Raw genomic sequence first — 71,524 nt, forward strand, 5'->3', positions numbered from 1 at the left:
CATACGTACTGAAGTTAAGCAATAGATCCGCACGATTCCTCCGTAGCTTGCATGCATGCATTAACTTCATCTTATTTTCTTTCTTTTTTTCCTTATGTGTCCGCTATCCATTAGCAGTTAATCCACGGCTACTAATCATATACATGCAGAAAAAAACGAAATTGATGATGTCATCAAAGATTCTTTCCAATGCAAAAATTTAAAATATTTTGTAGCTCAAACCGTTGGTCCGATTAAAAAACTGTTTTCACATAAAAGATTCGTCGCGACGAGACCTTCAAAACTAGATCCCATGTTGATATATTTCAATGACTTTTTTTTCGTGTCAAAAGTTATCAGACCTAGGCTAAATAAGTTATCACCTATGTGGTACGCCAGTTACCATCCTGTTTACATGGAAATTACCGGTGCATAAAAATGGCTCCTCCAACATTACCTCCATATGCAAATGCAGTAGAGCACAGGAAACCTGATCTCATTGGAAATTCTCCCTACTTCGAAAATGTGAAATATTTTATAGCTCAAACTATCGTTTTTGATTGAAAAATCGTTCTCACATAAAAAAATCCATCGCGATGAGTACTTCGAAATTAGATCTCATGTTGACATGTTTTGATCACTTTTTTGGTCAAAATTTTCCCTAAATTTATCAGTTATGTTATATGTATATTAACATGTTATTGACCGGAGATGTGTTTTTGCTTCTTTCCCCTGGGTCAAATTTACCGTGGTATTTATACCTAAGTTATCAGCTCCGGATGCATACATTACCGTGCTATTTGCACAGAAGTAACCGGGGTATGTTTCATTAAATTTTTATTTGGGTCTAAAGTTACCGCGTTGTTTATACCTAAGTTATCAGGTCTATGATGTGTTAGTTATCATGCTATTGATAAAAAAAGTTACCGAAGGTATATTTCATCAACAACCCTCCCCCACCCTTCTCCGCCGTTGTAAAAAGTTACCAGGACTGGCGCACATAAGTTATCATGTATGCGATGTGTGAGTTATCATTTTATTCACACAAAAAGTTACAAAGGGTATATTTCACCAACCACCCTCCCCTCACCCGGTTACCAAATTTACCAAGACCGGGGTACATTAGTTATCAGGTCTATGACGTGTGAGTTATCGTGCTATTCACATAGAAGTTACCGGGGGTGTATTTCATCACCCCTCCCTCGCGAAAAGTACCAGGACCAGGGTGCATTGAACAATACTTTTTTAGGTAAAGCTTACCGCAGTGTTTGCACCTAAGTTATCAGGTATGCGGAGCTTATATTATCAAGATATTTACGCAAAAGTTATTGAGGTTATATTTTTCAACAAAATTTCCCTTTGGTGTCTAAGTTATCGTGGTGTTTGTACCTAAGATACCATGTATGCGGTGTTATATTATCATGCTACCATACAGAAGTTGTAAGGGAAGTGTAGTCAACAACTTTTTTTCTTGGTCAAAGTTACCGCGGTGTTTGTAGCTAAATTATCAAGTTTGTGGTGCGTACCCGGTCTAAGTAAACGTGATATTTATACTTGAGTTATCATGTCTGCAGTGCGTATATTTGATATATAAGTATCACAAAAATTACGGGGTATCTTTTCAATACTTCTTTTTCGGATCAAAGTTATCATTGTGTTTGAACGCAAGTTACCGGAACTGCGGTGACTAAATATCATGCAACTAACACAAAAATTTAAAAGGGGGGGGGGGGTGTTTTCTTGGCGTCAAAGTTATCACGATATTTGTATGTTAGTTATCATGTTTACGGTCTGTAAATTATCATGCTATTTACATATAAAGTTACTCGGGGAACTTTTTAACCCCCCGTGGGTTAAAGTTACTTTGGTTATAACAACATTTTTCTTTGGTTAAAATTACATGGTGTTTATGCCTAAGTTATCAAATCTGCAAAGTGTCTGTTATCGTACTACTTATCACAAAAGTTGTCGGGGTGCGCGAGCGGTAATGGTGATGCATGCATAGTTGAATAGCAGGTTTCCCGGGGGGACGGGCAGTTGGGAGCTCCATCGCAACCGCGAGCATCTTACCCGACAGATGTCGAGTCGATAGGGACTGTCGGAAAACATAATGTTTGGTATTTAACTGTTTCAAGGCTTGCGGGCCGGCTGGCATGCTATGGTATTTACACAAAAATTCACTAGGAATATGTTTATTATTTTTTTCGGATGGAAGCTATCACGGTGTTTTTATGCAAGTTACCAAGTCAGTGGTGTGTCAATTACCATGCTATTTACATAGAAGTTAACGGGGTATGTTTCGACAAAAAGAATTCCTCGATCAAAAGTTACCAGGCCCTGGGTACGTAAGTTATCTGGTCCACCTTTTATAAATTATCATGTTATTTAAAAAAAATTCAGGGTGTGTTGTCAACAAATTTTTCCCCAATCAAAACTACCACAGTGTTTATACATAATTTAGGCAGTGCTTAAATCATCAGTTTATTCCCCTTGTGAAATACTTTTTAATGTATTTAAAATTGATGTAAACATGTATGCCTCCCCCACTATAGTCAGTACATGATGCACTAGTGAAAAATAAAAAATCAGAAGATATAATGCTTTTTCCCAATGCGTAATAAAGAAGGATAAAAATATTCAGTTGGGTTCAAGTTCACAACAAGTAGTGTTAGCCCAGTTGGTTAACCTCTTTCAGGTAGCAGTAGACGACCAGAGTTCAAATCCTTGCTACAGCAATTTTTTTCTTCCACACAACACTGAATCTCGCAGAAAAAAAAAGGAACTGCGAACAGAAAAAAAAAACATGATCGCGCTGGGGAACGGAAGGGATCTGCAAACGGAAAAAAGGATCGCGAGGGGGGAACGGGATCGTACGTGCCTATCCTTAACTGCCAGTCGGCAGGAAAATAGTTTTTCCGTTAACTATTATCCAAATCACACAAACATCAATTTGGTAATGTAAAACATTCATGAACAAGAGCCTCACCACAAGGTGGTACCGGCGACGGGATGGTGCGGGCGATCGATGGTGGTTACGACGGAGATTTAGAAGGCACTAAGTAAACCACACCTACATATGCAAACTAAGTGTTATTTCTGACCTCAAATTGCATATAAATCAAATACTAGCACATATAATTCCTCCCAAATTAATCACTATACAAAGCATTGCAAGAGCTAATCTAGCAATGAGAGTTGAAAGGACAAAGTTGATAACCTTTGTGATCATTTGAATGGATGGGAGCCTTCAAATCTTGACAAATTTTGGGCAAAATTTATGAGGAGCTCGAGAGGAAGAGGGAAAGAACAGAGAGAGGAGAGGAAAAAAAGGGAAGAACGGAGTGGCTCGGGTGGACGAAGGGTTTATGTACGTCGACCTTTAGTACCGGTTCGTGTCACGAACCGGTACTAAAGATGCTGGACGGGCCCCAGACTGACAACACCCTGCCACCACCCTCTGTAGTACCGGTTCGTGGCACGAACCGATACTAAAGGTTCGCCACGAACCGGTACTAATGAGAACGGCCGGCTAGCCGTTGGAACCGGTACTAATGGACACATTTGTGCCGGCTCAAAATCAAACCGGTACTAATGTGTCTCATATTAGGTCTTTTTTTTACTAGTGGTACTTGCTCATTAGTGCAGTCGCGGTCGGGATGGTTGAGGCCATGTTGTCGCGGACGAAGTTAATGATTGGACATGGGACGAACATGCGTGGCAACTGCCCAGCGAGAGGTGCTCACGTCTGGAATTAGTACAACTTAATCAAACCGTTGAGTTGGGTGATCTGTTCCAGCTTCTAACTTAGGATAGGAAGAGCAGACCATGATCTGTCGGAGCCTCGACCACTCGGGACGCACAAAGTAGGTTGTTCCACGTGTTTGCGGTTTGGTTAGGACAGCCTGACACCAAGTCGACTGGGTTAAGTACATCGTCAATTAAAGACTAGTAGATCTTGATTGCATTTTGGCCGTGTTTATCGCAGTGGACCTGCTCTATGGTGGTGTGTTACTTCGTTCCCGCGCGCGGAGACCATTTCTAAACTGGACAGGTTACTAACCTACTACTGCTAACAATTGATCAAACGCCGCAAAAACCAAAAATATAGTAGTAGACTAGTTAATTTCCACATGAAGTTAGGCGGTGTATGAAGACCGTACGTCCCTGCGTGCAAAGCAACGCACATACATCGACCATGTCGACCCAGAGTCTAGAAAGAAGATACACATTCCTGTCATGGAAAGAGACTCTGCGCATCAAAGATCAAACTCCTCCGTGTAGTTAGGCAGGACCATCGACCCAAAACACTGTACTTACTTGCCCGAGCCGAGAGCGCTTTAATCATGGGTTTAGTCCCTGTCGCGCCGACCTAACAAGTAACAACGACGACGAGTGCACCATGTTAGACCAAAAGTCAGGCGATCGTCCGGTTATAAAGCCCGTGGTGCCACTGTTGTTGTTTCCGTTCCTTCTTTCCGTGTCATCCGTGTTTGTTAAAAATAAAAGGGATAAGTATATTTTTCGTCCCTCAACTATATCGAAAGTATAAAAATCGTCCCTCAACTTCAAAACCAGCAAAGCTTAGCCCCTCAACTTCTTAAACCGGATAACTTTAGTCCCTGATACTGCTTTGGGTGGTTTTACGGTTGACGTGGCATGGTTTGACTGATTAGGATGGTTTCGTGTTCGTCGACGAAGTGGAGGCTGCCGGTCACAGAACGCTGGAAACCATGTACGCCATCTTCGGTCTGCTACTACTCCGGCCAAGCTCCCTTTGACTACATCGAGCTGCCATTCCCAGCTGGCTGTAGCGGTCGCACCACCATTACCACCCCAAGTGTACCTGCGTCCGTGTTTGCTGGAGCTGCACTCTGCCTGGTTGCCGCATCTACCGAGCTCGCGTCGTGCTGCTCGGACAACCATCGAACGCGATATTCACTTAGTCACCGCCATCGCTGTCATGCCTGTTGTACTGCTGCTGCAGCCCCAGCGTCAGCAACACGCCGCCTGCGCCGTCGCCCAAGGCCAGCCCGTCGTATATGTGGAAGTCGAGGTGCGGTGGTGGTCCATGATGCCGATGCTCTCCATCCGTGCCGGGGTGCCGAAGACTTTGACAAGAAGGCGAGCGAGCTGGCGTCATGCACATGCAGCTGCGCCCATGTCGGCTTCCGGTCATCCGCCCCAGCATGCTCGCCCGTTGTCTACAACAATACAATCACCTTGGCATGGCTACCAGCCGCCCGTGCTCATTGGACACAACATGTAGATTGTAGATCATGTGAGTTATTTGACGAAATGCACGCACATAGGGCGGTAGCTAGGCTAGGAGACCACGACTCTCATGGCCGGGACGCAGGTGACGCACCACGACATGTTGTTTGCAGGTAGAGTACATGCATGGTGCTGGCATTTTCGCCATGGACGTGGTAAGGACTCAAGGGTGGCAGCCCATACGAATGGCACCTTCATCGGCGTCGAAGGCAGCAGGGAGCCGAGCAACGCCAAGTCACCTTGGTGGCGCAGCAGGAGAAGCACGTCGCCGGCCTATCACGCGGCCATGTGCATGCTGCAGCAACCGGTGGACTGCGCGGTATGGACGAAACTATCCGAAACAGTCAAAACCATGCATCTCATCAGTAAAACCATCTAAAGCGGTATCAGGGACTAAAATTATCCGGTTTAAGAAGTTGAGGGACTACGTTTTATTGGTTTTGAAGTTAAGGGATCATTTCTATACTTTGGATATAGTTGAGGGACGAAAAATATACTTATCCCAAAATAAAATAAACCAGCGACGTGCCTAAGTACAGGCAGATCACGGGCCCGGCCAACCGCCCAATGATAGGCCGACATCACCAGTCACGAGCAACTAACCAACCAGCCTCGCCGCCGGTCAACCGCCGGTGCAAATTCGTGGCTCTCCGAGGGGCGCAACTGCAAAAGGTGCCACCTGGTCAGATGGGTACAAAAGCGAGCAGCAGCCTGAAGCCAAGTCCTACACCGCCACACCTCCTCGCCTGCTTTCTGTCCCCGTCTCTCTTCTATCTCCATGTAAAGTTGAGACGTCGACGAAGAAACAGGAGGCGGAGGAAGAAACAAAGAAAGCTCGACCGTGTCGCCGGGCTCGTGCGCGGTGCCGGAACAGGTCGTCGTCGGCGTCGCACGAGAGGATTGCCTGTTGTGTACGCGTCGAGGTGCCGGAGGGACAGAGGAGGAGGAGATGGGCGCCGGCGAGGGGAAGCAGGGGAAGGGGCTTGTGAGGAGCTGGGCGCAGAGGTACCTCAACCTCGGCTTCGTCGCCGGCTTCCTGCTCGTGCTCCTCACCTACATCGTCGTCACCCAGCAGTTCGCCATCACCTCCCCCGACGGTACGTTAGACGATCAACGGCCAAACTCTATTCTCTCTGGTCTAGCACGTCGCTCAACTGTTCCATTGGTTAATTCCCTATATGTACATCTGCAGCTGTCCCCACGATGACGCCGCACCGGAAGCAGGCGATCAGCGCCCCCGGCGCCGGCGTAACAGGTGAGGAATTCGATCCATGTACTACCTGTTATACTATCTGTTATTAAGAAAGTCAACATGTCGGGAACATGGATCAACCCGCACGTAGGTGTCTCCGGTGTCTCCGCCCCCGCTTTTTTATTGATCTGATCGCGCCATGGTAATATAATCCAGGGACGCCGGAGGGTCGAGTTGAGGAGAAGGCTGAGACGAAACCTGTCGATGCTTCTTCCGGGGATGAAACTCCTAAGGAGGAGCAGCAACAACAACATGGTAAATACATACATGTACTCCGGTTACAAACTGCTTCAGACTTCAGCAGTGGCATATAGGAGTAGTATACTCGTGCCTTCTTCTTTCTAGTAGAACGGTTGATCTCTACCTGCACTTTCGAATGAATTGATGGATGGAACAATGAACGAAAGCGAGCCGTTGTTTTGCCAGATGCGGAGCCGGAATGGAAGAAGCCGGAAGACACGGTGGCGACGGAGGAAGAGCCCCCCAAAAGAGACGACACCGCTGCCGAACCGCTCGGTAAGTCCAATATTCGTTACCCTAATTAAACAAGCAGAATTAATGTGCTGTGATGTGATGACGCATTCGTTCCTACTAGGAAATATATAAATGTCTTGATTCGATTAGCTTTCGGACGTATGTATACGTACGTGCCTGGCCACTAGTATGTACTCCCTCTGTAAATTAATATAAGAGCGTTTATATCACTAAAATAGTGATCTAAACACTCTTATATTAGTTTACGGAGGGAGTAGTATGTTTGGACCATCATTCATGTTTGTTTTTCATGATCTTTTATCAAACTAGGCAATTGCCATATTTTAAGCTGGGCCCCTCAACTGTGAAAACCATCTGCATTTTGTCCCTTGTTCCACTCGGACCTGTTTTCATAATGACGTGGCACCAGCTTCGCACACATGCATGCATGATGCATGGCAGCCCACTCCCAGCAAGCTATTTTCCTTACAAAAAGGGGAAGAGTCGATGTAAATATTCTAGTAATTGAATTACTGAAAATATGCATGATGAATTTATATTTATAAAAGAAAAAGAGCAAAGAGCATACTTTGGGAAGCTATATATGGAATTCCTGGGATTCTGATACACTAGGTTTGCTTTCTCACTCTGTTTCATTTCCAAAATATTCATATTTTTTCTATAACTTTTGCTTATTATTATGTCATTCTTTTCTAAAATTGTGGTTACATACTTCACTTTTCCAACTTTACGTTTCCACCCTGTTTTCTATTAAATCTTCATTTATTCCTACTAAATTTTCATTTAAAACTTGTAGTCTCCAAACAAATAACATTTACATATTTATGTCCTATTTAAAAAAATATTTTCCCTCTATTTTATTCAGTTGAATTGAGTTTTTTTAAAAAGTATGCTTTTCCCGAATAATTTTCAACAGGACATCTGACCAAGTGTTGACCACTTTGGGGAATTTAGGGACTTTTGTGTTGAAATGTTCTAGCATCAGACCTAACAATACCAAACCATGTATATGTATGAGAAAAGTCTAGGATAAAGAAATTTTGCCACTCAAGGGACTTCAGAAACCGCTGACTGTTTTGCCACTCAAAGGACCAAAATTTTCTGGTAGGCAACGAACACAGACTTTAGCAATAGTCTGAGGGGCCAAACATATGAATATTTGTATTATGAAAAGATATGAGTTTGTGCATAAATATGTTTGCTATTCTTCTACTCCATCCATCCCAAAATAAGTGTCTCAACTTTGTACTAGCTCTAGTATAAATTTGTATTAAGCTCAAGACACTTATTTTGGGACGGAGGAAGTATTTAACAACCTTCGTTAACATCAATGTTGTGTGGTCTGGACTCTGGTTGCAGCAAGAGAAATGCAGTTTCAGTTTTGTCATTGACGTGAAACACATCAAATAAATTGGAACTCATCTGATTTAGTTCCATGTGAAACACATCTAAGTATTGCACATCTAAGTTCTGTGGCATTGATTGTGCGAAGATTCATGTGGAGTCTTGTCACCGACACCGAACACATCAAATTAATTGGAACACATCTTTCATGATTTAGTTCCATGAGAAACACATCTAACTATTGCACATATAAGTTTTATGTCACTGATTACGCAAAGATCCATGTGTGCAATAACTATGAACCATCCAGATGTGCCAGACCCTATTCTTATTTCTCAGTACATGTTCAACAAAACGGTTGATTAATCACTCCTTTTCCTGATCTGTATTTTCATTATCTTTTTCACAAGGAAATGCTTCATGATTTATGAACCTTTTACTCATTTTTGTGGTGCTGAACAGACAACGGCAAGGTGGTGTGTACCACGGAGGGCCCCTTCTCCGACACGTGCGACGTCTTCGGTGACGTCCGGACCAACGGCACAGCTCACACCGTCACCCTCGTCCCAGCGACCGAGACGGAGAGCCGGGAGTGGAAGATTCAGCCCTACGTCCGCCGTGGCATGTCTGGCATCTCGGAGGTCACGGTGACGCAGCTCGACTCGACCTCCGCGGCATCCCCGGCGCCGGCGTGCACGGTGACGCACCGCGTCCCGGCCATCGTGTTCGCGCTCGGTGGGCTAACAGGCAACTACTTCCACGACTTCAGCGATGCGCTGGTGCCACTATTCGTGGCGTCACGGCGATATGGCGGCGAGGTCCAGCTATTGGCCAGCAACATCCAGCCATGGTGGCTCGGCAAGTACGAGGCCGTGGTGAGACGGCTGTCCAAGTACGACGTCGTGGACCTCGATCATGATGATCAGATCCGGTGCTTTCCGAGCGTCACTGTCGGGCTACGCATGCACAAGGAATTCGACATCGTGCCGGAGTTGGTCCCCGGCGGCGCCCCCCTCTCCATGGTCGACTTCACCGCCTTCCTCCGCGAGACCTACACCCTACCCCGCGCCGCGCCCATCAGCCTTATGAAGGACATCAGCCCGCCGGAGGACCAGGAGAAGAGGAAACCGCGGCTGATGCTGCTCCACCGTGGCCACTACCGGAAGTTCGTGAACGTGCCTGAGATCGTGAAGGCGGCGGAGAAGGCCGGGTTCGAGGTGTCCATCGCCGACCCGCGGTTCGACGTGCGGGTGGAGGAGCTGGCCCGGTCGGTGAACTCGTTCGACGTGCTGCTGGGCGTGCACGGCGCCGGGCTGACCAACGCCGTGTTCATGCCCACGGGGGCGGTGGTGATCCAGGTGGTGCCGTACGGGAACCTAGAGCACATGGCGAAGGTGGACTTCGGCGACCCCGTGGCGGACATGGGGCTCCGGTACCTCGAGTACAGCATCACGGCGGAGGAGAGCACGCTGCTGGAGATGCTGGGGCCGGACCACCCCGTGATCAAGGACCCCGAGTCGGTGCACCGGAGTGGGTGGGACAAGGTCGCCGAGTACTACCTCGGCAAGCAGGACGTGCGCGTTGACGTGGAGCGCTTCGCGCCCACGCTTGCTCTGGCCATCGAACATCTTCGACAGAAGTAGAAAATTGCATGGGCCACCGAGAATTCGTTTTTTTTTGTTGGTACAGTTTCGGGGCATTCTATGGCCTCTGAATTTGGTGGAGCATACATACATAGAAGAATTGCTGGTATATTGGTTGATTTATTTACCTCAAGTGAATAGAAAAATTAACTTGTTTCAGTAAATGCAATGTGTTTGGTAAGGAGTTACTGAACTAAGCAAGAGGTTTTTAAACTTCACACCACACCAAAACTCAACGAAAAGTAGCATTGGTAGCTGTTAATACATCGTTTTTGCTACTCACATGAGAATTAGTCAAGTCTCTCAACTACGGAACCATTTTGTTAATTATATGTGCTCTTTTCTTCCTACTGCCAAAAGGTTTTCACACATGTATAGGTTGGATTACTATAAAACCAAAATTGTTGGCAAAGTGGTAGCAAAAAGGCTTCGTGAACAATATCCAACCGCGAACCAACCTGTGGTTGGATGGTTAGAGAGAATGCGGTGTCCCCAGCCCATTAGAGTTCAATTTCAAGATGATATGCCGGTTCAGTCGTTCGGAAGTGCTCATAAGGATAGAGTATGCATGTGTGCGTTCATAGAGGTGAGTGTATGCGCGAGCGCGTGTATATGAGCGCTTGCGTCTGTATTGTGTTAAAAAACAATATCCAACCTTGTGCCGCATTGTTCGTGATAGAATTTCACCCATATCCACTCGCATTTCTCGCCGCCGGCCACCCCTATCCGCGACCCCGGCGACAGATCCGCCCCCCCCCCCCCGCATGTGGCGCGGGATGTGGAGCGTCAGCTGCTCCGCCGGTAGTAGTGCCGATGAGGAGCGCAAGCGCTGCGTCGCTGCTGACAAGGCGCGGAAGTGCTCCGCCCGCCGGTACACCAACCGCGGCCTTGAGCTGCCGGCGTCCCTCCTCCGTCGCGAGACAGAGGAGTACGAGCGGCGGCAAGCTCGGCTCTCCAGCGCGAGCGACTCGCGCACGCCGCTGCCGCATGTCAAGAGGGAGGCGGAGGAACTCCCCCCGCTCCGTGTGGTGAAGAGGGAGCCTGAGACGGAGCAGCCGTGCGCCAGCATCGTCGGGCCGGAGGACTATCACCCCCTCCCCCTCTTCGAGGTGGACGCCATCGAGGCGGTGATTCTCGAGCGCAGTGCGTGGGAGGAGGAGGAGGTGGCGCAGCGCCGCCATTGGGGCGAGGAGATCAGCCAGGTCTTGTACGAGCAGGCCCTTGCCAGGGCGCGGGAAATTCAACGAGAAGACGGGGGCGTGGTGCCGCGAAGCCGATGCAGAAGACTCCATGTTCATTGACCTCACCTCCGACGACGATGACGAGTGATCGCCGCCACGCCGCAGTGTTGCCGCCGGACCCAGAGGGCTTTGGTGAGCCCCACTTTGGGCAGTTAAGGTCAGGGTTAGTCCGACGCTTCGACGAATCTACCATGTGTAAATCAATGAACTCATATATGTGTCGATGATCAACTTCTATCTACTATCGTTTCTTGTTCAGCGCAATGTTGACGTCGACGCAATGAGGAACGTGCCCCGCGACGGATGCTAGGGACTGCCTATCGAGCTGCTGGGAGGCGTAGAAGTAGGAAGGCTTGTATTGTTCCGGCAAAAATAGAGCCAGAGGCGCCGCCTTGGGTCCCAGGCCCTCCCCGCCGCCTACACGTTTGCTGCCACACCCACAACCCTTCTTTTTCAGCGACGTCACCTCCTTTGCCTTTTGTTTAAGGCGGTTGGATTGCCGTGCCGCCTAGTTGATCTTTCTGGCGGCCACCTTCTTCGGATCCTCCACCACCGTCATTTTCGGCAGCTTTTTGTATAGGTCCATGCGACAATGAAAAGGGGCAGGAATTGGGGTGGAGAGCTAGAGGGGGTGGGGGTAGTATAAGAGAGAGTTGAGACGGGGGGTTGCCGCAAAAACAGTAAGGCCAGCTCCGAATGCATGGGCTTCACCTCAGTATTGGGTGTGCCAGGGGTGTTGCAGTCTAACGTGGCTGGTGTCTGGACTCCTGCAAAGCCCCCTGGTTTGCTTCATGTTTTCAGGAAAACGGACACCGGGTCTAGTCCACGAACAAACGCGGAAAACCGTTGTATGGCTTGCAGCGCCTGGTCAGCTGGGTCCGGACAGGTGCCAGCGGTTTCAGGGCCGGCGTGGGAGATGCCCTTATAAGGGGGTGAGCGTCTACCTTATTATGCTCGTTATGGCAATGCGGAAAATAACATGGTTTTTCAATGGTGAAATTTCACCTCCAATGCAGATTATCTACCTGCGTACACACTGATTTCATGTGTGGTCTACTCTACAACGTTCAGAACAATGATCGCTGTTTACGGTGGTGGTCTGTATGTGTTTGGAGCTAGAACCAGGGATGACGGCATATTTTATGGATAGGCCTTCCACCCGCTCGGCCATAGGAGTTTCGATTTACTAGAAGTTTGTTGTTGTGTCACAGCGGTAGTGCACACCACCGTGTGACTGCCAGTTGGCATGGTTGGCATGACCAAGTGTAAGCGTGCGTGGGTCCACCTGTAAGCACAAAAGGGGCTAGGGGCCAGTAGGCGTTGCGTGTGTACTTAAGCCCTGGAGATGGGTGTGTATCGGCATGGTTGATGAAGTAAACTGATTCCCTCACCTACCTCTCTCCTCTGCTCATCCCCTTCTCCAAGTTTCTCCTCCCCCTTCTCCCCCGATCCGATCTAGCCTACTCCGGTCGTCCCTGAAACCAGATCGGGGCGTTACATGTTGCCGGCATTTTCATTATTGTCGTGTGTGTGTGTGTGTGTGTGAGTTGATGTTTAGTGTATGCATCTTAGTCGTGCGATGTCGGTGTGTACACTTACTATGCCTTGTATCTTTTTACGCTACATTAGAAGTTAATAAAACACTTTTAAGATAAAGATACGCATACCCTACGCAGCAGCTTTGCAAGCCTGATTAGACTAAGCTAAGCCAAGTGTTTTGTCTGATGCGAGAGCTGCCGACTATGCCTTGCTAGTTTTGCTGGATCCCCTTCCCTTTCAGCTTAAAACGTGTTCGTTTTCTATCTTTCCGTCGAATGACAGATCAACAGCCCCTTTGTTATTCTAAAAAGGAACGCAGGAGCTGGGCAGTGTCCATCCGGGCCCACGCACGCTGTAACCGGCAGGCAAAAGAAGTGGAACACATCTGTTTTGCACATGCCACCTTGCCAGTGGGTGAAATCTCTCGCTGACCCATGACGCGTGCCACCATTTCTAACTCATGCACGCAGTCACTGCATTTTTTCCTACTATATAAATTGCACTGGTAATACCTACCACATTTTGTAATAAAAGAAAGAAAAAAGATGTTTCGCAGTAGTAGTAGTTTGTACTTTCTCCGTCCCATAATATAAAAGTGTTTTTGACATTAGTATAGTGTAAAAAACGTTCTTATTTTATTATGGGACGGAGGGAGTATTTTATTTTTTCGTGATCTCATGTATGTGGGGCGGTCACGGTCGGGATGGTTGGGGATGAGATGAATGATTGGAGATGCACGGGACGGGAGGAACACGCGTGGCCAGCGAGGGTTGGGTTGGGTTGGGGGCTCACCGCTCACGTCTCGAGTTAATTGCTGCTCTGCATCAAACCGCTGGGTTGGGTTGGGTGCTCTGTGCACTGTAGCGTACTACCAGGGGCGTAAGTGCAAAAGGCGCCGCCCGGACGGGTACAAAATGACCACCGACGAGAGAACGAGTGGACACGGAAGCTTTGGAACCCCAAGCCAAGCCAGAGAAGTCTCACTCTGCATCTGCATGCAGCACCACCTCGCTTGTAGCCTTCTATCCCGTCCCAAGCTATCTGCCCGGCTTTCTCCCATGTGAACCAGCCACGCCAGTCGGCCACTCAATAAACTCGTGCGGCGCACCGCCGGAAGGAAGGAAGGATCCCTCAACCCGGCCGCGGCCGGCAGGCAGAGGAGGAGGAGGCGGAGATGGTCAGCGTCGACGCGAAGCAGGCGGCGCCGGCGGCGGGGGGGAAGGGGCTGATGCTGGGGAGCTGGGCGCAGAGGCACCTCAACCTGTGCTTCGTCGCCGGCTTCCTCCTCGTGCTCCTCACCTACCTCGTCGTCTCCCAGCAGTTCGCCGTCACCTCCCCCGTCGGTACGTACTAGTACGCGGTTGAATCGATCACCCAACAAATCTACACTCTCCTCCCTCCCTCCCTCACTCGCCGCCGCGCACCGCTCATTCAGTCACTGTTGATCTGCAGCTGTCCCCACGACGACGACGCACAGGAAGCATCAGGCAGTCAAGTCCCCCGGCGCCGGCGAAGCAGGTGAGCACCCATCGCCATCCCCTGCCCTGCAATTCTCTGTCCAATTTCAACTACTCTTCGACTTCGTTCGTTCCATCGACATTGATGCCGCACTACCCCGCCGTCCGCCCGGGCCCGGCGCCGGCGTGGTGAAAAGAAAGAAAAAGAACACAATTAAGTCAACCTGTTATTTGGAAGCAGTGAGGCGTGCCTCTCTGACTCTGACTCATCGAATCATGACTAAATTGACTAGGAGTAGGATTAACGCAAGGGGATCGAGGAGGAGAGGGGAAGGCGGAGGCCAAATCAGCTCAAGAGCAGCAGCACGAGCAGCAACCGGGTAAGTATAAACATCTTCTTTTTTGCGGCGTAAATATAAATACATCTCTCTTTCTGTCGGTGGCATGGTATGGACGGAATGAGTGAGCGAAAGGGCGCTGTGTTTTTACCAAAAGCAGGGCCGCCGAAAGCAGAGGGCCGCGCGCGCGGTGTGGGGAAGAGAGACGACGACGGTGCGGCCAAGCCGTTCGGTATGTCCAATATTCCTCCTCCCCCTAACTAAACTACTCCTAGTATAGCAGAATTAATGTGATGAGATGACGCATTTTATTCCTGCTACTTTTAGAAAATATATACAGTACAAGGGTAATGGTTTGATTCGATTCGTGTAAGTAGCTTTCGGACCTACTCTATGTACCTACTGCCTGCTCACTAATAATGCTATAAATGTGCCGATTCGATCCGATTATCTTTGGGACGTACGTACTGTACGTATCTGGTGTAGTAGTAGTACTAGTATTTGGATCAAGTTTTATGAATGAAACTAGGCTATTTGCCCCCCAAAAAAGTGGTCCCTCAAGTGCCGAAACCGTCTGAATTTAGTTCATTCCTGCATCGTTTTTTTACAATAAACAAGAAAAACGGAGGATAGTTGTTTTCATGTGCGAATGTTTTCTATTCATCCAAAAAAGATAGTAGCACATTTTTCGACGGCCCCTGTTTTCTACAATAATAATGCTGGACTTACGGAACAGTTTTGATAGTTGTTTTCATGTGTGAACATTTTTCTCATGTGTGAATGTATATGTCTTTATCCCCAATAACACCCCCTGATTTCCAAACCACCCCACCCTCCCCATTTTGATGGTGGGCCTCCATGCCATCCCGCAAGTTCCTTTCTTCAAACAAAAAAAAAACCAGTAGGAGTACAATTACCCCTTTCTACAAATTAGTTGAGTTTCAAGAAATGCATGAAACTTTCACATGTCAATGTTTTTCCTTCTTTTGCATTTTTTGTTCCTATTTCCCGTTTTTCATGTTTCATGTTTTTGTTCCTATTTTTGCATGGAGCCGTCCCACATCATTGTCAAAATACTTTTCAACGGGACAAATGGCCATGTCCAGACCGCTTTAGGGACCATATTGATTTTTGTGATGAAGATGTTTCTTGAATTGGACCTAACAATACCAACCAAATCTTACCAATTTAGGGACTTCTCGGCATAAAATTAAGTCCACGGTTTGACTATTTTGAGTACGGGTGGAGCTAGCAGCGGGTTTACGCCTAGGCTGGGCTAGCTTAAGCAATGAACTCACACATCATTGTCAAAATACTTTTCAACGGGACAAATAACAAGTCTAGACCACTTTAGGGACCATATGGATTTTTGTGCTGAAGAAGTTTCTTGTATTGGACCTAACACTACCAAACAAATCTTACTATTTAGGGACTTCTTGACATAAAAAATAGTTCACGGTTTGACTATATTAAGTAGGGTGGAGCTAGAAAACAAATTTGATGGCGTTATCTCCATTACACTAGGTTCAACTTTCACAAAGAAACAACACTTGATGCTAATCTAGTGCACCCAATGTTCCTACCTAAACGTAAGATGTTTTGGCAGTTTAATTTGAACTGCCTAAACGTCTTACATTTAGAAACAGAGGTAAGTAAGATTTAGTGAAGGATCTCCAGAAGTCATTGGGGTCAGCTCATCCAGTCCAGGCAGCTCCGTCCCTTGGCGGAGCTAACAGTGCTAGCTTAACCAATGAATTTCGTTGTTTTCCTTTCTAACAAGCAATTGCAAGGAACGTTGTTACTGCATAGGGGCCACTGACATAATAGTTTTGGTATCAAATAAAAGGGGCCGAGCACAAACTTTGGAATATATGTCTAAAGAGTTTTGTATAGCTAAGTCGATGTATTGAGTTTCTAATGTCTTTCATGTTAAGATACGCGCACAACATGGAATCATAATTAGACAGGGCGGTTAACATCATCAACCAAGATATAAGAAAATTTTAAAGATATGCACGCGCAAATGAATTATATGAAGGAATTAAAATGCAGTTTAAGACTTCATTCAGTTGCATGGCACATATCAATTAATTCCACTTGATCAATAAAATGCTCAATGATCAATGAAGCTGACAAATCACTGTCCCTTTTTTTTGAGCAGACAACGGCAAGGTGGTGTGCAGAGCGAGCCCCTTCTCCTACACCTGCGATGTCTTCGGCGATGTCCGGACCAACGGCACGGCCCACACCGTCACCCTGGTGCCGGTCACGTCCCGGACAGAGCGCCGGGAGTGGAGCATCCAGGCCTACGCCCGCTTCAACATGACCGGCATCCCCAACGTCACGGTGACGCAGCTCGACTCGACGTCCGTGGCGTCCCCGGCGCCCGCGTGCACGGTCACGCACCGCGTCCCGGCCATCGTGCTCGCGCTCGGCGGCCACCTGGGCAACTACTTCCACGACTTCAGCGACGCGCTGGTGCCGCTGTTCGTGGCGTCGCGGCGGTACGGCGGCGAGGTCCAGCTCCTGGCCGGCAACATCCAGCCCTGGTGGCTCGGCAAGTACGAGGCCGTCGTGCGGCGGCTGACAAAGTACGAGGTCCTGGACCTCGACCACGACGACCAGATCCGGTGCTTCCGGCACGTCACCGTCGGCCTCAACATGCACAAGGAGTTCAACATCGTGCCGGAGCTGGTCCCCGGCGGCGTCCCGCTCTCCATGCTCAATTTCACCGCCTTCCTCCGCGAGACCTACTCCCTGCCGCGCGCCGCTCCCATCAGCCTGACTAATAACAAGAGCAGCCCGCCGGTGGACGACAACAAAAACAAGAAGCCGCGGCTGATGCTGCTCGACCGGGGCCACTACCGGAAGCTCGTCAACGTGCCGGAGATCGTCAAGGCGGCGGAGAAGGCCGGGTTCGAGGTGACCATAGCGGACCCGCGGTTCAACGTGCGCGTCAAGGAGCTGGCCCTCTCCGTGAACTCGTTCGACGTGCTGCTCGGCGTGCACGGCGCCGGCCTCACCAACTCGGCGTTCCTGCCGCCGGGGGCGGTGGTCATCCAGGTGGTGCCCTACGGCAAGCTGGAGCCGATGGCGCAGAGGGAGTTCGGCGACCCCGCGGCCAACATGGGGCTCCGGTACCTCGAGTACAGCATCTCGGTGGAGGAGAGCACGCTGCTGGAGACGCTGGGGCCGGACCACCCCGCCATCAAGGACCCCGATTCGGTCCACCGGAGCGGCTGGGACAAGGTCGCCGAGTACTACCTCGGCAAGCAGAACGTGCGCGTCGACGTCGAAAGGTTCGCGCCGACGCTCGCGCTCGCGCTCGACCATCTCCGGCGGCACTAGCTTAGGGTTACATGCCCGTGAGGGATGACGACACAGACCGTTTGTACATCCGCTAGCTGCAAAGGAGTTCACATTTTCCTTTTTGAGTATATAATGATGATTCGGGGCATTTTATGGCCACTGAATTTCGTGAAGAATACATATAGGAATTTGTTGGTGCTATATTGGTCGATTTACTTTACATAGTGAGTGAATCGAAACTTACCGAAATGGCGAAATGTTGGTACTTTCTTTTTGAAGAAAACAACGAGCTTTCTCGTCGATTTTCATTAGAGAAACCCCCCACAAGTTCTATAAATAAAGTATCATAACAAAGCAAAGGAAAGGCGCACATGCCAAACAGCTAAACGTAAACGTGCTAGAGAACGAGAAAAAAAAATAGACACGCTAGATCACTACTGCACGCAGGCAGAGTCAACCAGCAAGCACACCAGAAAGTTGTTATTTAAAGTAACACAGATCTCCCGGGAGCTTAAGGAATGATGCCCCGAGAACCATAAAAAAAAAACAATCCAGTCAATGATAACCTAGTATCAGCTGCAAATCTTTCTAGCAAGACGATTCCATCCATGAATAATGGAAAAGGTTTCTGTCTTGGCTTTTCTGCAACATGCTCCAAGATTTCAAAATCTAGCACAATTTGAAAACCACAGAAGATGGATCATTAAGAAATTTTCGATCAAAACAAGCGCTATTTCTAGTTTTTCAGATTGTCCATCATACAATGGCCCTCAACTAGTTAATTTGTCGATTAATTCCTACTCGTTGTGTCACCGAGTAGCTGATAAACTGATAAATCGGTCAATTAATTTATTAAATTGGTGATTAACTTGTGTATTAGTCTAGTAATTCCCTACTTGCCAGACAATCGAGCAGCTACCAGTTAACGAATTCATCAACAATTAACTTAATAAACATACTAAAAACTTCATCCTATTTAATCCCCTATTCGCCAGACAATCAAGCAGCTGCCAGTTAACGAATTCATCAACAATGAACTTAATAGACACACTAAAAACTTCAGCCTATTTAATCCCCTACTTGCCAGACAATCGAGCAGCTACCAGTTAACGATTTCATCAATAATGAACTTAATAGACACACTAAAAACTTTAGTAGAAAGCATAACACTTCGTCCTGCCTAATTATACGAGGGGGCACACTGGAACTCATGTTGTGAGTTGTGAGAGCATCGCCATCTTAACACCGACGCTAGCCACCATGTCACATCCTACAGTCTTCACACATCGCCCAATTTGGTTTATAGAAAACAGAGTGTTTTTTTAAAAAAATTGCATTGTTGGTCAACTGATGGTTCTTGCTTTGATACATTATTCCCATGTGTGCACTATTGTGTATATTGGTTAGTACTAGTGGATTATAATTTAGAAATGGCCTGCTGCATGTGTGACTTTTTCTCTCTCTCATTTATGCACATCATTTAGCTAGGACAAAGTGACCTTAAACTGTTGAAACGTCTTATATTTAGACACAGACGTAGTATATCGATGAAAGTGCAAAAATCATTTTGGCGCCATGCGTGTGCTGTAAAAAATAGAAAGTGCTGCATGCCTAATGATTAGCACCACGCGTTTGCAACCAGTCGTAATCTCGCCAGCTCTCTAATGCAGACTGCCTGTGGGCCAGGTTACTGCCAAATCCTGCAGTTCTTTTGGCAAAAAACTGTCAATCTGTCATTCGATTAGATAGGAACAACCCCTTTTTTAAGCAAAAATAGGGAAGGGAATCCAGCAGAACTAGCAAGGCATAATCGCCAGCTCTCGCATCAGACAAAACCCTACCCTCTTGGCCGTGGATTTATTAGCTTAATCACATTTGATTGGAAGCTGCTGCTTGGGGTCTACGAACCTGGGGAAGGGCCCATCCTTAACTAAACTAATCAGAGGATAAACTAGTACAGTACTGATTAAGCTAGCTTTCGCCCATATGCAGAGGCCGGGGGTTATCCTTCTTTTCTAAAAAAAAAAAACTGATTAAGCTAGCTTAACTAATCTGCCAGCTACAGTTGCGTCTTCTTAATACCGTTTGTATGGAATCCATGCACGTGCTATACATGATGATGGTCAGCGAGCACATGGCCAGCACGAGGATACCCAGCGAAGGTGTAGCGGTCTTCTGTCGGTGCAACAAGCGGGAGAAGAATCTGTCGTCGGTTCATCGTCCATGTACAACACTATCTGAACTTTCATTTTGTAGCTCTAATTTTAAACTCATGTTTTCTTATTCCAACAGCAGCAACCAAAACGAAGAACCCATGTTCATTGCCGGTGCTGGATTAACTAGTAGTAACTCGCTGTTGAGCCCTTGACCTTCCTTCTGCGTACAAAATTATGACCATCATCTATTTGTTGTTTTCCTTGTGCCGTTGGAGGTGCCAAAATAGTCGTGGCTAGCTGACCTGGCCTCCTGGGACACATGATTAAATTCAGTGAGAGAGGACACACATAGCCGGTAAGTAAACTGTCTCGAGAACCGAGCCATGCAGCGGATCAACTTACCACCCGATCAGACGTGTTTTGTCATCCAATGTGATCCCATATCTGTCCGCCGGCCGGTCAGGACATATTTTCCCCTACAAATGGAAGCAAACGCGGGTGGGGGTGGGAGTTCGGGCCGCCACCACCTACGACTCTAACACTCTCGACCCATTCAAACCCCCTACTAGTCTCATTCTCTTCCACTTCGCCTTTGCTCCCCCTTGCTTTGCATCCACGCCCTACTCCTCTGCCGCCGCCGTTGTACCTCTCTGGCCACCACCCATGCATTATCAAAAACAAAAGGATGCCAATCTGCCATTCAATTAGATAGGAACAAACCCATTCTTTTAATCTAAATATAAAAGGGAAGGGATCCAGCAAAACTAGCAAGACATAATCGCCAGCTCTCACATAAGATAAAACCCTCTCGGCGCCCGTCAATTACTTAGCTTAATCGCACTTTCTTGGAAGCTCCTGCTTGGGGTCGATGTATATGGGGAAGGGCCCATCCTTAACTAATTAGAGGTCGAATGACACAAATTTTTCATCTTGAGCATTTTTTTCTTCCAAATTCACGACGGCTCAGAAGATTTTTTTTAGTATGTAAAAACTAGCTTTGAATGGTATACATGAACTTTTAAACCGTGTATTGTATGATATACCGATGGAAAGTTTGTGAATAGGACCAACCTTTTCATGTAGACATTCTTTCCAAATTCGTTGTCGTTTGCATGCAGTTTTACAAGTGCCAAAAACTAGTTTGTTTTTGTGGTTTTGAACATGTAAATGAACAATGCACTTCTCACACAAGAAATTTAGAATTGTGCCATGAGCAGCATGCAAACTTCTAGTAGCAAAACCTTTTGAACTTTTAGTTTTGTATTACTTTTATTCGCATCTGAAATGCAATTCGGGTAGAAGTTGAACTGCTCGCTCACTTCAAACTTTTGTCATGTTTTTTGTTCGTAATTCTTCAACTCTTCATCAGATTTGCGCAAATGATGTACCTTCGGATAGCTGTTGAAAAGATGCAACATTTTCTTGTTGAGTTTAAAAAAAAAATCTCCACGGGCTTAAAGATTTTTTTAATACGATTTTTCCAAATGATATACACCAAAATCTTGAATCGTTAAACGCAATAGATCATATGGTACACAACTTTTGGAAAGAGTTTGCATAGTAGAAACTTTTTCATGCATAGTTTTTTTAAATTTAGTCGTCGTGTTATGAGTAGTTTTTAAGAATGTAAAAAATGATGGTGTTTTTTTTTTCTTTTTTTGAACATCTAACTCATAGATTTTCATAAAATTCAAACTTTTGTGTCTTTTTAATTTGAACTATTTTTTTAGTAAAGATGTTTTTATTTTTAGATAATCATCGAATTGATCATTTTTTAAATTTTAAACTTCATGCTTGTATTCGATACTAACGAGAGATAACTGAGTTTATTCATAACCATTGAGCTGCTTAATATTTTAATTTGAACTTCATTAGTTTTATTGTTTAGTAAAGAAAAACAATGTAGTTTTTTAACAAACGTCAAACTTCTATGTTGTTTTAATTTGAATTTCTATGTTATTTTATGAAAACAGGGAAAGTTACTTTTATATTCTTTTTTGAACTATTCCATTATTTTTAAGTTGAACTTATTCGTTTTATTCTTTAGTAAAGAGAAATATCTATGTTTTTATCAACTTCGAACATCTTTGTTTTTTTAAGTTCAGCTTCTTTGTTTTGTTCTTATAAAAGATGTTTTTAAATAAATATCAAACATTTTATTTTTTTATTGAACTTCATACTTTTATCTGTCAAAGAAATGGGAAGAACTTGAGTTTTTCATATATATCCAAGTATTGCATTATTTTTAAATTGAACTTGATTTTCTTTCTTTAGTAAGAAGGAAAATCTGTGTTTTTTTAAATATTGAACTGCTCCATTTTTTATTCTGGACTTCTTGGTTTTATTCATTAGTAATGGGAAAAGTTCTAGTTTTGTAATAAACATTGATCCGCTCCATTATTTAAATTTGAACATCTAGATTTCTTTTAGAAACGAGTAAAATCTGTTTTCTTATAAACTTTTTGAACTGCTATGTTTTTTTTATTTGTCCTTCTTTGTTTTTGTAATAAAGAATTAACCTCTCCAGTATTTAAATTTGAACCTCTAGTTTTTTTAGAAAGGGGGAACAACCATTGAATATGTATGAAAAAACTAGTCCTCAAACACATTAAAAAAATTAATCATGTATTCTAGAACATATTAAACATATTTAATTGTTTTTGACAATTTATACAAAAATGTAGATGTGGATAAAAGAAAAGTAACATAAAAAAATATTTACAAATTAAGTTGAATAACTTATTTGAAAAACCAAATAAACAAAAAATGGAAACCTAAGAAATCAATACAAAAAAGCAAACCGTGAAATCCGGGAACGAAACAAAGAAAAAAAATCAAAAAGAAAAATATAGAAAAAAGAAAGAAAAAAGGAAAAGGATAAAAAACCATGGTACCCGAGAAAGAAGCAAAGAAAAACGAAAAAGTGTGAAAGAAAATAAAAATCAATAAAGCCTTGAAAGAAACGAAGAAAACCAATAAAAGGGTGAAGAAATGAATGAAAGATTTTTTTTTTTTTGGAAAAACCGGAACACAAACCAATACATGGACCGATGGCGAGCGACACAAAAGACCTGTGGCGAGTGACCTGTGGCAAGCGAGTCACCTGAGCTGATGTGCTGACCCTTTATACGCGCGCTTCAGGCGAGACGAGAGTTATTCTAGCTATAAACTATTCCCTCCGTCCCATAATGTAAGACGTTTTTTTGACTCTAGTGTAGTGTCAAAAAACGTCTTACATTATGGGACGGAGGAAATAGTACTGTAGTAGATATGACTCATCAGTTGGACCATTCGTATGACGCCGTCAGTTGGCCCGCTGGCGCTAATGCGCATGGTTAAGTTGGCCGGCCATTAAGCAGAACGCTCACTTGATGGTCCGTAGACCAGCAGGTTTGCTTACGTGCTTTATTTTTTCTTGGCTCGGTCGCTTGTTGATTGGTTGATCACTTGACCATTGACTCTTAAAAGTGTAATTTTTATAAGGAATTTAAATAAAGTTTAAGAATTTCAAAAATAAGTTTACGAGTTGTAAAAAATTTCATGAAATACAAAAAGTTCACAAGCTTGTAAAAAGTTGACAAACACAAAAAGTTCACGTTTTCAATTTTTTCCATAAAAATAGGAAAAGTTAATTAATTTGAAATAAGTTTCCAGATATAAAAAGTTTATAAGTTTGACCTTTCTAAATTCCGAAAAATTTTATGGGTCTGAATTTGTGTTATGAATTTGAAAACAATTTTGCAAAATAGTTCATGAATAGACACAAAGTTTGCGAAAATGAAATTAAAAACAACGAACATGGAATAAAATGAAAAGCCCCAAAACTTAGATAAAGTCGGTGCCAAAAAAGCATAAAGACACCTGCCAAAAAAACGATTGGAACCTGGAACGTTCCAAAAATTGGTGCAAAGGCTGACAAAGGCTGACATTTTCTAAAAAAAAGAAAAGAAAAGAGAAGGCTGGCATAGGCCGACCCACTTAACTAACCTACCGTTGAAAGTGTGTGCGCTAATAACGGACAAGGAAGTATTCGAGGCCTTAACCGCCGAATACGATTAACTGTGTATGGGCCAGGCAAACGTCATTCTTTGGGCAACAGGCACCATTCTATTTCGCATTATTCTGTTTTGATTTATTTTTCTTTACTAGTTTAGACAAAGTACGTGAATATATTTTTAAGACGTGAACTAATTATTAAAGTATAAAATATCTTTTCTGAGATACATGAACATTTAGTTAGAAAAAGGTTTAACGTGTATTTAAAAAATGGTCAGAATGTTTCAAAAAAATGTTGACGATGTATTTAAATTTGAAACACTGTAGTAGAATGTTCCTGTAATTTCTAAAAGTCATTTTCGAAAATATTGCTTTAATGTTTGAAAAAGGATCGCTGGGTCAATTTTTTATATTATGTGTTTTATAAAATTGTTCACATAGTAAAAAACATCATCGTGTATTTTAAAAACGTTCATCATGTATTTAAAAAAAGGTCATCCTGTATTAATAAATATTTAATTTTGAAAATATTCACCATGCATTTAGAAAACAATGTTGAACACATGTTTAAAGAAGATTCATTGTGTGTTTAAAAAAATGCCCACAGTGCATTTGTATCTGCAAATGTTCATTATGTGTATTTTCAAAACGATAGAAAAAAGCGAAAATAGGAGGAACAATAAAAAGAAAAATAAAAGTAAAATAAAGAACAAATAAGAAAAGAAGAATTATGAATGAAATGAAAAAACAGGATAACCAATAGAGAAAAGCTCAAAAAATATAATGAAGGTTAAAGGCATACGAAACCTTAAGAAACCCAGGCAAAAGGTTCCCAAAAACATTGTCAAACTGTACATAGATTGTTTCAAAACAACATCCATTGTTCGTCTGACCCAGATAGGGGCGTTTGTAGGGGGGCGCACGGTCCATCCCAATAAGAGAGATATATCGCAGTCTAGACCTCCTATTTGACGCTTACTGCGTCACATGTTTTTTGAGGGTGATTGCAGACGGGAGAAAGAGAATGTATCTGGTGCACCGGAGCTTCTTGTGCTACACGTGCACCGGACTCCTTAAGCACATTTTCAATATTTTAGAAAATCTAAAAAATTAGAACATTCACATATCATTAATTATGTTGTCACAAAAATTCAAATCAAAATTCAAAACGTAGCTTGAGATACGAAAATGACAAATTCGGTACTGAATAGCACATAACACAAGTTGGGCCTTTAGATTTGGCCAATTATCACATTGATGTCACATTTGCCATTTTTGTATCTCGAGCAATTTTCCGAATTTTGGTTTGAATTTTTGTGAAAACATAGATTGATGTTCTGTCTATGCACTTTTTTCTTGGATTTTTTGTGACGTTTTTTAATGTGTAACCGGCGTCTAATCCACCGGTAGCACAAGAAGCTCTGGTGCAGCAGATACGTCCTCAGGGGAGAAAACAACTGGGCTGGCCCATCATATTTTTTCCTATTATTTTCATCTAAGTTTTATTTTTCTCTTTTGTTGGTTTTAAGTTATTTTTTCTGGCCTTTTAGGGAACAAGAAAATTTGTTTTTTAGAGGGCGATATTTTGAATATTTGAGAACATGTTTTAAAACATCATGAACTATTTTAAAAACTTTTAGATTGTTGACAAGCATGAACATGTTTTGAAAATTTCAGATTTCTTTTAGACATGCGCACATTTTTGAAATGCTAGACTTTTTGTTAGAAAAATGTGGGAATATTTGAAATTGTGAATTTTTTGAAGTGCGGGCATTTTTTGAAAATTTCATTTTTTTGGGAAATTCCTATGAAATTTGGAAAATTGTGAAAATAAAATAAAAAAAGAAAAGGGACAAAAATGGGAAAAACCTCAGAAAGCACAGTAGAAGAAAACAACATAATCAGAAAAAAAACCAGAGTTGAACCTTCTAAAAGGTTTCCAAAACTGGTTGCAGGTGGATAGTGCCGGACCTTCCACGTCCATCATCGACCTCACGTCCACCAGCACCGGCGACAGACATGTCGCGGATTCCTTCGAGGATGAGTAGGGCATGGGAGGCGACAGGGCATTGTGTCCCAAGTGGGGCGATCCGTCTCCCATGTTCTACTCTCGTCGCCGGAATCCGCACCTCCACCTCGTGGGTCTTGAACCCGCCTTTATGGAGACAGCAGATGGAGAACGTGGTCGTTGATGCGGAATACAAAGAAAGGGGAAGACGGCCACCGCCGTAGGATTGGTTTAGGACCGGACCACTTTTTTTTCTAAATGTTTGAAATGTAATGAATTTTGTCCGGTTTATATAAAAATCCACCGTGTTTGCACGAATTTCATCATGTTAGTTTAAATAATGGTTGAAATATGTGCAGACAGTGTTGGACCGGCTCCCGCATCCGTGTCCGCCTGTCCGCCGACGGATGCCGGAGCTAATTTGCGGGTGAGTGTTGGAGATGCCCTTAGTCAGAAGCTAGCTACAACTGCTCGTACTTGTATTGAGACGGCGGTGCAGCTGCGTTCAGGCCCGGACGACATTGTAAGCATGTGCGCTCTGGATCACTCTGATAGGTTTATTCATTATGCATAAACTTGTACATAGCGAAGGTAATATCAAAGTTGGTCGACTGGGTACATACGCCCGGCCCCTTGATTACATACATGTAACATGTTTATTAATACACTTGTACAATACTTACATCAGATGATACTACATCATAAAATCCCCACACATGACAGCATATACCAAAGAAAAACAGTGATAGCAATATCACGTTCTACCCATCTTTCCTTGTCCAGGAAGCCCAACTAACAGCCACCTTCACATAAACTCGGTTGTACAAGCTGTCACAGAATGAGAACCAGAAAATTCTCCATTTCCTCTTGAACAAGAATGTGCAGAAGACTACCCAGAGGCCCATTACATATCCAGAGCTCATGGCGATGTAAAACGAGATCATATTGCTTGCATCTTCATGATGTTCCGGAGTAGCTGGAATTAACTCAGTTCCTGGACATTTCTTGGAGATCGTGGGACCACAAAGGCCTGGATTGCCCACATAAATATATTCCTGATCATCAAGTGTTTGAAGTTGATTTCCAGATGGTATCTCTCCACTCAGATTGTTGTAGGACAGGTTCAAGTGACTCAATGATGTGAGAGCCGATAAGCCTGTAGGGATTTTACCGAACAATTCATTATGTGATAGGTCAAGAGACTCGACTTGCACCAAGGCGCCAATCTTCTCAGGAATTTTTGCACTGAGGGCATTCCATGATAGGTTCAGGCTCTTCAGCGCCACAAGAGCGCCGATCTCTTCAGGAATCTCTCCTGTTATGTTGTTACACGACAAATCAAGATTTACCATGTATATGACTTCACCTGTATATAACCTCTCTTGGCCTTTTGTGACTATTGTGAAATTCTCTGTGTAGTCAACGTCAGAGCGATAAACAACATCTTCAAAATTGAGTACTCCATTAAATTTATCAGATTTATCTCTGCTTAGAATCATCCGTGTGTAGTTAACAATGGATTTTGGTATGTTTCCTGAAATATCGTTGTTGGAAAGGTCCAAATATTGAAGATTAGCTAGCTTCGTGAGCCCCAAAGGAATGTGGCCATGAAACATATTATATCTCAACCGTAAGAATGCCAAAGATGGCAACTTCTCCCCAATCCATGATGGCAAAGTCCCAAAGAATTTATTGTGTGCGAGATCAAGAAATATGAGCTGGGGACAATTTTTGAGGAATAAAGGAAAAACACCAGAGAGGTTGTTGTTTCTTAAGCTTAGGTTACTAAGACTCAAACTTTCTGTGTTTGTAGTGGATTCATTGACTAGGCAATCAGGAGCTGACCCAGTGAGCTCATTTCTTGATATATCTAATAGCTTCAATGATGTCAACTTGCACGAAGATGATGGAATGGTACCAGAGATCGAGTTGCCAAATAGAAGAAGTACTTCAAGTTGTGGCGTTCCAAATTCTAATGGTAGCCTTGATAGTTTGTTTGTACTAAGATCCAAGTAGGTTAGATTAATAGGAAGCTTAGGAATTGGACCAGTGAATTGATTGGAACTGAGATCCATTGCGGATGTCCTCATATATTCCATTGTAGATGGTAGAAAACCACGAAGTTGATTTTGTTGCATTCTAACCGAGTCCAACGAGGAAACCATTATCCAAAACCAATCCGGAACTATGTCGGAGATGCTTGCATTTGAGATGTCGAGGTATATAGGTGTTTGCCAACGTAACCACATCGGAAATTTAGGTCCGAGTAGGCACGACCGGAGTCCAATCATGGTCAGATTAAATGGAGGAAGCCAAGTTGAATTCACTGTGATGGCTATTGAATTACCTGACAACAACAGCCTCTGCAATCTTGGTAGGTTTGATAAATGACCTTCCTGTATAACACCATCCAGGTAGTTGTTCATTAGGTTCAATGCAGTTAGCTTTCTGAGCTCTCCTATCCATAGCGGCACATGACCTGTGAGTTTGTTTCCACCAAGATAGAGAAAGGTCAGATTGATACAGGATTCTTGGAGCTTGGTTGGTAGGCTTCCTGTCAAACTGTTGTTAGATAGATCCAATGCTGAAAATTTATTCCATGAACAAGAAGGCAACCGTTGAAAGAATTCCATTATGCTTCCATTGATACCGGCATCATGTATAAACAATGTTTCCAGGTTACAAAGTTTTTTCAGGTTTGATGGTATCATGCCCACAAGATTATTATGTGACAGATAGAGCTCTACCATGGAGGTCATATTCCCAATCTCGTCAGGAATTGGACCACTAAATTGACTCCATGAGATATCAAGCAACTTAAGGCTAGTCAAGCCCCAAAACCAGTTGGGTGCTAGACGCTTCGGGGCAAGGTTGAAGGAAATGTCGAGAGTTTCAAGAGATGTCAGGTTTGAATGCACAAGAGAATCAGGACTGTTGTTAAGCTGGCAGCTAGTAAGAAGAAGAACTTTGAGGGAAGGAAGCATATTCACGACTGGCAACCAGTTCGGAATGGCGCTAAGGTTCACAGAGCTCATGTCCAGGTGTTCAAGGGAAGATAATCGCGACAGCCACGCGATATCCGTGGAGTATGTGTCGGCGTTACCACCAAGACTCAAGTAACGTAAGTTGGAGAGATTACCCAGCTGTGGTGGTATCCTTCCAACAAAGCCCGAGCTGGACAGGTTTAGATACCTCAAGTGGTGGAGAGACGGCAAAGTCTCTGCTAGCTGAAAGCCGCTAAACGAGTTGCCGCTGAGGTCGAGGTACCTCAGGCGTTCTAGACCAGCCAACGAGGAGCTCATGTTGCCTCCTAGATAGCTGCCGTAAGAACCTTGAAGATCGAGCTTGATGACATGGCCGGTGCTCTTGCTGCAACGGACACCCTTCCACCGGCAGCAGTCGTCGCCCCGCCACGTCGAAAGGCGGTTTGCAGCGTCCGACAAGCCCGCTTTGAAGCGGACAAGGGCGGATCTCTCACTCGCAACACAACTGCCCGTGTTGTTGGCATGGGTTTCAGTGGAGCTGGTTTGTGTGAGCAAGAACGAGGCTATGGCTAGCTGCACGCACAAGCATCTAAGGACGATGCTCATTGTGTTTATAACTTTGTGACAGAAACAACTTTGTATCTCTTTGCCTATGGCGACTTTGTTGTTCGATATTGCTATATATAGCACAGCCCAGCCAGTATGGTTTGCTGTTGAGGGAGTAACATGCATGCATGCATGCTTTTGGTCTCACGTCATGCAGGACTCATGCTTGTGTGGGCAGAACCTTGAGTTTTTCCTAATGAATACTCTCTTTGTTTCAACGTTCGACAAGTCTGGGTGAGTGAGACATGGGCTGATTATCCCAAGTGTTCGTCACCTTTGACAACTGACCTGAAAATACACCACAAACAAATTGCATGGTCAGACCTGTAGACTCTAGTCAAGTCATCTTGGGTGGCCTTGAATAGATGCGTTCCTCCGTTTCTTTGTTTCTTCCACGATGAATACGTAAAGTGCGTGAAATTCCAAGTGAGTCGAAGAGTTCAACTGTACAACACGCAGACAACTAACGAATTAGATCGTGAGACCGTCTCGAGATTTCCAAGTGCTCTAGAACTGCCACAATAGTCACGTCATAGAAAAAATCGGTTCATGTGAAACGTACGGTGCAGAATTAACTTGAACCAGACATTCTTTGCATCTTCGTATGCACTCGTTTTATTCCTAGATTCGCTGTGGTATTTCTTGACAACACGGTTGAGGTGGCGCTTCTGTGTACCAAGCTTTTTTTTTTAAAAAGGATAATATATTAATGTCATGCTGATATCAAGTACTCCCTCCGTCCCATAATATAAGAACTTTTTTCAAGCTACAATGTCAAAATTAATCAAGACATCAAAGATGCACACAACAACAAAAAAAAAGAAAAAAAGAAGAAAAAAAAAAGACACCAAATGACATGGTGCAACAACCGACGACCTGCAGTACCAAACATCAACATCAACTGCCATCTTTGACAACATATGGACTTCGATAGAGATTCTTCGAAAGCAACACATCTAGAAAGGTAATGACACACACGCACAAGCTCCATTGTCGTCTGATCCAGCCATCAATGGTTTTCATTCCAAAGAGCAGGTCTGAATAATATCCAAGCAATGCCTTCAATAAAGGCACAACCCTTAAGCATTTTCATTGTCAGGTAGAACCAAAGAAGGACGGACCGGGCGACCAGCAGGGCATCTACAATGGAGAACTCCTATATAAGCGCTTAGAGAGATAAAATAATTCAAAGAATCATCTAAGAGTCCTTGGCTACAATGCTTGACGCAATAGTAGGCGCTAAAAACTCCACCAGTTACGCTAATCTAGATTTAGCACCAACGTACACTTGTGACCAAGGCATCGAATCACCTGAGTGTCTCCAGTGTGAGGTTATGGTAGTACCATTCTCTCTCAGTCACTTGATGTGTGACCAGCATCATGTGTGCATGGTCGAATGCCAAAGGATCCGCGGAGGGCTATTGGAGGATGGGCTGCCTGCTTGGTGCGTGTATGGTTTCGGCCACGTGGATGTGTCCTTGTCAAGATCGTTCATGCTTGCATCATCTTCATTGGGTCAACAATTGGTGGAGACATCACATGTGGACTGTGGTTTGGGGTCCTTTCCGTATCACCTGGTCTCAAGCTATGGGGTGAATACTCTAGGACTGACCTTAATTGTTTTATCTGCTAATAACGATGTTTTCACATAGTTTCATTGTTGAAGACATTGCTTTGAGTTTCTATTAGACTTGATCTTCGGGATGAAAACCCATGATCTGACTTGTACGTGTCAGTTTTGGTAATGATGATGCTGACATGTCATTCTGTTCGTGAAGGCGTTGCTTTTGAAGAACCATGCTCGCAGCCTTGGTTGTATCAAAGGTGGTCGGTTTGGCTACTTGGCATGGACCACTGCTTTTTTTTTTGTAAATAATTCTGTCTATATGCATTCTTAGTGTCTTGAGTAGCGCTTGATATTGAGTTGTTACATAGGGTCAGGTGTAACTGATATCGTCTTGATATTGATATACTCCTATTTCTTATTTTCTAAAAAAGAGGGGGCCATAGTTGGTGTCCAAATCAACATTGTGATTCTTTGTTTGGTAATTGATACTTGTCCATTCTACAATATGTAGCTGATACTGTTCTATTCATGTGTTATGAGTTGGAACCTGAAAAAATCTTAAGTTGATCATATGTGCTTTTGAGCAACTTTGCACAATAAAAATTCAAATTACATAAGAGTGAGTTTGTTTTTTCAGTTGGGTGAAGCAAAAAAGTGCTGAAATGTAGTATGCCGACATTTTCGATTGCCAGGCGCCAGCAGGGCCAATTTCCTGCTTGGTACTTGTGTACTTTAACCATCATCTGTACTTTAACCATCATCTAGAAGTTTATAATAAGGAATGAATCATGTGGAAAATGTGGAACTAGTGATAGCTTGAATACTTTTTGTGTATTGATCTTACTCTCGCATGGGGTATATTTTCGGGTAAGGTGCACATTTATTAACTCAAAATATAGCATCGTGCGGATATAAAGCATGACAAGCAATACCCAACCTCTGCATAACTAAGATGTACACAATCAAACACCAACAATCCGACAAAAGATAATAAAAAACAGTCATATCGGCAATAGTAGAGTATGAGGTATATATAGAGTATAAGACAAATTACATGTAGTTTAAACCTATTCTATCTCTACATCCTTATCTCTAACTTAAACACAATATACTTCTAACATTCTCACTCAAAATTCCCCTAAGTCATAGCGGGCGTGCAGCAGACGATTGCGACTGAATTCGACATCTTGCGCTTCCATCGACATCTTCACTGTGCCATCATCAACTTTTCAAGCTATCAACAGTTTCACAGAAGAAAGATCAGAAAAACGATAAAGCAGTTGGGAAGACAAGAACTTGTCCTCCTGTCACCATCGACTTTTCAAGCTATCAACAGTTCCACAGAAGAAAGATAAGAAAAACGATAAAGCAGTTGAGAAGACGAGAACTTGTATTCGTTCTCGTCAGCGTGGTCTTGTGCGTATATCTATTTTTTCCAAGTGCTAGAAGGAGTCTTACAAATTGCATGCATGGCCAGACCTTTAGACTGCAGTCAAGTCTTGCCGTTGCTGTATTCATGGTGCCTTGAATCGAAAAGATGCGCGTTCGTTTGTCACCACGAAACAAGCTTAAAGTGCGTGGAATACCCAAGTGATAGGGAGAGTTGACCTCTGTACAGCACGCACGCAACGACTACTAGCAGATTGGCTAGTCAGTCTCACTAGGGTTTTCATGCGCTCTTGAACTTGCGCAAGCTAGACAGTACGACAGGCAGGAGAAAGTGGTTTATTCGAAACACGTGGTGCAGAATTCAACTAGAGTCAACAACCCTTGCATCATCTTGCACTGCACTTATGCTTGGTTTTGTCTGCATTTCCACTACAACACGGTTGATGTGTCACGGCGCTTATATGCCTTCACTGAGCTAGAAGGCTCCAGAAGAGGCTTGGTCAAGGCTTTCCATTAACTCATTGGAAATCGAGGCCATATGTCTGCTTTGGAAGCAGATCCTCTGACGTACTGCCCACTGATGTGGGGCCACTGACATGTGGGCCCGGGTCCACATGCCAGTGTGCCAACCCGTCAGCTTTATTTCCTTGTACCCTAGTTGTTTACTTTTGTTCTCTTTTACTTATGGAAGACAGCATTTCCTTTCTTTGTACTATTTCTATACCTAAAATATAAGACATTTTTTTAGGTTAAACTAGCCTACAGAAACGTCTTAAATTTTAATATGGAGGGTGTAACTTACAAACATAAAAATCTATAAATATATGCAGTAGGAATTTCCTACCGTTTTCCTTCAAAAAGAGGCTGCGGACCGGATCTATAGGCATAGTTTAAGAAACCAGACTAGTGACTGAATTGCCGGTTCAGATTTTCATCGTCGAACCGTCGGTTGACTGTTTCACTGTCTAGGTTTTTAGGCCGTAAAATATATGTTATGTGTATTAATATAGTATTAATAATAGGAAAAATTACGTAATATTCTTTCTTTTGATAGCTGTGTGAGCAATGTGGATTTGGCTATTGGGATGACATGAGGTTTTCATCCTATTTTAGGTGTCACTGGATCAAATCCTGATTCTTGCAAGTTATTGTTCTGTTTTACAAATATCCTGCACCTGGTTCGTCTACTTTGTTGGTGGATCGGTCCATAGAGATTAAAAAACCTGCAAGTATCTTCGGTTGCGTTCTTTTGTGATCTGATCGTCGATCCGGTCCGGTTTGCAAAACTATGCAACCTATTAAACACATCGGAGGTGGGATCGTAGCACGTTCAACTGTGGTCATCTGGACCCCCCCCCCCACCATCACCACCAACACACAAGAGTAACACAGTCGCGCACGCCTCCATTGGATCAACATGGAAGGTGGGTGCTTCGCAGCCCAACTGCGATGGTTCAACAAAATATATTTGTACCCGGCCCTCTGACTTTGGTTCCCCCGCCCTATTCTCATGAGCACTTGCACTGCCATCTCGTTCATCCTTCGTCATGAAACGGTCCACCTCCTTCCTTAAGTCAAGGATTCCCTAACCATGGCCAGGAGCACATACCCATCGTTGACACTATCGCCGACATTAGGGCCCTCGGGTCACACGAGACAATGCCCTTGAGTTATAGCTAGAGCTACATTTTAGAGATTTTAGGTGATGTTAGTTGTTAAATTTTTTCCCTTGTTAATAACTTAGTTAATCCCTCTGTCCCTAATATAAGTCTTTTTTAGAGATTTTAATATGGACTACATACAGAGCAAAATGGATGAATCTAACTCTAAAATCCATCTATATACATCCATATCTAGTTCGCGTTGAAATCTCTATAAAAGACTTATATTTAGAAACAGAGGGAGTAATTACATGCAGTAAACCTAGTAGGATATCCTCGAGTTAGACTTAGTTGATTTAAAAATAAGTTATAGTACTAATCAAACGGCAATTAATATGGATCGGAGAAAGCATATATAAAAATATTATTATGACACCTTGTGTTTTAAAGATATTATGTTTCACAACAATTAATATGATCATAACATGCAACATAAAGAAAAGAATATGTGCAAGATATGATAGTTTATCATTTTATTCACTTATTAAGAACACTACAGATGTTGCCCGCGCATCTGCGCTGACCACTGTGCTAGTTACATTTAGAAAGCGTTTGTTCAAATGCATATCAACTGATCGATCAATCACCCTCTAGCCTTTATTTGAACATGTACATGTTTTTTTTTGTTGACATCAACTGCAGTCTACAATAAAAACTTCTTGAGAAATTCTTTTTCATACATATATGTAGTGTTATAGATGGAACAGATAGCATTTTTTTTCTTCATCTTCCTCGCGGGCATCAAATGAGAGAACTGGCAGGGGACCAAACCCAGGGCATGCCCATTGAATGTGTGATAGGAAGTTTAGGGTTGCCCGGATTCACTATGGATGGTATAGGCCAAGGAAATGTCTATTAAGAATGGGGTGGAAACACGAACGGGAACGTTTGGTTCCTGGGTGTATATACACCCTATATGCAAAAATAAATTAGCAATTTAGCAAAAAGTCAAAAAAATCTGAAAATATTTTTGAATAAACTTGATCTTCTATTATACTTGTGAGAAAAAGTTCACAAAAATAAAATCACCCTTTGACTTCATTTAAAAAATACAAAAAATTTCGGTCAAAATAGTGTGAATAGTGACCTATAATAGCAAATAAATTTTGTCTTTTATGCCCTGAAGTCAATGTTGGTTTTTTTTCATGAAAATTTATGTACTAGTGCAAAACAAAGTCAAGTTTAATCTAAATATACTTTTGAACTATTTTGACTTTTTGTTTATTTTTTTACCCATATAGGATGTATATACAACCAGGAACCAAAGTGTATTTTCCGTGGAAACACATTGATATTTTGCACGGCGGATCCATTATTCATGGACTTTTACGGAATTTAAGAATGAGGAGAAAATGCTTGCAAATCTGTTCAACAAAATCCACCAATGCCGTGAACCAACATGTGGTTGGATGGTGGACAGTGGTATCCCGGTCCACCAGTGTTCAAGTCCTATACTTGGCACTGATGCTCGCAATTTCTTGGATTTATTTGAGGCTTTCCTGCGATGTTCGTTCAGTGAGAAGATCGTTGCCATCGACTACTCGGCGTCTATGGTGTCTTTGTCAATCTTAAAAATGTTATGCCGGTTCAATATCTCATATGTGCTCATAGCGGTAGAGTGTGCATGCATGCATTCATAAAGGTGAGTGTATGCTTGTGTTTGTGAGCATCTGCGAATGTACCATGTTAAAAAAAGAAACAAATTGCACAAATACCCATCCGTTGTTTAAGCTCGCCCGTCGGTACACATGATCAATCTTATTATCTCAAAACTAAGGCAGCAGCGGCAGCAAGAGCCACACTGCCCTCCATAGATCATCTTCTTGTTCCCATAGAGAAGGCATCAAATCATACGACACATCCATACACACGAGCTGACAGCGCAAAGCTGCCGAGAGTAATAATAAGCAGTAAAACGTACGTACACAGTGCACACACAAACGACCAGGGGTATATATATGTTGGATGGAGGCACTAGCAGTGTGGCAGGGCGATGCCGCAGGTTGAGACGGTCTGGCGGGTGTAGGGGCTTTGGATGTAGCGGCCGTAGATGGGGTTCTTGGCGAACTGGCAGAAGCACCCCTGCTGCGCGCGCAGGTTGGAGCAGCACGCGGCGCTCGGCTTGGACCCCGTCATGACCGGCGACGCGCACGCAGCCAGCAGCCCCGCGTTGCACGGCGCCGCGGCGGCGCTCGCTGTGCTTGCCAGAGCCAGCAGCGCCAGCACCATCATAGCCGCCACCACCACGGCCATGTCCTTCCTCACCGCCATGGCTCTGGGTCTCCTAGCTGCTTGCTCACTCGATGCCGTGAGCCGGGATGAAGTTCTGCGGCGAGTGATGCAGTGGTCGATGGCGGGAACTGTCGAGAGAGTGCGGAGGTAGCTTTGGTATTTATAGCCGCGCTCGCCAGCTCCGTCCATCGTAACCGTTCTACACGTTTTCATCGAAGAAAATTCCGTAGAAACTATGGGCGAGATCAGTATTACTAGTACTGCTGTTTGTGACTTCCACAGCTCCCACGCCGGGATCGTCATCGTTAATACGGTCCATCAGAACCACTCTACGAGCCGGCATCTTTGATTCTGCAAATTTCTAGAAGAAATTTTCTTATTTGGGCTGTTTGATTCAGACACAAGTGCAAACTGAGTCATCGCACACTGTTCGGAATCACTGTTGCAAACAGTTTAGTGAACTATCAACTTAGGGCCTGTTCGGAACAAAGGCGTACAAAACATAGGAATGGAAAGAAAACCGCAAAGGAAACTGAACGAAGGAGTGTTCGCGTCGATGGGAAAACGTACAGCAGAATATCAGTTTTTTATTTGGCTGAACTGTGTTTTGCTTTTGTCTACACTTCAACCATCTTCTCTGGCCGGATATTTTATTCATGTTCACTCGTAGCAGGGAGCGGCTTTGCCTCGGGCATCCGCCAAAACATCGGCTCGTGGCAGATTTCTTCAATCCTGTGGAATCAGCCAAAATCTGCATGGCAGAGGAAGTTTTCCTTTAAAACACTGTTCATCTTTCCTTCATTCCGAACACTAGCAAATGAAAACTTTCCAGAGGAACAACTTTCCTATGAGATTCCTGCAAATATCCTGTAAACCGAACGGGTCCTTATGGTACCCGAGTATCGGGGTGCAACTAGTGAAAGCTGGCATGAGATACAGACAACCGGTTTGGACGACACAATAGTAAGCTAGGTGTGGGTATATATTTCTATTTTGCCCTGTTCTGCCTTGTTTTGTTTGACCTTTTGTAATCTTTATTATATTTAAAAAGATTAGTACTTGTACTAAGCTTGAAATACTTATTTTAAGACAAAGAGAGTGATGCAGAGTCGAACATTGAGAGATAATAAAGCATGTGTGGGGGGAGGTGTGGGTTCCATCGCACACGGTACTATACGCGTAGAAAACTTCATACAAATTATGGCAACTAAGCGCGAGGTCAGTATTACTAGTACTGTTCCTATCTGTAAGTTCCACAGCTACTACGCCAGGATTATCATCGTTAATTCAGTCCATCAGAACCACTCTACGGGCATATTTTGATTCGAGGAATTTCTAGAAGAACTTTAGAGTCTCTTTTATGCGGGAAAGAAATTTAGATTCCTCACTATCTTTTTTTTATAAGCGTTTGTTGGTGGGGGAGAAGGAGGCATTCACCCCCTCCTCTCTGGTTTCCATTATAAAAGCATCTACGGCCGGATCTCTCATACCCGCCTCAAACATCCGGTCAAAAAAATTGACTCAATCGGACCTCTCAAACCGCGGACAAAGACCCGGGCTGACCGGCACCCCTCATATACAACCCAAATATAGGGCGGATACACCACCGACCCCACAACTGTCCCACAAAAAACCCCAATCTGGGTGCCTCGCTCCGAAACCTAGCTCTCTCTCTCTCTCTCTCGCTCGCTCCGTCCTCTCCTTTCCCTCTTCGATCCCGATCTCATCCACTACAATGTCCAGCTCAGGCAGCGACTTCGGCTCCGGGCTCGACTACGAGGAGGAGATGGCCCTCCGCATTGCGCTGGAGCGGTCCAAGGTGAAGACTGGCGGCAGCTCCAAATCTGGAGTGTGCCATAGCTCCCGCGTCGGCGCAGAAAAGACGCCGGAGCTGGACCCACCCGGCCCGCGCGCCGCGATGCCAGAACAGCGCAGTCCGCACCAGCCCCGCGCCATCTCCTTCCCTCACCGTCCGCTCCTCCATGCGGGTGGCGTGGGTGCTAGTGTCCGCGCCGCCGGTCGGAGTGCGCCGCGCGCCACGAGAGGCAGCATGCATGGGAGAGGGATTCGGTGGAGCAGTCCGCGCGCCGCCGCTGCGGGATGGAGGCGGACCTCGACGAGGATGTGCGGTTCCTCTTATGGGTCTACCGCTGGTCCCTCATGATGGCGGAGACGGACGCTCGCCGCCTTCGACGGAAGAACGCCAAAGCGCTCCAGGTTGCTATTGAGCACTCCGAGCGCGAGGCGAAGGAGGCAGCGGAGGAGAAGGCTCGGGTCACCAAGTTGAAGCGGGAGCTGGACAGGGAGGTCCGTCGAATGAAGGGCCTTATCGTCCTCTCCGACTCCGACTCCGACTCCGACAACGGCGACTGCGACAGCTGCACCCCTCCTCCTCAGACGACTAAGTCCCTCCATCAGCTGTGGACGCCTACAGCTGCGTCGGCGACCGGAAGGGCAAAGGCCCGGCGAGGAAGTGGGGAAGCTCCGCCATCTTCGTCTTTAATTTCAAGTTCTTAGTAATCTAATTTAAACTTGTCTGTCGTTTATCTGAATTATGTGAACTTTAGCGATCTTTTGGAGATCCGTTGGTGATCTTTGGGTGATCGGAATGTGCATTTTATGTCTGATTCCATGTCTGTTCGATGATATACGTAGTTTAGTTCCACGTTGCATGCTTAGTATGGATATATGATACCGGATATGAGATACACAGATGTGGATGATAGGATTTGAGGAGTGCCCAGTCAGTGCCGTAGACGTTTGAGGGGCCGGATTTGTCCATTGCTACAGTAGATTCTCTAAAAAACCATCTGGTGGGGGGCATTGCACATGCTATAGAAAAAACTAGCTTTGCCCGCGCGGCGCCACGCTGCGCCTCGTCGATACGTATGTGTATGTATGCTGTTTTTATTTCATGTGATGAATTTAGGCCTAAAATAAGAGTTCTATGAGTATAGATTTGTAGTCATAATTTTGTAGTCACGGAAAGGCAAGTTGTGCACAGGAGTAACTCGGAAAAGGATACATTTATTATCACCATGAGTGACACATCTTGCAAGATGGAAAATACACATTGCCATGCCCTCCATGTGCCACAATCAAATGTGCTATATGATAGTAATGTTGGATTGTCATTCAGTTTTATTTGATTAATTTGAATTTATGACAAAAACTGTATACGGTCAAGACAGTCCGCGCTTCGCTAATATGTTTTGGTGTCATTTTCTGTACACATTGAATATATTTTTTCATGTTGGTTTTTTAATTAGTATCTTTTTATTTATTTTATTCGGATATTTTTTGTTCTTCGCTAATAAGTTATGGTGCTACTCCTCCCTGATTTATTCGGTGTGTATTCATCTTCTCAACTCGCAGGTGTAGAATCACAAAAAAAAAGTAAGTGATTCCGCTGCCGATGTAGACCGTAAACCTTACTGAGTATATTTTTTTTCATATATATTCAGTGTGTATTCATATTTTCAGAAAATTGTAGGCATAGATGCTACATGTTTGTTCATATATATAGTGGAGATTATGTGTGTTTACTGACAACCTTACTGAATAGGTTCATCGACCCTCACTTGAACAGTCTGATTTAGGAAGAACAAAAGAAGATCTAATATTTATCATTATATACCCAAATCATGAGGTGGTTGGTGTAATGAGGGAGGTATCTTTTTTTTTTTTGAAAATTAATGAGGGAGATAGTTGATCAAAGGGATGCATGATATATTCCATGTGAACATGCAAAGAAAGTTGTTGCAGAAAAGATGATCTGGTTGCTGGGACAGTTGGTTAATATTTAAGTGGAGGGTGCAAATTGTTTGGAAATGCGCCTCTATGATATCGAATATACTGGGATGTATAGTGTTGTATCACATGGCAATGCAATAGAGGCAAATATGTAAATACTTATGATGCTTGAAACTATTTTGAGGTGATATATGTTGACATGTATGAATGAACATAGTTTACTGTCAGTTGTTCATTTTGTGAATTATTTAAGTGTATGCAATGTGTAGAGTGTTTTATGTTAGTATTAATACAGAGTTCATGTTAGAATGATTTTGTGAGGGTATCATGTTAAAATGCTTCGTGGTTAGAACTTTATTGCAGAGATATTCAATACATTCCACGAAAGGAAATTTACATCCTGATGTTGTGTACTAATCTTGGTCATGCGGCGTTCTCTGATAGTTTATATCATTTTTGTTCCCGATTGGTGGACCAATATGATTGGATCTATACATGGTCCCTATGTTGACCCATGTTTATGGTAGAAATTCTAGAGCAAAGTAGTGCTCAAAAACAAAAATAAAAAAAGGTTAACAAAATCGTCGTCAATCTATCCAGAGACGCGGCTACGCCAGCCAAGCCGCTCAGTGGAGCGGATGCCCAAGGCACCGCCCTAGGTTTATATGCTTCTTGTTGCCGGTGATGTGACGCCCTTGATGATCAGGTGCATCAACACCGACTCCAGGTTGACGGCCACGTCCAGTGAATCGCGCAACACATTGTCGCTGGCCACCAACGCCACCAAGGCATGCAGGCGAAATCGCTCTTCGATCGGTCGAACGACTCACTGTGCATCGTGTACCTGTTCAGAATTACATGTGTTGTGTTCATGTAAATCAAATTTAGCCAAATGAAGAACTCCAAAATAGCCATAAAATAGGAACCCATCCAGGTATAAGGAATTTTGAGGGACAAAAAAAACTCTCAATATTTATAGGCGCGCACTATATAAAAGAATCAATTCGAGCTCGAGAATGAGCGAATTAAATGACGAAGAAAGCACCACGATGTAATCGTATCAAGAACAACTGTTCCTTCCCTCAAAAAAAGAAAAGAACAACCGTCCTCTATCCTCATCCATGCATGCGCGGTTGATGGATAAAATCATGACCACTTAACAAACAAAAGATCAACTGCACAAAACAATAACCGCTGAACGCACAGAGGAAAGGTTTTTTTTTTTTTTTTTTTTGCGTGTAGCACACAGGAAACGTTACACAGCCATATCCAAGTACTAAGTGGTAGTACTAATTACGCATGCTATCACCTTGTAAGGCAGCCTGGGAGCCGTTTACTCAAGACTTCAGGTGTAAAGTGAAATTGGACTTTCTTTCACACACAAGAAAGACTTCAATTTCATCAAGAAAGTAGCAAACATCTTTACACCAGGAGACCATCGCGATCAATAACGGCAGGGAAAAAACAGTACCAGTTCAAACAAAACACATTTGCAGGCTGTGGACTTGCACTTCTAAACCCCTGCATCCACAAAATAAGCAAACAACATGCGCCCATCAACGCGTTCTCAGTTCCAAGCTCTCACTCGTCGCCCGACCGGCTCAGCACTTGTAGCTGCTGTGCTTGCTGCCGTCGGCCCGTCGTATGTTTCTCGCCGGACTGGTTGCGCTGGTAGTTGCTGTGGCTGCCGTCGCTCGCGTCGGTGTACTGGTCGCGCTCGTAGTTGTTGCTGTTGCTACTGCCGTCGCACGGCTCGCCGGACCGCGGCTGCTGCTGGTCCTGCACTGCGTCGGACGTCGGCAGGCGCTGCAGGTTCTTGACGTACGCCCAGGCCTCCCGCTGGAAGACCTTGTTCCACCAGCGGTCGACGTTCTTGCGGCGCTGAAACGCGGGTGGAAGGCGAGATTGTGGGCGTTGGGCACGGACAATTTCACCATCAATCCCGTTGTCGCTGCTGGCCGTGGCCACCGTGAGGAGGCCGCAAATGAACCAGCCTCAGGCATCTCCCATCCTCCGTCGGCTTCGTCCCACAAACCACCGCCGTCCTGCGAGGCTGCGCGCGTCGTCCATTGTCGCGGGATGCAGGCCAGCAAGCAAGCTGGTTTCCTCCGGCAACGACGTTCGCGCCTGAGAGGGCCTACAGCTCCTCATGGCGGTGACAGTGGATGCGGCCTCGCATGCGTCGGTGGTGCGCTCAGTCGATGGACCGACCAAGGAGGCTAGAACGAAGGAGGACGCCGTACACGGCAAGTTGTTGATACGGTCCTGTGAGCTACCGGCTACGGGCCTTGGTAGGCTGCCTCGCGCGCTGGGGCACATGTGCGTCCGTCTTCTCTCGCCGGCTCAAAGTGGAGGTCGTAGCTTGCACGACCACGAAGCCAGCCACCACCGTGGCCCGCATCCACCCGTCGTCGAAGCCTAGGGCTGCGGCCGAGCGGCTCGACGGGCTGAAGCTGCGGCCGATCCTCACCAGCCCGACCGGCGCCGCAAAGAAGGTCGACGGGGAGGAGGCCGCCTCGGGTAGCGGCACCGTCGGCGACGGCTGCTACACGTGAAGCCGAGCGGCGGGCTGATGGAGCAGCCTGGCGACCATCATGCTACAGAGGCGCCCTCACTGCCGCTAAGCACCACCGCGTCATCGTCGCCGAGTTCCAGCGCGCCTGGCTCGACGATATAACCGGCTCAGGCCGCCACCGAACCCTGGCTGCTTGGCCGCCACCCTGCCCATCTCGCTGTCGCTCTCGGCGAGTCGTTGCTGGTGGAAGTGGTGGAGAATTGAGGAAGATGGAGATGAAGCTACGTTAATGGATTAGGGAGAACGCCCTTGACTGAAGGCTGGGGGACCTTTTATAGGTGTACTACAAAGGCGGTGGAGGATATTATGGTATTCTTCTTCTTCTTCCCAGGGCCTTCGAGAGGGCACGATTCAAGGGCGGCAAGGCGGCGGCCGCATTGGGAATTGTAGATAAAGCGGTGGGGAGAATATCAAGAAGGAAACCTCCAGACAACCGCATGCGAAGGGAAGCGACGCAAGTCACAAGAGGCGGGCTCATCACATGCAGATTTCCAACAAACAGACGTGGTCAAATCAAACACATGCATCCCCTCAAAAAATAAATAAATCAAACACATGCATAAACTGACACAGCAAAAAGAATGTTGCATATTTCCTTCGGAATTGCTAGGCTCACCCAGAATCGCACCCGGTCATATCCCCCAGTAAATGACGTGTCACCTCCTGATTGGACCCTTTTTCACTGATAAGAAAAGGTAAAAAAAAAGGGTAAATCAAACCTGGCCAGATTTAGTATATTTAGAATGTGTATGATTGGTTTGGGTTGTACATGGGTTTGAGAAAATAAGCGTGTGAGCGAGGAGGTGTGGGTTCCACTTCCACGTACACGATATTGTACTTGCACACGTCCGGGATGATGTTTTTTTAGCATCATAGACTTTATTCATCGAATGATAGCCAGATCGTTTACATAGTGGTGAAGAATAAAGTCAGGGATGACTATTTCCCATGCTTCAAACTTGTCAGAACTAATACAGTGTTTTGCTAAAGCATCTGCTACCGGATTGGCCTCTCCACTACAGTGATCAAAAGTGATACTAGCAAACTCCAGTGCCAGAAGGGAACTGAGGGAGTGATGTACTAAGGGGTCCTCGGGGCGACGTCCCATTGTACCTGGGCCAGACTGGTGGAGCCGTACTATGACAGGAGATCTATGAAGCCGTGGTGTGCCCTCCAAGTCAAGAAGGCGTAGGATCTCTTTAATTCCTAATTGTAATCTATCTTCGGTAACCTTAACCCTATCGGTGTCTTATAAACCGAGGGTTGTAGTCATTAGAGGGAGAACTATCTTCATCCCCCGTAGCCTAGGGTTAGCTCGTAACGATCTCGAGGTAGATCAACTCTGTAAACATACACATCGCATATAATCAAGCAGGAGTAGGGTTTTACCTCTTAGAGAGGGTCCGAACCTAGGTAAATATCATGTCCCCCATCTCCTGTTACCCATCGATCCTAGATCCACTGCTCGGGACCCCCTACCCCGAGGTCTGCCGGTTCTGACACCGACAGGAACACTCGGCTATGATTGGCACAGATGTTCCCATATATTCGTTTGGGTCAGACATGGCCTCAAGCGCTTTGAGACAGTCAGACTCGACTGCCAAATTCATGCACCCCAAATTTGCTCCAAGATTTAAACCACATTGAATAGCGATTAGTTCTGCTGCTTCTATACTGGCCACATGCTATAGATGAGTTGCTGCACCTAGGAACTTACCGTGGCGGGCAATGACACCACAAGATCATGTGAAATTATCCGCATGAAAAGAAGCATCAACATTTATTTTAACAACTCCCACTCCAGGTTTCTTCCATATATGATCCCTCTTGCGAATAGGCTGATTTGAAGTATTTGCTCGCAAAAAAATTGTTGCTAGCACCCACATCGTCCTTGCTGCTTGTTGAGGCATCTGAACTATCATCCGGGATGATGTGTTCATCGTGCACAGTTCACAAGTTTTGAGGGCGTGTGTTGTTGGGTCCTGTCGCACATGTTCTCTTTGAGCCGTGTGCCACTCATCGCACATGCTTTGCTAGGCTTCCTCCTGTGTGTTGCATGGATCCAACACGCATGCTTTATTGTGCAAAGAAATTTACTAAAGCGGGATGGATTTTTTACATTTGGATTAGCACCGTAATAAGCAAATTTGCCATGGCTGCAACATTTCTTTTCCACCTCTCCCAAACCCTAAGCCTTTGGTTCTTGGAGAAATTATTCGATAAACTCAAGAGTAAAGCATCCCAAAGCAAGATAAACCCATTCCGCACACTTTGACCATTCAGTTTTGTGTTGAGCTGAAATTCGGTCCTTGGCATTTGCCCTCAACTTTTGAAGGTTGGAGACTCTTAGGCGATAGGAGTTCTTTGATGAGGATAAACTTGTTGTGATTTATCCCAAATCTTTGTGAAGGTTTGAAGGCCGCCTCAAGGTCTACCACTAAGTGGTTGAGAATCCGAATCATTCTGATATCTCAAGCAGAATAGGGTGAGTCTTTGTAGTGTTGGTATGCCATCATGGTAATACCCACCCCTTTAATGTATTAGCTCCCCTTCAAGGAAGTGAACATCGGAATACATCCTCGTCTCCGTCTCGTCGGAAATGCGTAACCCCAACTCTCTACTTGTGGTTTACTATGGTCACTTGATATTCTGGCGCTACGAAACTATTTCATGGAGAGAGAGAAAGATTGACAGATCATTGCATGCCTTGTGGTCAGAAACTTGGAGAGACTTGAGTGAGTTTGAGAGCTCCTCTCTTCCTCCTTTTATAGTGTGAGCAAGGGGTAGAGGGAGGGGAAAAGCGACCCACCAAAGGTGGGAGAAAAGCCCCATGGGGGGCCTTTCCACCCTTGGCCGGCCACACCTTGGGCTCCCTCATGGGGGCCCCAGCTCCCGCAAAACATGCTCCACCAAATATGAGAGGTGTTCTCCAGCCCCCCCTCCACCCACCCCACCCAAAAGGGGGCGCCCCCATAACGCACTTCCACGATTTATGGGATCTTGTCGCCCCACACCAGGACAAGATGTTTCCGCACATGCATTTCCTCCGGAAAATTCCTGGCAGTGCCAAAACATTTTTGGCACCCTCCAAAATTACCAAACGCCATCTGAAACATTTCGGGTATGATGTGTTTCCCTGAAACAATTTATGCTTTCTCCAAAACACTTCCTATTTTCTCGCTAAAACCGTTATCTCCAAAAATTTCCCCGTGACTTTCTCTCGGACTCCCGGACTAGTACTCAGCAAATAGATGACCCTTAAGTGTGTGACCCTGTAGATTCGGTGAAGTATAGACATGACCGGAACCTCTTTCGATCAATGATCAATAGAAGAACCGTGGACATCCATATTGACCCCTATACCCACACGAATAAATATTCGAGTGAAATTGTAGTTATCAAATGATGTTCCCGTTGCTTCACGATATGTTACAAATACCCGAGGTTAGATTTAATGGCATCCCCGTGAATCGATAAGTTGTTCACTATGCATATTACCTCATTAACATTTTTGTTCTCTTTTCTTGTTACCGCGTTCTGGCTTCCCTGTGATCAAACCACACTGTGCCTGTCCAAACGATGATAGATACCGTAACACCGAGAGGGCCTAATATCTCTCCATCGTCAGATGAGCAAATCTTAGTCTTGAGCTATCTAGTCCCTTGTCATACTTTTCTACGAACCCGTAAGCCGCCATAATAGCACCTTGTTATGGATGACGTTTAACAAACCCCAAAGTTCACGAGGCAAGTATGAAGAAACTCGGTACCTTCATGGTCTAAGAAATTATGCAAACGTTTAACTTTATCTGTGTTATAAACCATTAACTTATTATGAATGAATCTCATAGCATAACAACAATTTGGTCAGTCAACACAACTGTTCTTCTAACATTGTGTCCTCAAACTTGTCGGCATACTCATGCCCATGATCAGAAAAACAGAACCATCATGCAACACTTGATCTAGTCTTAGAGGCTAGACTAGGAAATCTATTTTACCATTTACTATTCCACATGTGCGTATGAGTTTTCATCCGAGCCTCGTGGTCATTGCAGACACGAGAACCATAGCAGTTATAGCACAAAATATAAACATAATTATGTACATAGAAATAAAAATAATATTTAGTATTTGCCTCTAGGGCATATTTCCTATAGTATGGCAAGTGCTGTTTTGGAAGGAGTTGCCACACCTTCGCCTTTCACAACTTTCCTTCTCTGCCACCAGATGTACCAAGATCCAACCAAGATAGACTCTTGGAAGCCGAGATCTTCCAGTGTGGTTGGATTACGCCTTTGATCTCCAAGGATAATCGCAAGCACGACACCACCAGATCGGTTCGAGACAAGGGCCTGGAGGCCATTTCTTGAAGACCCCAAAGCTTTCCACACTACTTTAGCTCAAACACACGTATCTAAATTCTTTTAATGTAACTGCAGAAGGACAATACAGTGGGGATACATGATTTGGGAACAATACCTTCAATCTGGATAGTACTACCCTTGCCATCACAGAAAGCACATGTAATACCTGGCATTGACAAATAAGAAGAAAGGAAATAACATTAAAAATACATGTTCAAATTTTATATACGTGATGGACACTCAAAAAAGCACACGATAGACTTTTTTGTATGGGTGCTCATTTGTTAATACAACAAACAATGCTTCTTTTGTATGGTTGCATTTTTTTTTCAGAATATGTGATGGACATTTTAAAAATATGATTAATTTTTTTAAACCACCATAAACTTTACTTATATATTCTAAACATTAAAAAATACACAATAAACATTCTTTAAATGCGCATTGAATAACCGTGTTAAATTGTTTATAAAACAAATACATGCCAAACAATTTTGAATGAAATGAATTTTAACAAAGAAAATAAGAACCAAATTAAAATAATATATATAAAAAATTAATAAAAAGTGAAACAAGAAAAGAAAAGAAAAGAAAAGGGGAAAATCAATAGCAAATAAACAGGAAATAAAATAAAGAGAAAAAGCTTGCCAGCCGTGTAAAGGTCAGTCAGAGTCCAGGTAGTCAGCCCAGCCCACCATCTGAAAGAAAATTAAATTACCAACCCACCCCCATCGTTTTCCCCTACCAACCCAACCAAGCCCAAGCGGCTCCAGTCCGCCGCCGCCTGCCCTAGCGACGCCGCCGCGCCGTACCTCACCGCCGACGCCTCAATCCCGCCCCACGCCGCCCTCCCCAAAGCACCTCATCCTCTCGCGCGCGTCGCCGTTGCCGCCCTCGCCGCTCCCCTCTCCCCCTCATCGCGGCGAAGTCAACCCCTCCCCCGCGCCCCATGGCGACCTCGAAGAAGGTGGTGACGCGCGAGGAGTGGGAGGGGAAGCTGCGCGACGTCAAGATCCGCAAGGAGGACATGAACCGCCTCGTCATGAACTTCCTCGTCACCGAGGGCTTCGTCGACGCCGCCGACCGCTTCCGCGTCGAGTCCGGCACCCAACGTACCGTACGCCTTTGCCCGCGCGCTCGCGCGCAATCGAGCCCCTCTCGCTCGCCCGCAGTGTGATTAAGATTCATGGATTGGGCACGGAGTGCGGCCTGATTGATGCGGTTTTTGTGCTGCAGCGGAGATTGACCTGGCGACCATCACCGACCGGATGGAGGTGAAGAAGGCGGTTCAGTCGGGGAACGTCCAGGAGGCTATCGAGAGGATCAACGATCTCAACCCCACGGTTTGGCTCCGCCTCTCTTGCTCGCAGTTTCGGTTCGTATTTCGGTGTTGGTGTTGGAGTATCTGAAAAGTGAGATTGGGGGAGGTAGTTTGGGTAACTTTGCTGTATGCCTGTATGCAACAATCAAGCAACAATCAATTTCAGATAAGAGAAATAATACTACCCCATAGCATAGTGGATCAAAGTGTGAATTCAGTACTGATGATCGATGTGGTTTGTCTTTGGACTGTACTTGCCTTTTGCTAGAAGTTTTTCTTCTACGTGGAACTTAGGAATATGCGGTTCAGAAATTACATCTTTGTTTGATTGAGAAAACTGCGTTTGTCGCCGGTTTTGGCCTCTGCTTAATAAAGCTAGGGGCTGGGGGGAGACCCCTTTCTTTCAACCAAAAAAAACTGCATTTATTGCTTAGAATTTTAGTAAGAATGGAGGAGGGCAATGATCTTGCAGTTTTTGGGTACTTTGCTGTATGCCTGTGTGTGCTAAGGACATTCTGGGTTCTCCATTATGTGTTGCTGGTGAGCAATGATGTAACAGTAATTAATTTCACATGTCACTGTTGACCAAATTGTTAATCCAGTACTGGTGATAGATGTGGTTTGTCTTTGGACCATGCTTGTTTTTTTTTTTTGCTAGAAGTTGTTCTTTTTCTATGTGAAGCTTAGGTATATGCGTATCAGAAATTGCATCTATGTTTGATTGACAAAACTACATTTGCTTGTTTTTCAGCCGGTGGTATATTTATATTGTTTGTATACTGCTGAGTGAAGTTTTGTATGAGTTCTATAGAGCTGAGGGTCCAATTGTGCATTTTTCATAGTGGGGTACGTTGAATTTTGACTTCATATCCTGACTATACTTCCATCTGCAGATTCTTGATACGAATCCCGAAATATACTTCCATCTGCAGCAACAAAAGCTGATAGAGTTGATTCGTGTGGGGAAAATACATGAAGCTTTGGAGTTTGCTCAAGAAGAACTTGCACCAAGAGGCGAAGAAAATGTAATCTTCAGTAAAAAAAAATTATCCCCCTTACCTTGGTTAAGAGTCAGTGTTCGAACCTATATCGATTACAATGCAATTCCTCCTGGTAGCTAGTTTTTCCCGTTAATACCACTGCATTTAAGAGCATTCTGTGACCTTACTTTTGGTCTGTGAAATTTTGCAGCTAGCCTTTCTCGAGGAAATAGAGAAAACAGTAGCACTTTTGGTTTTTGAAGATGTAAAGAACTGCCCATACGGGGAACTATTGGATGTTTCTCAACGTTTGAAGACAGCAAGTGAAGTTAACGCCGCCATCCTTACAAGCCAAAGCCATGAGAAAGGTATGTACTAAGTTGCAGACGCATGTATATGTTGTGATACCCTTTTTATTTGCTTATCTTTTTGATGATTTATTGTCACTGAAGTGTACCTGCATGCCCGTGTCATATGAAATGATACCATATTTCTTATTTTATAATAAGCTACCTTTTGGTAGAAAAAGAGATCAGACTGACAAGTGTAATTCTTATTCTAGAACTATGCACAAAAACATGGTGTATTTAAACTAAATATACCAGAAGGTTACCAGACTTTTTTTTGAGATGAAGGTTACCTGACTTAAACATTAGTACTTTGTATAACCAAGTACTGCCATGTTCAAAACAGTTTGCCCTTAAGCTTATCATGTGTGACCAGCGGTCAATATAGAAAAACACTGATTAACATTGGTGAAATAACTGCGTAGGGATACTACTTGTCAAACATCTTTTGAGATGTGCTGTTGAAAGAAATCAGGATGAATCTTCTCACGTTTTATTTATATAAGATTCATATTAACTACACAAAATTTTAAAACTTTTCATCTCAGTGCTGCTTTGCTTTTCGATTGCCGTTTCATACATTTGAAGCAGAATGAAACTTTCGTTGCTGTGTTTGGGCTCTTTCGAACTGCTAGCATGCTTGTGGCAGAGTTTTTGTTTTATAGAAGATCCTTGATCTTTGCGTTCATATTGGCAGATCCAAAACTCCCTAGCCTGTTGAAGATGTTGATTTGGGCTCAAAACCAGCTGAGCGAAAAGGCAGCGTATCCACGAATCAATAACCTGTCCACTGCCGACCTAGAAGATCCAGCTATATGATGAGCTGCTGCTGCCGAGGTGTTTACTAGGGACAGGAGCTCAGTAGGCACCAAGTACAAACTGTCTGAGCTGAGGTCTGTTAGTTGTTCGTTACCTGCGGGTGCAGTACTTGAATACACTGCTTGTTTTATCAGCGTTGGCAAAAAGCTGACATGGGAATTTTTCGCTCTCTCCTGTTGTTCATATGATGATGCAGAGGATGGTTTCGTTACATTTTACTAGGTGGTAAATGTTTCGTTTGATTTTCATAGAACTGCCGTGTGTGGTGCTCATCTTACACAAAAGAATGATTGAGGCAAAGTTTAGACGTTCGATTCATGTTCTTTCTCTTTGCAAATGATTGTGATTTACTCTGTATCACACAGTGATTTAGCAGCAGGTTTTCACATGAGGTGGATGGAATACCAAGCTCCAAATGATTGTCCAAATTTTGTACTTGCTGAGTTATGCCTTGCACAATGCATCCGCTCTGTTATATCTTGCACGATGCTTTGTTCTACTGGCATATCTTGCAAATATGAGCATTTTTGTGCATATGTATTTTGCAAGAAATGAAACAGAAATAACAGCTAAATATACATGCACGGCTGAAACCATAAGAAACCAGGCAAGCAGGTTTGTTTTTCTGCTTTTAAAATGAAAGCCTTTTTATTGATTCTATGCAAAATCAAAGTCTAAAGCCCCTAAATAGGAGCTTCTTTTTCGGCTTATAAGAAAAGCCAAGAGAAAACACAACCAAAACCCAGGCGCGCTCGCCCCTGACCCAGGCACTCGCACCCGACCCCGGCGCGCTCGCCCCCGACCCGTCGGCCCTCGCCTCCCTCCTCTGCTTCCTCCCCTCCCAACCTTGACCGTCGTCGGGCCTGCCTCCTCGCCCCTGCACCCTCTGTAAACCCCCCCTCTCTCTCTGCAAGGGTTCTTCGATTAATTTACTTAGGTTTTAGTTAGGGCAGTATGTTAATTAGGTTATCTATTTAGTTATGAATTTAGCTAGGTTTCAAAATTAGCTGAATTTATATGCAAATTTGAACTGGACATGTGATATGTGGATATGTCATGTTTGGAAAATGATCCGAGTGGCCTATGTTACGCCGGAATGTTGATTCATTTCCGTTCCGGTGAATTTCAGGCGCTCGATATGTCCATTTTTTAGCAAAGGTCATGCCGAAATTTCCCGTGAATAAAGGCATGATTTGTGCTACATAGTTGGCATATCGAGTGCTGGCACATAGATTTATTTTCATGTCATTTCTCATTTATTCATGCTTTTAGAAATAAATGAGGACACTTAATCATAGGAAACATGTCGAACAACGAAGAAACTGGGCCTTCTGACCAGGCAAGCAGGTTTGTTTTTCTGCTTTTAAAATGAAAGCCTTTTTATTGATTCTATGCAAAATCAAAGTCTAAAGCCCCTAAATAGGAGCTTCTTTTTTGGCTTATAAGGCAAATTGGAAAAGCCAAGAGAAAACCCAACCAAACACTAGTGTGAATTTTTGGAGGCTGGGCTCCATATGGGGCCTGTTTTTTCTAAATAAAATAATAATTAAAAAACATATTTAAAAGTTTTAAAAAAATTCAAAATAATCATCCATGGAAGTATATGTCTTCTGCACAAACGTGTGAAAAAATAGTTTGATTTTTTTGTGAATTGTATGCTGTACAAAAAAATCTGGCCCAACAAAAAAAATGTCCACCCATTTTGGAAAATGCATATTTATCTTTTTTTGTTCGCCACATGTGAAAGTATAATGTTACGGAAATTATGCATGTCACTGGCGGGCGGACCCTAGGCCATTATCTAGTTTTGTTTAATAAAAAGTAAAATAAAAATATATTTAGGGGAAGAAGTTTCATGGGATCTGCCAAAAGTAGGTCTCAAAAAACTTCCCCTAAAATTTAGGGACATAATGTAGAAGCACTTCTATGGGACGTTTTTTAGAGAAATTGTTGGGAGTTATTCTTAGCTCGTTGCCGAAATCTAAAGTCTAGACTGCTAGCCATGGAGGTTAAAGAGCCTGGCCATTGTCTAGTTATGTGCTCGCACTGACTTGTGGTCTCCGCCGGCTGCTGAAGCGTAGACCAATTATGGAACTGAGTGTAGTTTCACGAATCTCAACTCCTGAGTCCCACCCATACAATTTTCCTTCCCCGAGATCCCCAATATCCTGACTCTTTCACTACCTCATCCTTCTCCAGAACTGTAGTTCGACGACCAAATCGCTCTGAGGCCACACGAGCCCTCCACCACCTGCTCCTCCTCCAAATTGGAGCTCCATAGCTGCCACGACGGGGCAGGGATGGGGAGGGGCTAAGAATGTGATTGCACACTCCATTTGTTGTCTAGGCCGTCTTGAATAGAAAGAGTCTCGCCAATGCACACGTGACATGCTTTTTTGTTTCTACGCTTTAGCTATATGTAAGCTATCCGATTTTAAAATTGAGCGAGTCGATTTTAAAATAACCGCGTGAAGCAATACACTTAGAGCATCTCCAGCCGCGCCACCAACAGGCCCCCTAGGCATTTTTTTAGCGCCAACGCCGGAAAATCGGCACAGTCGCGCCCCCAGAAGCTTGTTTTCATCGGTTTGGATTGAAATTGGCGTCGGCGGACCCAGGCCGAACCCGGTGTGCTAGGGCGACCAGGGGCGCCGGGGCAATCAATTTTGGCGCGAAAGAATGGCAGGCCCACCGAGTCAGCGCCCCCACGCGCCTCGTCGTCCTCATCGCCTCGGTTTTCCGCGGGGAATCAATGACAAGGCTGCCCGCCGGTCAGCCTTCCATTGATTCCTCACGGGCGGCGCAGGCGCGGCGACACACCACCTCCCACCACGCGTACACACGGCGCACATCCTCCCTGGCCGTTACATAAGCGCCTCCCCCCTCACCTGAGGCCGCACCCCACCCACAGCCACGAGCTCTCTTCACGTCACCGAGCTCTCTCCAAGCCGCTGACGCTCCTCCCCTCTCTTAATCCCAGCCGCCACGATGGGCGAGAGGTTCCCCGGCGATGGGGCGGCGGCCATTGTCTTCGGTCGCCGCTCGCTGCACGAGTGGGAGACGTACCTTCTGTTTGAGGCCAACGCGCCGGCGCCACCAGACATGCGCGCGCCGGGGCGGTGGAAGCTCAGCGCCGGTGGCGTCCCCATCCACCCTCTGCGTGACGTCGACGTGCGCCCTGACTACTTCGTCGACGAGGTCGCCCGCGTGCGGGCGTCGCTGACGAAGGAGCAGCGGGGCCTCCCGCAGTACGCTGCCGGCAACCACGAGGTTTGGGCGGCGTAGTACCAACACCGACAGGTGCAGCGGCTGGCCTCCACCAACAGGGCGACGGTGGTGCGGGGGTCGAAGAACAGCGAGGGCCGCCGCCTGTGGTGGGGCGCCCCCGACCGCACTCTCCACGCCGTCCTCGAGCACCTCGAGGGCGGCAACGGCCCGCCATTGGCGTACCTTGCCGCCCCGGTTCCCCGCCGGAGCGGCGACCAATGGATGCCGCGTTGGGCCGACTCCTCTTCTTCCTCCTCCCGCTCATCCTACCGCTCCTCCGGCTCGTCCGCGTTTCTCGGCGTCAAGGCCGAGCCCGCGGAGACCGCCGAGACGCCGCTCGGCCGGCGCACCCGCAGCGCCGGCATCGTCATCAACGAGGACGGGCGCGCCTCCTCATCGGCTCCTCCCCGCTTCGTCAAGCCGAAGATGGAGCCAGGCCTCGCCATCGTGAAGACGGAGCCAGGGCTCGCCGACGTGAAGGAGGAGCCAGGGCTGAACGACGCGGTGGCCTTGAAGTGGGCGCGCGAAGAGTGGGCGCGGACCTAGCTAGTTCAATCTCGTTACCGGCAAGTCTCTTTACTCGTTCTGTAATGCTTCATCCCACAACTAACTCATTAGTCACATTGCTTGCCAGGCTTATAGTGATGAGCATTACCGAGAGGGCCCAGAGATACCTCTCCGATACACGGAGTGACAAATCCTAATCTCGATCTATGCCAACTCAACAAACACCTTCGGAGACACCTCTAGAGAATCTTTATAATCGCCTAGTTACATTGTGACGTTTGATAGCACACAAGGTGTTCCTTCGGTATTCGGGAGTTGCATAATCTCATAGTCAGAGGAACATGTATAAGTCATGAAGAAAGCAGTAGCAATAAAATTGTAACGATCATAATGCTAAGCTAATGGATGGGTCTTGTCCATCACATCATTCTCCTAATGATGTGATTCCGTTCATCAAATGACAACACATGTCTATGGTTAGGAAACATAACCATCTTTGATTAACGAGCTAGTCAAGTAGAGGTATACCAGGGACACTATGGTTTGTCTATGTATTCACACATGTACTAAGTTTTCGGTTAATACAATTCTAGCATGAATAATAAACATTTATCATGATATAAGGAAATATAAATAACAACTTTATTTTGCCTTTAGGGCATATTTCCTTCACAAGCATAGGGTTGCTGCTGTGTCGCCCCGTCGGGCCGCAGCACCGCCGTCCCGTGGTTCTCCTTGCGACTGCAATGACTCGCGCATCGTTGCTGCGTCGCCCCTTCTGGTCATAGTACCACAATACGCGGTCCCCGCCGCCACCCCGAGGCCGTCCCCGCGGTTGCACCGACACGCGCTCCGTCGCTGCGCCGGCCCTTCGGGCTGTAGCGCTAATACGTCCATTTTGCACCATGCTTTTATATCCATATTTGTTGCATTATGGGTTGTTACTACACATTATGTCACAATACTTATGCATTTTTCTCTCTTATTTTATAAGGTTTACACGAAGAGGGAGAATGCCAGCAGCTGGAATTTTGGGCTGGAAAAGGAGCAAATATTAGAGACCTATTCTGCACAACTCCAAAAGTCCTGAAACTCCACGAAAGTCAATTTTGGAATATAATAAAAATATTAGGCGAAGAAAGCACCAGAGGGGGGGCCACCCAGCAGCCACGAGGGTGGAAGGTGCGCCCTACCCCCTGGGCGCGGCCCGCTGCCTCGTGGGCCACCTGGCAGGCCCCCGGTGCCCATATTCTTCTATATATGGTGTCTTTTGCCCTGAAAAAAAATCATAAGGAAGCTTTCGGGACGAAGCGTCGCCGTCTCGAGGCGGAACCTGGGCAGGACCAATCTAGGGCTCGGGCGGAGCTATTCTGTCGGGGAAACATCCCTCCGGGAGGAGAAATCGTTGCCATCATCATCACCATCGATCCTCTCATCGAGAGGGGGTCAATCTCCATAAACATCTTCACCAGCACCATCTCCTCTCAAACCCTAGTTCATCTCTTATATCAGATCTTTGTCCCCAAACCTCAGATTGGTACCTCTGGGTTGCTAGCAGTGTTGATTACTCCTTGTAGTTGATGCTAATTGGTTTATTCAGTGGAAGATCATATGTTCAGATCCTTTATGAATATTAATGCCCCTCTTATTATGAACATGAATATGATTTGTGAGTAGTTAAGTTTGTTCCTGAGGACATGGGAGAAGTCTTGTTATAAGTAATCATGTGAATTTGGTATTCATTCGATATTTTGATGAGATGTATGTTGTCTCTCCTCTAGTGGTGTTATGTGAACGTCGACTACATGACATGTCACCATGATTTGAGCCTAGGGGAAGGCATTGGAAAGTAGTAAGTAGATGATGGGTTGCTAGAGTGACAAAAGCTTAAACCCTAGTTTATGCGTTGCTTCGTAAGGGGCTGATTTGGATCCATATGTTTCATGCTATGGTTAGGTTTACCTTAATTCTTCTTTCGTAGTTGCGGATGCTTGCGAGAGGGATTAATCATAATCGGGATGCTTGTCCAAGGAAGGGCAGTACCCAATCACCGGTTCACCCACATATCAAATTATCAAAGTAACGAACGCGAATCATATGAGCATGATGAAAACTAGCTTGATAGTAATTCCCATGTGTCCTCGGGAGCGCTTTGCTTTATATATTGTCTAGGCTTGTCCTTTGCTACAAAAAGGATTGGGCACCTTGCTGCACCTTGTTTACTTTTGTTACTTGTTACCCGTTATGGATTACCTTATCACAGAACTATCTGTTACCAATAATTTCAGTGCTTGCAAAGAATACCTTACTGAAAACCGCTTGTCATTTCCTTCTACTCCTCGTTGGGTTCGACACTCTTACTTATCAAAAGGACCATGATAGATCCCCTATACTTGTGGGTCATCAAGACTCTTTTCCGGTGCCATTGCCGGGGAGTGAAGCGCCTTTGGTAGGTGTAATTTGGTAAGGAAACATTTATATAGTGTGCTGAAATTTACTGTCACTTGTTACTATGGAAAATAATCCTTCGAGGGGCTTGTTCGGGGTATCTTCACCCCGACCAGAAGTGCAAAGAGTTGCTCCTCAACCTACTGAACCTACTAAAAATATTTACTTTGAAATTCCTTTCGGTATGATAGAGAAACTGCTAGCGAATCCCTATACAGGAGATGGAACATTACATCGCGATATGCACCTAATCTATGTGTATGAAGTTTGTGGATTATTTAAGCTTGCAGGTATGCCCGAGGATGTTGTCAAGAAGAAGGTCTTCCCTTTATCTTTGAAGGGAAAGGCATTGACATGGTTTAGGCTATGTGGTGATATTGGATCATGGAACTACAACTAATTGAAATTGGAATTTCATCAGAAGTTTTATCCTATGCATTTGGTTCATCGTGATCGTAATTATATATAATATTTTTGGCCTCGTGAAGGAGAAAGTATCGCTCAAGCTTGGGGGAGGCTTAAGTCAATGTTATATTCATGCCCCAATCATGAGCTCTCAAGAGAAATTATTATTCAAAATTTTTATGCTCGGATTTCTCTTAATGATCGCTCCATGCTCGATACTTCTTGTACTGGTTCTTTTATGATGAAGACCGTTGAATTCAGATGGGATTTATTGGAAAGAATTAAACGCAACTCTGAAGATTGGGAAATCGACGAAGGTAAGGAGTCAGTCATAACACCTAAGTTTGATTGTGTTAAATCTTTTATGGATACTGATGCTTTTCGTGAATTTAGCACTAAATATGGACTTGACTCTAAGATAGTAGCTTCTTTCTGTGAATCATTTTCTACTCATGTTGATCTCCCTAAGGAGAAGTGGTTTAAATATCATCCTCCCATTGAAGTGAAAGTAGTAGAACCTATTAAAGTTGAAGAAAAGACTATCACTTATAATGTTATCCTATTGTTCCTACCGCTTATATTGGGAAACCACCTTTCCTATTAGAATAAAGGATCATGCTAAAGCTTCAACTGTGGTTCGTAAGAGTAATGCTAGAACACCTACACCCCCTGAGCAAATTAAAGTTGAACCTAGTATTGCTATGGTTAAAGATCTCCTGGTAGATAATATTGATGGGCATGTTATTTATTTCTGTGATGAAGCTGCTAGAATTGCTAGACCCTATACTAAAAATAAACATAGACCTGTTGTTGGCATGTCTGTTGTTTCTGTTAAAATAGGAGATCATTGTTATCATGGTTTATGTGATATGGGTGCTAGTGTGAGTGCAATACCTCATTCCTTATACAAAGAAATTATGCATGATATTGCACCTGCTGAAATAGAAGATATCGATGTTACTATTAAGCTTGCAAATAGAGACACCATTTCACCAATTGGGATTGTTAGAGATGTTGAAGTTTTGTGTAGGAAAATTAAATACCCTACTGAATTTCTTGTTCTTGGTTCCCCACAAGATGACTTTTGTCCCATTATATTTGGTAGACCCTTATTGAATACTGTTAATGCTAAGTTAGACTGCGAAAAGGATATTGTTACTGTTGGTTTAGGGGATATGTCTCATGATTTTAATTTTGCTAAATTTCGTAGACAACCCCATGATAAAGAATTGCCTAGTAATTAAAGATGAAATTATTGGTATTTCTTCTATTGCCGTGCCTCCTAATGATCATTTAGAACAATATTTGCTCGACCATGAAAATGATATGTTTATGAATGAAAGAAGGGAAATAGATGAAGTATTCTTTAAACAGGGACCTATTTTGAAACACAACTTGCCTGTTGAAATCCTTGGGGATCCTCCTCCACCCAAGGGAGATCCCATGTTGAGCTTAAACAATTACCTGATACTTTGAAATATGCTTGTCTTGATGAAAAGAAGATATATCCTGTTATTACTAGTGCCAACCTTTCAGAGCATGAAGAAGAGAAATTATTGAAAACTCTGAAGAAGCACCGTGCTGCTATTGGATATACTCTTGATGATCTTAAGGGCATTAGTCCCACTCTATGCCAGCACAAAATAAAATTGGAGAAAGATGCTAAACCAGTTGTTGATCATCAACGCCGGTTAAATCCTAAGATGAAAGAAGTGGTAAGAAATGAAATACTAAAGCTTCTGGAGGCAGGTATAATTTATCCTGTTACTGATAGTTAGTGGGTAAGTCATGTCCATTGTGTCCCTAAGAAGGGAGGTATTACTGTTGTTCCTAATGATAAGGATGAATTGATCCCACAAAGAATTGTTACATGTTATAGAATGGTAATTGATTTCCGTAAATTAAACAAAGCTACTAGAAAAGATCATTACCCTCTACCTTTTATTGACCAAATGATTGAAAGATTATCCAAACATACACATTTTTGCTTTCTAGATGGTTACTGTGGTTTCTCTCAAATACCTGTGTCAAAAGTGGACCAGGAAAAGACCACTTTACTTGCCCTTTCGGTACCTTTGCTTATAGGTGTATGCCTTTTGGTTTATGCAATGCACATGCTACCGTTCAAAATGTATGATTGCTATATTCTCTGTCTTTTGTGAAAAGAATGTTGAGGTTTTCATGGATGGTTTCTTTGTTTTCAGAACTTCTTTTGATGATTGCTTAAGCAACCTTGATTGAGTTTTGCAGAGATGTGAAGAAACTAATCTTGTCTTGAATTGGGAGAAGTGCCACTTTATGGTTAATGAAGGTATTGTCTTGGGCATAAAATTTCTGAAAGAGGTATTGAAGTTGATAAAGCTAAAGTAGATGCTATTGAAAAGATGCCGTGTCCTAAGGACATCAAAGGTATAAGAAGTTTTCTTGGTTATGCTGGTTTCTATAGGAGGTTTATTAAAGACTTCTCTAAAATTTCTAGGCCTCTCACTAATCTCTTGCAAAAATATGTCCCTTTTGTCTTTGATGATGACTGTGTAGAAGTAATGACCCACAAGTATAGGGGATCTATCGTAGTCCTTTCGATAAGTAAAAGTGTCGAACCCAACGAGGATCAGAAGGAAATGACAAGCGGTTTTCAGTAAGGTATTCTCTGCAAACACTGAAATTATCAGTAATAGATAGTTTTGTGATAAGATAATTCGTAACGGGTAACAAGTAACAAGGTAATTAAGGTGCAACAAGGTGGCCCGATCCTTTTTGTAGCAAAGGACAAGCCTAGACAAACTCTTATATAAAGCAAAGCGCTCCCGAGGACACATGGGAATTTCTGTCAAGCTAGTTTTCATCATGCTCATATGATTCACGTTCTTTACTTTGATAATTTGATATGTGGGTGGACCGGTGCTTGGGTACTGCCTTTCCTTGGACAAGCATCTCACTTATGATTAACCCCTCTCGGAAGCATCCGCAACTACGAAAGAAGAATTAAGGTAAACCTAACCATAGCATGAAACATATGGATCCAAATCAGCCCCTTACGAAGCAACACATAAACTAGGGTTTAAGCTTCTGTCACTCTAGCAACCCATCATCTACTTATTACTTCTCAATGCCTTCCCCTAGGCCCAAATCATGGTGAAGTGTCATGTAGTCGGCGTTCACATAACACCACAAGAGGAGAACAACATACATCTCGTCAAAATATCGAACGAATACCGAATTCACATGATTACTTATAACAAGACTTCTCCCATGTCCTCAGGAGCAAACGTAACTACTCACAAATCATATTCATGTTCATAATCAGAGGGGTATTGAATAGCATTAAGGATCTGAACATATGATCTTCCACTGAATAAACCAACTAGCATCAACTACAAGGAGTAATCAACACTACTAGCAACCCAGAGGTACCAATCTGAGGTTTTGAGACAAAGATCGGATACAAGGGATGAACTAGGGTTTGAGAGGAGATGGTGCTGGTGAAGATGTTGATGGAGATTACCTCCCTCTCGATGACAGGATCGATGGTGATGACGATGGCGACAATTTCCCCCTTCCGGAGGGATGTTTCCCCGGAAGAACAGCTCTGCCGGAGCCCTAGATTGGTCCTGCCCAGGTTTCGCCTCGAGAGGACGGCGCTTCATCCTGAAAGCATCCTTATGATTTTTTCCAGGGCAATAGACACCATATAGTAGAAGATGGGCATCGGAGGCCTGCTAGGTGGCCCACGAGGCAGGGGGCGCGCCCTCCACCCTCGTGGCCGGTGGGTCGCCCCTTCTGGTAGTTTCTTCGCCCAATATTTTTAATATATTCCAAAACTGACTTTAGTGGAGTTTCATTACTTTTGGAGTTGCGAAGAATAGGTCTCTAATATTTTCTCCTTTTCTAGCCCAGAATTCCAGCTGACTGCATTCTCCCTCTTCGTGTAAACCTTATAAAATAAGAGAGAAAAGGCATAAGTATTGTGACACAATGTGTAGTAACAGCCCATAATGCAATAAATATCGATATAAAAGCATGATGCAAAATGGTCGTATCAACTCCCCCAAGATTAGACATCGCTTGTCCTCAAGCAAAAGCCGATATCAAAAAATATGTCCAGATGTTTAGAAATAGAGGTGTGGATAAAATAAAATACGGACATGAGGGCATCATGATCATTCTTAGAACAACAACATATATATTGTCATATAATTTCTTATGCTGAAGTAACAATCTATTCACAATGTAAAGTATGAATCAGAAACTTCATTGAAAACCAGCAAACTATAATCTCAGTCATTGAAGCAATTGCAATTTATAATAACATTAGAAAGAGTCAATATAAGCGCTTTTCAGCAAGTCCACATACTCAACTATCATTTAGTCTTTCACAATTGCTAACACTCATGCAATACTTATGGGTACAAAGTTTCAATCGGACACAGAGAAAGATAGGGGCTTACAGTTTCGCCTCCCAACCTTTTACCTCAAGGGTAATGTCAACAATAATAATTTATGAAAACCTACATCCAAGTGGATATATATATCAGGATCTTTCCAAGACATAGTGCTTGCCAAAGGATAAAGTGTAAAAAGGAAAGGTGAAGATCACCATGACTCTTGTATGAAGGTAGAAGGTAAAAATAAAAGATAGGCCCTTCGCAGAGGGAAGTAGAGGTTGTTATGCGCTTTATGGTTGGATGCACAAAATCGTAATGCAAAAGAACATCACTTTATATTGCCACTTGTGATAGGGACCTTAATTATGCAATCTGTCACTTTTATTTTTTCCACATCACAAGCTCGTATAAAGCTGATTTTCTTCATGCTAATAAATCATACATATTTAGAGAGCAATTTTTATTGCTTGCACCGATGAAAACTTACTTGAAGGATCTTACTCAATCCATAGGTAGGTATGGTGGACTGTAATGGCAAAACTGGGTTTAGGGATGTTTGGAAGCACAAGTAGTATCTCTACTTGGTTCAAAGGATTTGTCTAGCATAAGGGGGAAAGGCAAGCTCAACATGTTGGACAGTCCATGACAATATAACTTATTCGGATATAAGAAAACATAACTCATTACGTTGTCTTCCTTGTCCAACATCAACTTTTTAGCATGTCATATTTTAATGAGTGCTCACAATCATAAAAGATGTCCAAGATAGTGTATGTATATGTGAAAACCTCTCTTTCTTTATTACTTCCTATTAATTGCAACGATGACCAAAACTATGTTTGTCAACTCTCAACAACTTTTATTCATCATACCCTTTATATGTGAAGTCATTACTCTCCATAAGATCAATATGATCTTTTTATTTCCTTTTATTCTTTCTTTTATTCCCTCAAGACCATAGCAAGATAGCAAAAGCCCTCAACTCAAAACTAATCTTTATTATATATAACTCATGGACTCGATTACATAGATAGAGATCAAACAAAACTCAAAGCTAGATCAAACTAAACATTATTCTACTAGATCAAGATATAACCAAAAGGATCGAACTAAGAAAAACGGGAAAGATAGAAGTGTGATGGTGATACGATACCGGGGCACCTCCCCCAAGCTTGGCAGGTGCCAAGAGGAGTGCCCATACCCATGTATATATGTCTCTTTCTTCGTAAGTGGTGTTGTGATATTCTTGGCAATGATGCCCCTTAGGATATGGTTCTCTTCCTCGAGTTTATTGACTTGCTGCTTAAGATCCATTATTTCCTTAAGGAGTTAACCCGTGACGGCTCAAGCTCCTTTCACCCATGGATGTTGCATAGCTGTGGGAGAACAAGTAACACTCTTTTTCATATTTTCATAAGAAAGAAATATAGCATTGGGAGAGATAACCGAATTTGGAATTGCTGAGCTCTGAAGTTCCTCCGGGATGAATCTGGCTTGGAGACGAGAGGTAACTTCTTGATCCTCCTCCATGGTATCCACCCTTTTCAAGTCGGCCTCCATCTCCCCCTCCGTTGTTAGCCCAAAGTGGTCAGCTTCACTATTTGCTCTTGGCCCCGGTGTCGGGTGAGATACCCAACTCTCCCCAACTGACTCTTGAGAAGACATCTTGCTCTAAATCTGCGGCAGAAACAACTCAAAACAAAAACAGTGGATTTCGTCGTGGTACGGTGGTCAAAACCTTCGGGAGATTATGTAATGAATTTTTACCGACCAAAAGAAGTATCGTGAAAGAAAACGGAGTCCAGAGGGCACACGAGGTGGTCACGAGGAAGGGGGTGCGCCCAAGGGGGTAGGGTGCACCCTCCACCCCCGTGGATCCCTCGTGTCTCTTTCGGACTACTTTTAATTTTCCTATTTTTTTAAATATTCCAAAACGGAGAAAATTTGCTATCTGAGCAGTTTTGGAGTCGTCTTACTTACCGTACCACATACCTATTCCTTTTCAAAGTCTGAAACATTCTAGAAAGTGTCCCTTATGTACTCCTCTGGGGTTACGGTGTCAACAACATTGGTTTCAACATTTATGGGATTACCTGAGATATAATGTTTGATTCTTTGGCCGTTCACCACCTTCGGATTTGTGCCTTCGGCATTGTTGATCTTTATGGCACTGGAACGATAGACCTCCTCGATAATGTAAGGATCTTCCCATTTAGAGAGATGTTTTCCTGCAAAAACTTTTAAATGAGAGTTGTATAGCAAAACATAATCACCTACATTGAACTCACGCTTTTGTATCCTTTTGTCATGCCATCCTTTAACTTTTTCTTTAAATAATTTGGCGTTCTCATAGGCCTGGGTTCTCCAGTGAGCTAATGTCAAATAGCCTCTTCTCACCGGCAAGTTTGAAATCATAATTGAGCTCTTTAATAGCCCAATATGCCTTATGTTCTAGTTCGAGAGGTAAGTGACATGCTTTTCCATAAACCATTTTATACGGAGACATACCCATAGGATTTTATGAAGTTCTATAGGCCCACAATGCATCATCAAGTTTCTTGGACCAATTCTTTCTAGATCTATTAACAGTCTTTTGCAAGATCAATTTAACCTCTCTATTACTTAATTCTACTTGACCACTAGTCTGAGGATAATATGTAGATGCAATTCTATGATTAACATCATACTTAGCAAGCATTTTACGAAAGGCACCATGAATAAAATGTGAACCACCATCAGTCATCAACTATCTAGGGACTCCAAACCTCGGAAAAATAACTTCTTTAAGCATCTTAATAGAGGTTTCATTTCTCGCAATTTTTTTACAAAATGCTTGTGTTTACATGATATGTTAGTACTTAGTAGAGCAAAGCAAATGTGCACAGAATTTAACCTTTCGACAAAATGGTACAAAATTTGTTGGCATTTCCCAATGGACAAACTGAAGGACAACATCTTAGAGCTTGATTCGGTCACCTACTGCTGACTCAAGTCACGCTAAAGAGTAATTGTATTTACTTATTTAGAATCACATACAAAAAATGTCATAACAAATTGCAAGTCGCCACATAGTCGGGCAATTAAAACAAGAGCTATAGGATCAAAATAATGACCTCCAATCATCACTTTGATTACTTGTGCACAAAGAGATTTGCTTGGCCAATTCAAACAAAAGCTATAGGATCAAAATAATGACCTCCACTTATCACTTCTATCACCCATGCACAATGAGAGTTGCTCACAATGTGACCAGACCACATTTTTTGCCTAGTGTATCTTGGACAACAAGAGTGCTTTCTCCCGTAGGAGTTGTTGGGATTTCCCAAGCGTAAGGGTGAAGTAGAACAATAGCAAGTATTTCCCTTGGTTAAAGAACTGAGTTTATAAATGTAGTAGGAGTCTCCCGAGCTAACAAAGTGAGCAACACCTACACACCTGGCATAAACAACATGTCCCCAACATGGCAAGAGGGTTGTCAAGCCCCTTGTCTTGCTAGTTACAAGATTAGATGCAAGTGATAGATATAATTGGTAGCAAATTAACATGACAAAGTAGAAGTAGCAATTGTATATAAGAATTTGGTAATGGAGAATAGACCTAGGGGGCCATAGATTCACTAGCGACATCTCTCCCGAAAACGTGCAAATCACATGGTAATTTTTTTACAGTTGAGAAACTATTAAATTGCAATATTTATATTTATGACTATGATCATTCATGGTATAATCTCATATAGGCATTACATCCATGATAAATAGACCGTTAATCCAACCACATCTAGTACTAATACTCCACCCCAAAATCGCTATCCAGCATGCATCTCAAGGTATTAGGTTTGCAAGAAACAGAGCATAGCAATAAGCAAGATAGAAAAACATCAATGAATATGATGAATCCTCGTCATTTTATACTTAGTGGCAACAATACAATACATGTCTTTGCTCTTATTGTCACTAGGTGAGAGCACCGCAAGATTGAACCCACTACAGAGTACCACTACATATGGAGAAAAACCCACTAACTTGGCAAAAGAAGATAGATAGATTTGAGAGCATGCAAAGTTATTTAATTATACAATAAGAAAATCTCAAAAATTCAATTACTTTACTGAACAATCTGATCATAAAATGACAATTCAACATATAGCAACAAACACACCACCAATTACACCTAATTGATCCCGATCATGCGAGGCAGCTCCCGCGAACATGGTATTGAAGATCCAAATAGATACTACTATGGACCCTAAGGTTTTAATGGAACTACTCACACATTCTTAGCCGAATGTATATAATATAATGCTATTACTCCGGAGTCTCTTAAATGACTAACATATTTTAATCTCTTCTTATGTGCTTTGTGGATTGCGTGTTGTCCTTTGAACTATTTGCCTTGACAATAACTTTGTGATTGTCAAAATTCATAAGGATAGTTGGAATTGGCTCTTCAACCACTAGCAATTCCATCAAAATCTATCGAAGCCATTCTAATTTGACACATGATACGTCTAATGTTGCAATTTCTTCTTCCATTTCTGACTTCGTTAAATAGTCTGCTTGCAAGACTTCCATGAAACAACGACACCTCTATGTGTGATCCACTTGTGACCTTCATCTCATCAGCTTTAGAGATCCAATTTGCATCACTATACCCCTCAAGTACTGACGGGTATCCGGTCTAGTGAAGTCTATGGCTCACAATACCTTTTAGATAGCACAATAACTCTTTCAACAACAAGCCAATGTACATCTCCTGGATTGGCGACAAACCGGCTCTTGCTCATAGCAAACGTGAAGTTAGGCCTTGTAGTGAAACTAGGTACATGAGTGAACCAATAATTTGAGAGTATCTCAACTTATTTTTAGTTGGGCCTTCGAACTTTGAAATCCGCACACTAGTCATATGGTGTTGGAGAAGTTTTGCTGTCCAATATCCAAAAGGACTCAAAATCTTTTCACATAGTGGGATTGCAGAAGAGTAATTCCACCCTTATTATCTCTCAATAGCTTGACGTTCAAGATAACATCAGCAACACCAAGATCTTTCATCTCAAAGTTCTAGATAGAAATGACTTAACCTCCTAAATGACTTTGAGGTTGGTTCCAAATATCAGTATGTCATCATAACTCCTTCACCCCCTCCATGGCGATAGTATACACATTTTTCAACTGCATTAACAACAAAGCAAGAAATTTCAAAGTTTTATAAAACCTCTCATGCCATTGCTTAGGTGCTTATTTCAGGCCATATAAGGATTTCAGTAACTTACACGCCTTTCCTTCCTGTCCATCTATTACAAAGCCATCTAGCTATTGCATGTAGATTTTATCGTGTGCCACCCCGGCTCAGATCAACCGGTTTACCTTGCATTGCCAGCCCAAAGATCAATTCTTCTGGCAACACATAACATCTTGGTACAGAAAACAACCGCTTTATTGATGCTAGCGGAAACATAGTGCGATATTAAATCAAGTAGGGAGGCCAAGCGGCACACTCGATGCGGCTGAACAATATGTACATTATTTAGTGAACATAAAGGGGCATCGATCACGACAACTACATGACAGTGGAATGACGACTAAGCGGGACTCCGTAGCACAGGGACACCGATGTGGACACGATCTAGACACCACATCACTCCGATCCAGTTAGACTTTCCTGAAAGCTGGCATAACACGCCAGGTCAATACATCGAATGTACTTGCAAGCTCACAACAAGCATAAACATAATGGCAAACAATATCATGACATTTAATCAAGTTAAATGCAGATAAACATACTACTGATGCAGTGCAAACCAAATCGTGCACCAAGTCCCTTGGACTCTCTTACAAATGGGTTACCTCGTAACCAAACGGTGATCACTCTCGGATCACAAAGAAACCAACACTTTGGTTTCCACAACAAACAGTCTCAACGATCTCGTCACTTAACCAGTGCCAAACATGTAACTTAGTGTGCAAGATTACTTATTAATGTTGATCCATGGTGTGACTTACTCACAAGTTGTGTCCGTAACTGAGGACGCGGCTATTGATAGACTAAATACACTCTGCAGAGGTAGTGCACTGGATCCACATCACGGAACCCATGGCCTTGCACTCCCATTCGGGTGGACCAACGACATTCCGACGGAACTCCCCCATTGCCATGACACTCCCTCGGCCACTCCGACTAACTCCCCACTAGGCTAAGTCATGGGTGGCCCCGTGCCTACCAAAGGCATCAACGGCCACCGTCATGGCAAAACTCAAACGGTCCCAAACGGGAACAAGGTACCATAACAACAACAACGGGCACACAAGGTTATGTCTGCTTACAGGGTTAGGGTACCGCACGCCCATAACCTTGCCTCGTTGGAGGCACTGACCAGAGGCATGACAATGGACCGAATAAAGGCCTTCCCATAAAGGCAAATGTGGTTGCACTGGGAAAAACTCGATTCAGTGTCACCATGACCCGACCAACTTTATATTCAAGTTCATTTAACATCAGGTGTAAAGAAATGAAAATACTAGAGTCACCGTATGCCATGATCATGCAACCATACGACATGCATCACATATCACTTAGAATAAACAGATCAACATCATCAAAAATTTACTTGCACAAGTCATCACTAAACTTTACTGATTCTTTTTCACTAGTTATTAGCACTCATCATTTTTAGTGATAACATTATCATATGAAACCAAATCATCACATGAGAAAATAATGCCGATACTAGTCATATCATAACCATAGGAAAATCACATAGTCAAACTACTCATGCTAGTTCACACTAGTCTAGGTACTCACTTATGTAGACTAAACATTTTACTCATGACAGAATCACTAACATAAGAATTATTCATTAAATAATTATATGCAAGAAATAACTCATTTTCAAGTTGGAAAATCATGAATATTGCAATGACAACATGAAAATGTTGGTGTGGCTTGCCTTAGTTCAGAGGAGCTTCACACTCCTCATGGGTCTCTTCAAGACAAGCTTGTCCTTCTTAAAACAATTAAAACCACAAAAAGAAAATATCAAGAACACTTCTGAAAATTATCAGAAAATCTAGACAGCAGAGAATATTCTCATTTTGGTGTGCTGCTAGATATTTTCAATAAGAACACAATGCAAAAAGACTGGGGAGGTTGGGTGAGTGTGCGGTGATGCTCGAGGAGGCTGGGGAGGGGTGTATTTATAGGCGAGTGAGGAGGGGGGATCGGGCTCCATCTGAGAGCTTCTAGACACGGCGCCCGGTGACAAACAACGTCAATGAGAGGGGGAGAAGGCGATGCAGCTCACGGGGCCATTGTGGGAGGGCGGAGACGAGCACAGGAGCGCGGGTGGCGACAGGCACAGTGGCACGGGCGCACTGTATGCTTGGCGGCGTCGTGCCTGTGCCCACTGCAGCGAGCTCCAGCATCGGCGAGCATAAGAGGCAAGTTAATGGCGCCAGACAGCGACTGTGGCAAAGTTTGGCAAGGTGTATCGGTCGGGGAAGCGAGTATGAGCTCAACAGAGGCTCGGGCGCGACGCAAAGCGCGTCGTCGGCATGCCAGCATGCTTGGACGAATGCGGTCACCACGTGAACTCTTGAATCATACCGCGCCTAGCATAAACTTCATGTCTGGCGTGTAGTTTTTGGTGGTTTGAGTTGTTCCAACGCTTTGAGTTGATCCTAGGAGCTCTATGTGCATGGTTTACTTCATGGCAAGTTTCTGGACAGTAACTTGTGAGGTTAACTGTGAGTGATCTAGTAAGAGTTTAGGGCTGAGCTTTGGGGTTTTGTAGTCTCTTAGGATGGTAATGAAGCTCAAGAAAAATCAGCCTCATTGGATCAAGGAAAAGTATACTTGCTGTGTGAAGTGACATTTCTGTCCAGAACAGAAATGATTTTCTGTAGCAAAAATATTTCAAAAAGTGATGCAATATTTTTTGCTCAGAGAGCTGTCTTAAGGTTCAAAGCATATTTGCGAATTTTCTCAGGATTTTTGGAGCAATAAAAATGAGGGTTTCTTTGGAGCACAACTTTCCGAAGTGAGTTTGAGAGTAGAAAATGAATATTTTTCTTTTATGAAAAATGTTCCTTGGGTCATTTTGGGATTTGTGTCAGTGGGAAACGACACCTATGGGATCACTGGAATCCCTTCTATGGTTACCGGGCACGGGGATCGCGAGGAGAGCGTGTCACATCCCTAGCTGCTGGTAGTGCTCTAGGCTAGCTCATGTGTGCATCATGTTTAAATTCTGAAAATTTGAACTGAGGGAATTTTGGAAGCCTCAAAAACTTAAATAAAAGAGGGGCAAAAACCCTAGAAATCTCATTCATTGCTCCAAAATGCTCTTCTTAAATGTTTGATAATTTTTGGTAAGGGTTCTGGTCCCAACCAAAATATTGAACATTTTTAAGGATTTATTTTTGGGACTTTGGATTTAATTCATTAGCTATTTGAATTTGAATTATATTCATATAATTGGAATATAATTTCAAATACCCCTGAAATATTTTATAAGCTTTTGGAAAAGTCCATCTAGCAATATAAAATATTCAGAGGAGTTTTTGGCATTGTTTGAATTATTTTAAATTCAAAAACAGTGGCAAAATAAATTAAATAAATAAACAGAACAGAAAAAAATAATAAAACCGAGTAGAGGACTACCTGGCGCTCACCTCAGCCCACTTACCTGGCCCAGCTCCTCCAGCGCGGCCCAGCCGGCCCAGCCCATCTCCACTCCCTCCCCTGTCGTCTTCCTCCCTGCCAGGAGGACGGGCACGCGCCCGGCGCGCGCGGCCACGCGCCCCGGCCACCTCCTGCTTCCCGGCCACCTCCTGCTTCCCCACGGCCTCCCTAGCGACGCCACGACGAGGCCTCGTGTCCCCTCGCTCCTCTTCCTCCCCCGCTGCATCCCCTCTCTCCTCTGCTCCCCCTCTCTCGCCCGGACCGAACGGAGCCGCCGCCACCGACGAGCTCCCTCGCGGCCACCGCCACCCCCTCTCCTCCCCGACGTGCTCCCGAGCTCCTGCACCTCGTCGCCAACCCCCTCACCGAGCCACGTGACCGGAAGAGCCCCGAAGCACCACCCCGACGCTTTTTCCCCTCCTCGGCCACCGAGGATCGCCGTCGTCAAATTCGTCGCCGTCCGGCCTCCCTCAAGCTCGCCGTCCACCTCTACAGGGTCTATGTGAGCTCCTCTTCCATTTCCCCTCCTCCCCGCGCTCGTTCCCGCACGCTAGCCGCCCTTTCCACCGGGGCCGTGAGCTCCTCGCCGCCGGCGATGACGCGGACAAGGCCAGAGCCACCGGAGCTAGCTACCGAGCACGGCAACGTGCTCCACACCTCACCAGGAACCTAACACACACACTAGCTTCCCCTCCCGTGCCCCCTAACGCCAACCCCGACCTCGCCCGAACTCCGGCCGCCGCCTCCCTCGCCGCTGCCGACGCCACAGCCAACCCCAACTCCTCTGGCTTGCTCCATTGGATGCGCACGAGCTCGAGCTCCCTGTAGAACCCCTCCGCGCGTCGAATGGGCGCCGGAGCAGCCATTCCGGCGAGCCACCGCCGCGTCTGGTCGTTGCCGGCGGTTAGACGCCGGTGGATTAGCCGGGTTGACCAGGGATTTGACCCCCCTGGGTCACTGACGTGTGGGCCCGTCCCCTGCTAACCTTTGGTTAAATTAATAACTAAGTTTAATTAAGCCACTGACTCACTGACATGCGGGCCCGGGCCGACTAATTAAACTAGGTTAGGTTTAAATTATATTAGGATTAGCCGTAGTCACTGACCAGTGGGCCCCACTGGTCAGGTTTGACCCGAGCCGGCCCCTGTTGACTTGCTGACGTCATGCCAACGTCATGCTGACGCAGTAATGTTTTCTGGATTTAATTT

The 71,524-nt window shown here is 44.2% G+C and overlaps 5 protein-coding genes across 8 annotated transcripts; 3 read left to right on the plus strand and 2 right to left on the minus strand.

Annotated features, from left to right (window-relative positions):
• The first annotated feature begins 5,977 nt into the window (after positions 1 to 5,977).
• LOC123068270 (beta-1,2-xylosyltransferase XYXT1) lies at positions 5,978 to 10,148 on the plus strand. Its single transcript, XM_044490796.1, has 5 exons — positions 5,978 to 6,347; positions 6,443 to 6,505; positions 6,659 to 6,757; positions 6,929 to 7,018; positions 8,804 to 10,148. Exons 1-5 carry the CDS (start codon positions 6,200 to 6,202, stop codon positions 9,982 to 9,984), a joined length of 1,581 nt encoding a protein of 526 aa, XP_044346731.1. The 5' UTR covers positions 5,978 to 6,199; the 3' UTR covers positions 9,985 to 10,148.
• Positions 10,149 to 13,704: 3,556 nt separating this feature from the next.
• LOC123068271 (beta-1,2-xylosyltransferase XYXT1) lies at positions 13,705 to 18,117 on the plus strand. Of its 4 annotated transcripts, none has more exons than XM_044490797.1 (5): positions 13,705 to 14,107; positions 14,217 to 14,282; positions 14,515 to 14,601; positions 14,717 to 14,791; positions 16,721 to 18,117. In XM_044490797.1, exons 1-5 carry the CDS (start codon positions 13,939 to 13,941, stop codon positions 17,905 to 17,907), a joined length of 1,584 nt encoding a protein of 527 aa, XP_044346732.1. In that variant the 5' UTR covers positions 13,705 to 13,938; the 3' UTR covers positions 17,908 to 18,117. The 4 variants fall into 4 exon arrangements, with proteins under 4 accessions (XP_044346732.1, XP_044346733.1, XP_044346734.1 ...); XM_044490798.1 differs by having other exon boundaries at positions 14,720 to 14,791; XM_044490799.1 differs by having other exon boundaries at positions 14,521 to 14,601.
• An 8,672-nt stretch (positions 18,118 to 26,789) lies between these two features.
• On the minus strand, positions 26,790 to 29,618 carry LOC123064348 (receptor-like protein EIX2). Its single transcript, XM_044487843.1, has one exon. It carries the CDS (start codon positions 29,616 to 29,618, stop codon positions 26,790 to 26,792), a length of 2,829 nt encoding a protein of 942 aa, XP_044343778.1.
• A 6,415-nt stretch (positions 29,619 to 36,033) lies between these two features.
• On the minus strand, positions 36,034 to 36,567 carry LOC123064349 (non-specific lipid-transfer protein 2P-like). Its single transcript, XM_044487844.1, has one exon. It carries the CDS (start codon positions 36,504 to 36,506, stop codon positions 36,210 to 36,212), a length of 297 nt encoding a protein of 98 aa, XP_044343779.1. The 5' UTR covers positions 36,507 to 36,567; the 3' UTR covers positions 36,034 to 36,209.
• An 11,348-nt stretch (positions 36,568 to 47,915) lies between these two features.
• On the plus strand, positions 47,916 to 50,951 carry LOC123068273 (protein GID8 homolog). Its single transcript, XM_044490801.1, has 5 exons — positions 47,916 to 48,273; positions 48,398 to 48,504; positions 49,376 to 49,507; positions 49,674 to 49,830; positions 50,507 to 50,951. Exons 1-5 carry the CDS (start codon positions 48,111 to 48,113, stop codon positions 50,626 to 50,628), a joined length of 681 nt encoding a protein of 226 aa, XP_044346736.1. The 5' UTR covers positions 47,916 to 48,110; the 3' UTR covers positions 50,629 to 50,951.
• The last annotated feature ends 20,573 nt before the right edge of the window (positions 50,952 to 71,524 follow it).

The sequence above is a fragment of the Triticum aestivum genome, chromosome 3B (assembly GCF_018294505.1).
Source record: "Triticum aestivum cultivar Chinese Spring chromosome 3B, IWGSC CS RefSeq v2.1, whole genome shotgun sequence".
Taxonomy (NCBI): Eukaryota; Viridiplantae; Streptophyta; class Magnoliopsida; order Poales; family Poaceae; genus Triticum; species Triticum aestivum.

Coding starts and splice junctions, on each gene's coding strand:
- LOC123068271 (XM_044490797.1), top strand. CDS start 13,939: ATGGTCAGCGTCGACGCGAAGCAGGCGGCGCCGGCGGCGGGGGGGAAG. Junction 14,602..14,716: donor GCAGCACGAGCAGCAACCGG/GTAAGTATAAAC, acceptor TTTTACCAAAAG/CAGGGCCGCCGAAAGCAGAG. Junction 14,792..16,720: donor CGGTGCGGCCAAGCCGTTCG/GTATGTCCAATA, acceptor TTTTTTGAGCAG/ACAACGGCAAGGTGGTGTGC.
- LOC123064349 (XM_044487844.1), bottom strand. CDS start 36,506: ATGGCGGTGAGGAAGGACATGGCCGTGGTGGTGGCGGCTATGATGGTG.
- LOC123068273 (XM_044490801.1), top strand. CDS start 48,111: ATGGCGACCTCGAAGAAGGTGGTGACGCGCGAGGAGTGGGAGGGGAAG. Junction 48,274..48,397: donor CGTCGAGTCCGGCACCCAAC/GTACCGTACGCC, acceptor TTTGTGCTGCAG/CGGAGATTGACCTGGCGACC. Junction 49,831..50,506: donor AAGCCAAAGCCATGAGAAAG/GTATGTACTAAG, acceptor TCATATTGGCAG/ATCCAAAACTCCCTAGCCTG.
- LOC123064348 (XM_044487843.1), bottom strand. CDS start 29,618: ATGAGCATCGTCCTTAGATGCTTGTGCGTGCAGCTAGCCATAGCCTCG.
- LOC123068270 (XM_044490796.1), top strand. CDS start 6,200: ATGGGCGCCGGCGAGGGGAAGCAGGGGAAGGGGCTTGTGAGGAGCTGG. Junction 6,758..6,928: donor GGAGCAGCAACAACAACATG/GTAAATACATAC, acceptor TTGTTTTGCCAG/ATGCGGAGCCGGAATGGAAG. Junction 7,019..8,803: donor CACCGCTGCCGAACCGCTCG/GTAAGTCCAATA, acceptor GGTGCTGAACAG/ACAACGGCAAGGTGGTGTGT.